The 60,948-nt window shown below is 38.2% G+C and overlaps 4 protein-coding genes and 1 long non-coding RNA gene across 6 annotated transcripts; 4 read left to right on the top strand and 1 right to left on the bottom strand.

The window, feature by feature from the left end:
• The first annotated feature begins 14,826 nt into the window (after positions 1 to 14,826).
• On the top strand, positions 14,827 to 15,856 carry LOC149686167 (uncharacterized). The gene is made up of 2 exons (XM_089871154.1): positions 14,827 to 15,726; positions 15,789 to 15,856. Exons 1-2 carry the CDS (start codon positions 14,940 to 14,942, stop codon positions 15,791 to 15,793), a joined length of 792 nt encoding a protein of 263 aa, XP_089727280.1. The 5' UTR covers positions 14,827 to 14,939; the 3' UTR covers positions 15,794 to 15,856.
• Positions 15,857 to 16,602: 746 nt separating this feature from the next.
• LOC149686166 (uncharacterized protein F54H12.2-like) lies at positions 16,603 to 18,144 on the top strand. Its single transcript, XM_089871096.1, has 2 exons — positions 16,603 to 16,801; positions 16,949 to 18,144. Exons 1-2 carry the CDS (start codon positions 16,603 to 16,605, stop codon positions 18,142 to 18,144), a joined length of 1,395 nt encoding a protein of 464 aa, XP_089727222.1.
• Positions 18,145 to 23,707: 5,563 nt separating this feature from the next.
• Positions 23,708 to 25,976, bottom strand: LOC149686165 (uncharacterized). The gene is made up of 2 exons (XM_089871095.1): positions 24,090 to 25,976; positions 23,708 to 23,983 (listed from the first exon to the last, which is right to left on the bottom strand). Exons 1-2 carry the CDS (start codon positions 25,974 to 25,976, stop codon positions 23,708 to 23,710), a joined length of 2,163 nt encoding a protein of 720 aa, XP_089727221.1.
• Positions 25,977 to 36,775: 10,799 nt separating this feature from the next.
• LOC149686164 (uncharacterized) lies at positions 36,776 to 43,118 on the top strand. Of its 2 annotated transcripts, XR_016384124.1 has the most exons (4): positions 36,776 to 36,811; positions 39,571 to 39,656; positions 42,803 to 42,966; positions 43,033 to 43,118. It is a non-coding gene; the product is annotated as an uncharacterized LOC149686164 (long non-coding RNA). The 2 variants fall into 2 exon arrangements; XR_016384123.1 differs by lacking the exons at positions 42,803 to 42,966; positions 43,033 to 43,118 and adding an exon at positions 40,517 to 41,111 and having other exon boundaries at positions 36,778 to 36,811.
• Positions 43,119 to 43,437: 319 nt separating this feature from the next.
• LOC149686163 (sterile alpha motif domain-containing protein 3-like) lies at positions 43,438 to 45,818 on the top strand. Its single transcript, XM_089871094.1, has 6 exons — positions 43,438 to 43,588; positions 43,676 to 44,022; positions 44,786 to 44,983; positions 45,043 to 45,223; positions 45,287 to 45,366; positions 45,543 to 45,818. The coding sequence occupies exons 2-6, from the start codon at positions 43,915 to 43,917 to the stop codon at positions 45,816 to 45,818; spliced, it is 843 nt and encodes a 280-aa protein (XP_089727220.1). The 5' UTR covers positions 43,438 to 43,588; positions 43,676 to 43,914.
• Positions 45,819 to 60,948: the final 15,130 nt, after the last annotated feature.

Below are 60,948 nucleotides of genomic sequence, written 5' to 3'. Positions count from 1 at the left end.
CGAGAACTTGCCATTCCTCCAGTTAGCCATCAACTCGACTACACAAACCACGACAGGAAGAACTCCTTTCTACCTGAACATGGGTAGGGAACCGAGATTTCCCTGGGACTTGGACGTGGGTATGCCAGTAGCGGACTTTGTTGAAAGGTCCGCATCGCTCTCAGCTTTAGCGAAGCAACTTGCTTTGTCTAAAGAACTTGCCAAGAAAGCGCAAGCACACCAGAAGCGCTACTACGATCAAAAGCGGGAAGGAATTGAATTTCCCGTTGGTGCGCTTGTCTGGAAAGCGACGCATCCCTTGTCTCAAGCGGCACGTGATGTCGCCGCTAAGTTATGTCCCAAATGGGAGGGTCCCTACAAAATCGCTAAGAAGATCGACAGATTGCGATATCAATTAGAAGACCCAGAAACCGGAGAAAAGAAAGTAATCGAGAATATCGCTCATTTACAGCTGTATTGGTCAAACAAAGATGTCTGCCAACCGGAAGGAAGCCAGTCGTCTCAACGTCAAGCAGTTCCTCTTCAAGTTCTACCTCGTCACGGTCCGTACCTGTACTTCAGGACGCTGGAGTCAGTACTGGTGACGAACGTCGTGAGACTCGACGACAAAGAAGAAAACGACTGTTGAGAGACCAAGAAGCACAAACTGAGTCGTCTGGAGAAACCTCTTCCACAACCTCATCTTCACCCAAGGATGATGATGGATCCTCTTATGTTCCCTCGGAAGAAGTACCAGATCTACGTGCGGAATCTGAACCAGACGGATTCGCCTTACTCTCAGATCCTCACGCAGTTTTCCGAGTGATTCGGATACCGCCAGACCTTTCTCCTTCCTCTCCTGGTAGGAGCTCGAGGGAGAAGTCTCTCCCTCTACCCTCTCCTCTATCTCACCCTGACGATTCCAGTTCTTCCTCTGAATCTGAGGAAGACGATAAGGAATTGTCCAACCCTGTTCCCATAAATCCTATGAGATTTGTCAATCCTTTTCGTAAAGGATGGAAACGTGAGATAGTGCTGAGGAAGCATCCAAAGCCTGGAGGTCCTGAACTGGACATTTATTATCACCCTCCAGCAACATATCCGCATCAGACTCTTCGGTCTCGCCCAGACGTAGAACAGTATCTACGCCTGCATTCAATCACAGATGTGACGTCTAGTGATTTTAATTTTGCCCGTCAAGCAATCTCGCGAGAACCATGGGAGACTATTCGGAACGAAACATAACGTTTTGACGCGGCCCATGGAATTCGCCATCGCGAGATTTAGCAGCGACAGAAGACTGCTGCCAAGGCCAGGAGGCCCTCCTCGCCGCCTGCCCAAGACTCAGCGGATTGGGAACAAGAGTGCCGCAGCAGACGACTTTTCTTTGGGGGGGAGGATGTAACCGTCCACACCAAGTTTCTCCTTCCCGGGGAAAAACCGCGTCGTCTGCTTTGTTCATTTTTCATTTTTTACATTAATTTTGTATAATGTTAAATTGTCCCGAAGTGGCGCCCTAAGCGCCACTGCTGTCAACCTTGTTAAAAAACATTTTTCGCGGGGATAAAAACCCCTCCTACAATCTCTAAAAGTCAGTTGTCACAGTCAGTCTCAGCAACCACGCTCAAGTTAAGACGTGTTTTTGTTTTGGTTCAATAAAAAGTACTATTTCAATTACCACGGCGTTTTCTTCACAATGGATCATTTGGTAAATATAAGTTAGTCATGGACAATAAGTCCTTTAAACGAGTAGCCAGGGAACTTCTTAGTTATAGTTTTAGTTTAATTTCTTTGTGAGCCGTGAAATTAGGCCCCCTTTCCTACAGTTTAATTTTACGGTTACAAGCGCTCCCCTATTTCGAAATTCAAAGAAATTTAAAAAGCAAAAGAAAGTATATTCCGACGTTATATTTAGAATGGTCTTAAGGAGATGTTTATTATTAGAAGTTACCTGTATTTTTCCACAAATAGAGAAGAATTTTAAAAGAAAGTACTAACTTGTTGCCCCGGATATTACAATTATAACGTAAGTAAATTTATTGAAGTAAGGATACAGGGTTATAATTTTTGTTAGGGCATCGAGGGGCTATTCACTCTCATTTTCTGTACTTCTTTTAATGTGCATTTACGGGTATTTCGTTTGACCATTGTTGAAGGATGCTCATCGTGGGAGTCCTCACGTTTTCCTGTGTTTGTGTCACACTATTATAATTATAACAGAAGTAAAAAATTGAAGTAATCATTTTAAAACAGTTAAGGTAGCGCACCAAATTTTCTGTACGCCTGTCAAGTATGGTACGATGTGGCTACTATTACGATCCCAACCCTTCGCCTTGTTCTTTCCTGCGCCTCCATAAAAGAACCGTTTGTGTATTTTTTGCCTTTCGTTAATTTTGTAAACTATCTCTTTTGTGAGCTGAGCCATTATTTAAAATTTTTCAAATTATCTCGAATACCCTGAATAAAAGCTTATCAATGAATCATACAATACAACCCCAGTGTTTAGTGACGGTCAGTAACAACACGAATTCAAAATGAAATTTCTTTCTCCGAGGACTGCGACTTCTGAAGATGCATTTTCATTGAATTTTCAAGTTTCTTTCCGTCTTTTTCTTTCTTCCTTTATAAATTGCCACTTGTATGTTTATAAGTGGCCATAATGTTTCTGGGTAACGGGTTTTTCAACATTAGGCTGCCGTTACATCTCACCTGGCTTTTCCATGATGTCAGTGACGCTATGTTTCGAGAGAGAGAGAGAGGGGGAATATATTTTTGGTTTTTCATTTTATCAATTTTTGAAAACTCTGATATCCGGGCCCTAGGCAATTGCCTAACTTGCCTAGTGGTTAATCTGGCCCTGGGTGGGGTACAAGAGATCGGCAAAGTTGGGTATACGTATATTGTGATAAAAGAAACATGAGGCATAAATGAGGGATATACCCTATGGAATATACCTTTAAGCATGCTCGTTGGGTATTTGAGGCATCATCCCTTGTTTGTATAACAACCATCCCCTGGGTCTGTGATGATTTCGGTAGTATTTGTTAACCTCAACAATACTGATTAGGGGTTACTTCTTTTTCAAGCAAATTCATGTAGTGTGCGCTGCAACCGTAAGTTTTTAAGTGTGGTTGGTTACTCTCCCTGCTCGCCTCGCTGGAAATTAGGTCCTAGGATTTTAACATAACGTATCCATCCTCCAAGCGTAGGCCGTGGAAAAAGTAAATAACTTATAAAAGTGAACCAGAAAGTATCGTAGAATCCGTAAGTATGAAAGGTAATCTGCTACAGATCTTTCTGAATAAATTTTGTTTTAATTGATTTTGAATTGAGTTCAATTAATGTTAATTAAGCACTAGTTGGAGCGCAAATAATTAGGCTCAGAATTAATACCGGTAAAGTTAGGTATCCCGAAAGATATTAAATGTCTCTTATATTTTCACAAAATTAAGTCTCTATAGGCTTTGAGTGGCTTGGGCCGTCGACTCTGTTTACTAAAAGAATTTTTATTGTAGTATTTTTGAAGCTTGGCGTCTTATATTCTTAAATATGTATAAATTTATTCATAGCTATGGTCTTTCAGTGACTTGGTCCGTTTACTCGCCTGCAAAATCTTTATTGTAGTAATTTAGCACTTATATTCTTATCTTGTATCTTCCCAGACGTCACTGAATATCAATTAAATTGAAATTTAATTATCTTAATTTAGCCATGCAAACCTGTAATAGAGTAAGTGAGACGTAACATTAAATGCGACAAAAAGTACGAAGAAAATAGGGCCAACGGAAGTGAACGACTGATTAATTGATACCTTAATCCGATAACTAGGGTTGTCGATAAGGAAGTTAAACCCTCCCGCGTCGCGCGAGTCGCTCCAGTTAACCCGTCTATGCGTGACGTCACTACTGGGGAAAAGTCTATTTCGAGATGTCGCCGCAGAACTAAAAATTATTATATAATATAAGCCGCGAAAAAACAAAAAACTTGCAAGGGACACTTGGGTTTCTTTTTACGTTTTCTAACCGTTAAAATAGTTTCTATCCAAAATTAAATGCGAGATTTATACGCTAATATCAATTTAATAAAACTTCCGTTTTGATAATAATTTTTGTTAAAAAATGGCAATTAAGAAACAGGTCAAACAAAAATATCAGATATTTTATTTTAAATTATATTGAGAATGATACCAATATCTTACGAATTATGAAGTTACGCTTGTATGAAAAACAATATAAAAATAGGAACTTTAATAAAGTTTATGAAAATTTTAGAAACTTTCAATAAACGCACTTCGCGTAACGTTTTTTGGTCTATATTTTTGTACTTTTTTTGTTGTTGAATATAATTGGTAATGTTGAAAAACACTATGTTCAAGATGTCTTTGTCTTTTACAAAAGTAAAAGTGAAAAATAGTTTTGAGATAACTTTAACATTATTGAAATTAATAATACTTTTATTTTAAATCGCTATATATGAAACATTTTTTTTCAAAATATAAATTTTTTTTCAAAATATCAAGCTTTTTTTCAAAATATCAAACTTTTTTCAGAAGATCAAACATTTTCAAAATATCAACCTTCTTTTTAAAAATATCAATTTTTTTTAAACTATCAAACCTTTTTTCAAAATATCAATTTTTTTTCAAAATATGAAACCTTTTTTCAAAATATGCAACCCTTTTTTTCAAAATATGAAACCCTTTTTTCAAAATATGAAACCCTTTTTTTTTCAAAATATGAAACCCCTTTTTTTTAAATATGGAACCCTTTTTTTTAAATATGAAATTTTTTTTCAAAATATGAAACATTTTTTTCATAATATGAAACCTTTTTTTTTCGAAATATGAAACATTTTTTTAAGAAACTTGTTTTCTAAATATGACGCACTTTTTAAATTTATTTTCTTATTAAAATTTATATTTTAATAAGAAAATAAATTTAAAGTCTTTCTAAATATGTTTTTTTTCCAATATGAAACTGGTTTTTAATTTAATTTCTCATTAAATATAACCATGTTTTTGAATATGAAACTTTTTTAAATATGAAAAGAGTTAAATTTCACGTCTTACTCATTACGAAATGCAAAAAGTCCTAAAAATAGTGTTTAGACAGGGATAAGGGAGGTGAGATGGATTGGAAATGATGAAGGGCGACATGAGGCACCGTATCTCTCCCAGTGTACCTCGCGCACGCCCCTACCCTTCGGTAGGCGATTGCCCAGTGCTGCCGCGTAGCGCCATTTTATATGTACGAGAACTAGCTTCTGTTTTTAAGATAGAGGGAGCGTCCTTTACATTTTCGTCCGGTACGACCCTAACCGCTGAGGATGCTGGGAAGACAACGGTGCCGTAGGTGGGGCTACAGAGGCAACGCTATAGGTATGGGGGTTTCCACTCCCTTCCTCTCTCCTTCAAGGTTTAGAGACCTCGTTTACATCACCGTAATTAATACGTAATACTTAAATATTGCCTTTCATTTCCTCATTCTCATTGAGATGTTTGAAAAAGTTTGATAAATCACTTTCAATATTATAAAAAATCTGCGAGCCCTCGCTCTCAGATTTAGAAAAAAACCCCAAAATTTTAAATACGTTTTTGGGATCGAGTTTTCGATCTACGTTGTAAGTCATATCCAGTAGGTTTTTACTAAAGTTTGATTGGGAATCGCGCAACCTTTCGATAGCTACATCAACATTTTTAACCAATCCCGAGATTATTATTTCGTAATTAACTTCGTCCACGAGAATTTCAACTTGAAGCTTTTCTTTCAAAAGGTGTAAATTTTTCTCATATTTTTCACAGACAAAGTGAAATGATTTGTTCGCGAGACTGTTTTTTTCCATAATTTGTTCGGGTTCAATAGAGGGGATTATCGCTCTAGTTGTCTGGTAGGTTTACGCCTTCGGCCACCTTTTTAAAAAAATGTAGTAATTAGATTTGAAGACACGGAGCTAAGACTAAAGCTCTAATTGTTAATAATAATAATTAAAGCTTTTTCTATGAAGGGATGTGCACACTAAGCCTAAGGCTTATTTACAGGTGGGTCCCTTTAAAATGTATAGAGGGGTGGTGGCTACCCCCTATGCCACAGCTAACTGACAGCGCCCTACACTATTTATTAACGTTAACCTCAAGAAGTTTCGATGGACCGGGTTAGGCCGCGGAGGAAAATTACTTTAATAAGTGCGGAGAGAACTTGCAAACTCAACGCAGAAGGGCTTGACCCCCGGTGTTTTCACCCACTGCCACTGTCCAGGACCGAACCCAGGGTACCCTTTTGATGCGAGGCGAAAGCGCCAACCGGCCGCTACGCCTTCCCACTATATGGGGATTAATGACGCTGAGCTAAGTCTAATGCTCTAATTGTTGGAGATTCAAGATGCTGAGCTATGCCTAACGCTCTATTTGTTGAAGATTAATTACGCTGAGCTAAGACTAACGCTCTATTTGTTGAAGATTATTGACGCTAAGCTAAGACTAACGCTCTATTTGTTGAAGATTGATACCTTACGCTCTAATTGTTGGTGATCAACAATGCAGAGCTAAGCCTAACGCTCGATTTCTTGGGGAGTCACAAATCGAGAACATTCATAAAGTATTTTCTAAGGTTGCTGTACAAATGATTAGAGGAAAATTCGTACTTCATTTATAATGTGATCCACGAACGACGTTTGAGACGACGGATTTTGTCTTAAGTCAGGGTGACCACAACAAAGCCTTGAAAAAAATATAGGAAAATAGGAAATTTACAATTGATTTATAGGAAATTATAGGAGATGTTTCATTAAAAAAATAGGAAAATATAGGATATTTGCCATTGAATAAATATGAAAATATGGGATATTTGCCATTGAAAAAATAGGTTTCAAATGATTTGGAATTAATAAGACATGATTTTCAACACATACTGAAACAGTATTAAACAATTCAATTTAAAAAGACTAAAAAAAATTCGTTAGCCAGATACCTCATGAAACTGACGGAATACTAAACTCAGGGCCCGATTAAGCAATTTTGCACCCGGGGGCCGGGATAATGTGCGCCCCCTTAAGTCGAAAAAAAGGAACAGCAAATGTTTCTTAGGGGAATAGTTTAACTCAATGCGCCCCCAACAAGCCTTGCGCCCGGGGGCCAGCACCCCTCGCCCCCACCCTTTTACTCCGACCCTGATTATAACATACTCAAAGAGGCATCTCCCTATCTCTGGAACAACCAGATTTACGACCCTCCAAAGTTGGGTGTAACCATGCTATTTCTAAGGAGGGGGTATGTTAGTGAACACTTTCCTTAAAAACTTTGCCCTTGTTTACTCGATGTCCAAGTTTTTAGTTTGGTTGGATGGGGGGGGGGCTATATAGGTATATCGTAATCAAAGGCCATCCTCGTATCTCTCTTAGAGCCAGAGTTATGAGCCTCCAAAGTTGGGTGTAATGCTACTCCTATGGAGTCTATGTTTTTTAACATTTTTCTCAATTACTCGGCTCCATTTTACTCGATCCCCAAGTTTTTAGTATGGTTGGATGGGGAACTCAATGCGCCCCCAACAAGCCTTGTGCCCCATCAGCCTCCTCTTTAATCCGGCCCTGACTAAACTAAAACTAAAAACACGATCTGAAGAAGTTTTTTTAACTCTATTTTTGCCGTGTAATATTATCGGAGTGAGAATTATGTTTCCTTAAAAGTGCCCTACATTGCAGCTAAATTTCCTAAATAATAGCTCCATGGTGGCAGGATGGCAGCATGGATTTATAATACAAGCTAAACGTTAGCTTGCATTATTAATCCTTGGTGGCAGAAATGTAAAACTGCATTCATGTCTGTCACACTTCAAATGTTTGAGTGACAACTACTAAAAACAACAGTGAGCGCGCGCAAAATGTGAAAAAATTTCGAAAAATAGAAAAAAATATAGGAAAATTGTCTAAATTATAGGAACTAATAGGAAGGTATCGAAAAAATAGGAAAAATGATAAAATATAGGAATTGTGGTTACCCTGCTTAAGTAAATATTTGAATTAATTCCCTCGAAGTGGAGGTTGAGATCTGAGGAAATAAATTCGATTTTAAAACGTAGACACTCACCTTTGTTCGATCGGGTAAAACTGTTGGAAAAGTTAAGGGTTTCAGCCTTAACAACTAAATTTAGTTGGGACTCGATAAACGTTTTAGCGACTTCAAACTCTTCGCCACCGCCAGTTAGCGTCACACCGTTCTTTTAAAATAAATTTTACATAGTCGACATTGGAATTAAGGTCGTCTAATGAGAGATAATATTGCAAGGATTCTTCGATTTCGATAAACGCCTCTTGAAAGGTGGAGACCTAAAATAAAGCGTTTATTTAAGTGTTAAATTATAAACAAATGTTAAGGAAAAGCTTCAATACCAAGACGGAGAACTGTTTTGTGATTAAATTTTAAGCGTTGTATTTTAAAGCAACGAGGGTATTAGAGAACAGTTGCTTTTCTCAATCTCAACATAAACACCGTTTTTCTTCCAATTTGAAAGACAAAGTTCAGGGTTCCGGATGGAGCCATGATTTGAAGGGTTTTCTCGCTAAGTGAATATGGAATAGTCGCTCAATGGCCAAACATGATTCGAGGTTATGAGAAAGTTGCGAAAAAAAAAAGAAAAAATCAAACTTACGATTCCTTTCGTTACCATATCACTTTCTTCCTTAGGAACAACGGTGTATCGCGTGTAATAGTCTGAAATAATTGATCCAGCCGCGACCTTTGTGTATATTAATATATTAATTAAATTGACATAATGAAATTTTGCGCAATTTAACACTCATTTTTTTAACAATTAAACGCAATATATTCTACCTTTTCAAGAATGGATTCCACGAAAGACTTATCAGGGGACGCACTTTGGTATTGTTCAGTGTTATGTTCTTCGAGCAAAAGGTTGTATTCTAATAAAAGGAAACGTTTCGAAGTTATAAACAATTTCATAGAGCTATAAAAGTTATACTTGCCCTTATTTGATCTATCCAAGTTTTCCGCAAACTTAAGGGGTTCATCCTTAACAATAATAACTTGAGATTCGATATACTTGGACGCGAAGTCGACTTCTTCCGCGGGACCTTCCAGAACGACTCCGGAAGTAATACTTGCAAATTTGATATTTGACATTTTGAGTTTCAATTCATCCAAGCACAGATATTTTTGTAAATATTCTTCGATTTCAACAAAGGACTCTTGGTACGTTGAAATCTAAATTAGAGAAAAAAATAAAGGAAACAAAATTGAGAATGAGTAAATTACAATCTGGAAAAGTTAAATAATAAGCCAGTTTACCAAAGTTGAAAGTGCCTTAGTAATTGATTGGAACTGGTTGTACTTTGAAGCAAAAAGCTGCGTATTTATCAACATTGATTCGTCAATTTTGACGTAAACGCCATACTTTTTCCACATCGCCAAAACAAGGTCTAATGTAGATTTTTTAGTCAATATCTTAAATGATTTTTCGTTTAGCGGAAATGAACGTTTAGCAAGATTACCATCCTGGAAAGATTAATCGAAATAGTGAAATAATAATGAAATTCTAGGCAATACGTGACGGGGAAAAATAATTTTCCCACGGCCAGTTTCGTTTCACAATGACTAATTCGATTTCTCGTCCCAAAAATGCGATTAATGGGACTGGTAATAACGACTACATTGGAATCATTAACGTAACCCCAAGATACAGACCGAGAAGATGCCTTTCTCTTGAACTTCTCTTTCGACGAATGGTTGAATATGTTTGTCCATTCTTACCGTCATGGAATCGACACAATTAATAGGCGGTATCTCAACCTCGGATACTTCTTTTTCTTTTATCAAGCACCTCGTTTCAGTGAAGACTAAAATGGACATTTAAAAATAGTTAGCTTAAATTATTTGGGAGTTAAGTACTAAACAATTGAGACCCACTTTTCATGGCTTTGGATAAAGAATATATTTGGGATGTGTCGTAGCTAGGTTTTTCCAAAGTCTTGTCTGTATGAATGGATTTTATGAAATCTGAGCATTTTTGACGCATTTCGCGTAAATTTGAATAAGGCGGCATGTTCAAAGTAAGGTGTGGATCTTCGGTTCCGGTATATATAAGTAAACGTTTAACCTCATGTTGTCTGATTGGTGTTAATGATTAAAAAGTAATAAAAGTACGATAAATTAAGGGTTTCCACTTGGACGCGAAGCAAATAAATGAATAGTAGTATTTACATTAGTTTTGGGTTCGTATCTGTCTCGACGTGCCCTTTGAAGTAGATGGTTCAGAGACGTAATCTTCAATGTTGGTGTGTTTAGAAGTTGGAGCCTCACTTTCTGAAAATTAAATTTAATTGAAATCACTAATTGTCCAAAGAAACATAATTCCAAGTATTAACAACCGTCTAAATTTATCATAGTTAAATATAATAATTAACAAATACTAGAGTACATTTCTTTCCTGGATTTTTCTTTAAGACCCGCTAGTCCCTTTTCTTCTTGGCTCATTTTCCCTTCGGGTATTGCAGCGCTTTCTGCAACTTAAAAATTGAAATTAATGTGCGCAAAAGAAGCTTTCTTTTGAAACGTGAAAATAATATTAACACATAGAATAGGGCATTCCTTTCGTGGATGTTCCTTCTTTTTCGTCTTTTGGTGCGCCTTCCGCTTCTTGTAAAGATAAAAAAGAAATTTCTTAAATTATGGTAATTTAAAGACACACCCTTAACTTTCTGATAAGAAACTGCTAAATCAAACTTAACGTAACGATACCAAAAACAACAACTAAAGAAAAGCAATATAAATAAACCGTAACTGGCGCTAACGTAAAACGCGTTAATACAGTTGGGGGTCTTTCACTGGTCTCAACCGAAAAAAAATCAAAGGTAAATTCTAATTCATAAAAATCATAAGATAAAGAGACATACCTGCGGGGATTTGTTTTTCCAATTTTTCTATTGCTGCCAAAATTTTTGGTTTAAACTATTAAGTTCCCCTCGTCCAAAGGGATAATGTCGTCCTATTACGGAAATACTTCTTAATACTGTCGTATACAGTTTGACCTAATAAAAAAAATTAAAATCCACAAATGTTTAAAACTATTACATTCTTTAGAACTTTTTCAATACACTTACCAAAAACGTACTCATTACCTTCCTGGTATTTTTCAACAAGCAATTTTATTAATAGATCATCTTCGTCTTTAGAGTATTTGTCTCTTTTAACTTGTCTAGAAAGTAGGAAAGGTTAATCTAAAAAATTTTTAACAAAAAGAGTTTCCATTTTTCCTTTTAGATTCTCCTGTGCTTCGTTCATTTTGGATGACTGTTTTTTGACGTCGTCGTCGCTAAAGCAAGAAATGCTACAAAAAGTACGGTTTTTAACTCTAAATTGAGGCGGAACGCCAATTAAGCTTTACTATGATTTTGCTTACTCTGAATCGGAAGTAAATTTTTTTCGTTTTCGTTCGGGAAAATCTTCATCGGAAGGAAACGTTTTTCGTTTTCGTTCGGGCAAATCTTGATCGGAAGGAAAAACGTTATTTCTACTTTTAGCAGATTCATCATCGTCATTGGCGCCTGATTTTATCAACTTCTCATAATCTTCGTTAACGTAACGTTATTTTAACCTTCAATACCTTTTCAGTTATAGTTGAGTAGCATAGTTTTTTAAATGATAACTTAATTTAAGGATGATGTCAGTTTGTAAATCTCGTTAATTGAGTTCCTCATTAGAGAAGGTCTGAAATTTAAATCACTTGGTAGAGATTGGAGGTGGCCACGTTGATTGACAGACTCTCAATCGGTATTTAAGAAACTGGGATACATTTAAATTCAAATTCCATATTAAAATTAAATACTTTTTCTTTTATTCCTTGATATTAACGTAATCAACCCAGGTAGCAAAAACCCGTGGTTTACACGTCTAAAAGCGGTGTACGGTAAACCTAATTATTAACGTGCAAAAAACCCATACCATGTCACCTCTAAACACCGTCTTATTCACGTTCATAAATAGTGAAGATCACGTTGTTTTTATTAAATATGTAAACAATATTTGCACTAAAGTTAACGTGAAAATAATGTAAAGTAATTAAATGTTCGTAACGTGCAATTTACGTGGGTAGCACGTGAACCTAGCAACAGAATCAGGGCAGCTCGTAACTATAATTATATTAGAGATACGGGGATATCCTTTGATTATGTAATAGTCCTATTTGCCCCTTCCCTCCTTCGTTAACATTTGCTCCATAGGATACTCCATATACGGGAAAAACCTGAAAAACTCAGGGTAGTATACGGGGAAAAGCCTGGAAATCTCAGAGAAATTTGTTTTCCAAAATAGTACAGGCACTTTAGAGTTTAATCCCAACAATTTTAGGTACAAGCTGAAATTTGGCACACAAGTAGTATTTGACGTAACAAAAAATATATTAAAAGTCCCCAGCTCTAGGATGCTTGCGTCGTCGCCATTTTCTAAAATGGCCGCCAAAATGGACAAAAATCCAAAAATTAAAAAAATATTATTTTTAAAACGAAAGTTCCTGAAAATAAATTTCCAGAGGCAAATTTATTAATGATTTCGACGTCTAAAATATTATGAACGAAAAACAAATATAGGACACCATCTTGAAATATGGCTGGCAATTCACAAAAGTCTTACAACTAATCTTATCATCGGTTTAGATTTTAAAATACATTACAGCTATATAAAGCACATCAAAATAAGGTTTAATGGACATTTAAGAAAAATTTTGTGAAAATGATTTACAGAAAATTTTAAGTACTAAAAATTTGCTTCCATATACAGTATATAAAATGAAACAATTCCTCCTAAAAACTTTTAAACCATCTCTTCATCCTCTTCACTTAAAGTGATTGAATCACCGTTATCACAACTGTTTCCCCGACAGGTTGCGCACATGGCTGAGCACACAATTCCCGCCTTTTTGTATTCGCATTTCCTTTTGCAAGATACTTTACACGCACATGTTATCAATTTTAAGAGATTATCTGGAGCTGGTGGAAGTGTTGATACAATTGGTCTTAAACCACCACTTGAGTTTCGTTGCCACCCCCATTCTTCGGGATTCAAATCAATTCCTAACCATTGCTGTACTTGTAAGTACACCCTGTAGGAATGCTGTCTTGCTGCCGCACATGTTGGGGGTAATTTTGCAAACTCGAACGCTGATTTGACTGATACACGTGCCACAAACCGATTATACATGTAATATCGGCACTGGTCGAGCGTGTCTGACTTTTACCGCCGTAAAATGTAACCAAAAATCTTTCTCCGGCTTTTGCTACTTCTTCGTGTGACTGACTAGCATGATTAAATAGAGACATAAGATTTCTTAATTCTGCATTTACTTCCAGAAGTTTCATCGCAGCTTTCTTGCCCTTTCCATAAAGTGCTGATGTGGTATCACAACCAGTTACGGCGTGAGCAAAAAGAATATGATCTTTAAGTTCTCCCAATCGGTTCTGAAGGCAAGACAGTTTAACCAATGTAGTAGGAAGTGTTTTTAGATCCTGACTTCAAGAAAAACATATTCAAATCTGTACTAGCGAGTGATATTAGAAGTACAAGCACATCAGTATCTTCTGCAGCAACGGTGATTGGAATACTAAGTGTTTGTGCTTCTGTAATTGCAGTTGTGACAATTAGTCTATCAGCGTCCGCTTCTGCTTGATAGCTTTTAATTCCTGATTTAGATAGTTTTCCACGCAACATGCAATTAATTGACCTTTATTGTGCGAATTGCTTAAAAAAGCGGCTTGCGTAGTGGATACAAAAGTTGTTTCTTTTACTTCTAAGTTTGCTGAAATGTTTTTGGAAGTTCTTCTCATCTGTTCTACTTCTTTGGTAGAATTACTGCTACTATAACCATCAAATACTACTACAACTTGGGAGCGGTAGTGAGAAAGCAAGTAAGATTTGTATATGTCAAGGACATCCTTGTATGTGGCTGGCTTTGGCTAAACCACCTTATGCAACTTTGTAAAGAGTCCCTTCATTTCTTGCAGGAGAATCTTTATTCGCAACATCCAACAAAAGCTTTTCCAGAGAAGCCTTGTTTCCTTTCCTCATAGAAACATCGTCAAACAGAGACGGTGCTCGAGGAGCGAGCTCATAAGTCAAATAATCTTTGATTTTATCACTTGAGTCAATCACACACGTAATTCTATTAAAAAGCAGTTGAGAATTTACATCCACAATCTCGTCCCTTATTTAAACTCCATTCATCATAGAAGCTAAAGTTTTTACTTTGTTAGTGCGTTTAAACTTTTTTTTTAAAGCTAGCTAGCTTATTGGACCAAGTCATCTTGCGACTTATTGCCACTTATCTAACGCCTTTACAATGCATAGAGGGGTGGTGGCTAGCCCCTATGCCACAGCTAACCGACAGCGCCAGTAGTTAAACCCTGTACTTTAAGAGAAAAGTAAACAACCACGCCCCCAAAATAAACAAGTGTCGTGTTAGCGAGCCCACCTCCCCGGGGTAGATATTTTTCCCGACTATAAAGTATGCACTTTATATGTAAAACAACAACACCGAGAGGATCTTAGTCGACTATCTATAATAACCTTTGCTCCTTCATGTTTATTTAAGCGACGTTCGAGATATATTTACTTCCTGAATTATGTAGCTTGTAAGATACGAGTCGAGTTAATTTTATTAGCCAATCAGTGATCAAAAAATGTCGTAGGTATTTGTACCACAATATCTTTACGTCTAAATATAATTACTTCAATTTCTTCTTCTTAACTATGTGATAAATAATACACAAATGTAATATTTTAGATTCATTTAAGAAAAATACGCATATAAGTTCAAATTTACTGTTAGCATTATTCAACATGGGGGAGAAACCGCGCCGCAGCGCGCCGCTGGGGGTGAAATGGTTAAATACTACTACCCCGACTATAAAACCTTCACTCTTTCACCATTCTGACTCAGTATTCTTCAAATCTCTTAATTATGGAAGACTCGTTTTACGTCACTTTGCCCAGTAATGCGTCTATGGACGATTTCCCCGAGAACAACCAATCATCTTTTAAGGTGAAGTTACCGCAACCTATTAAACTCTTATCAAACTGGAAGGTTGGTTTGGCTGAAGTGGTTTTACCACCAGTTTGGGATAATGTTACTCAGGGTTATGATAGATTTTTAACCATGGCACCCTCTATCGACGATGATGCTAATTGGTTTACTTACAAGTTAGAAATACCACCAGGTGATTATGAGTGCAAAAGAACGAAAAAAGGTCATACGGTTAAATATTCTTTACATAAAACTTTAATTGATATCCTGCGCGATCAAATAAAACCCAAATATAGAGATTTATTGCAAATGAAGGTGGATCGCCATCCGAATGTCGTTGGTCGAAAATCGGAAGAAAGGTTTCTTTTGATGAATATACACCCGGATGTGCAAGTAAGAATCCCGGAAGGACCTCTCTCTCTCGTGCTAGAGTTTCGAGAGAAAAATTTCGTCTCGGGTCGGTACGTTTCTCGGTTCCCCTTATCGCGTCACGCCAAAACTTTATCCATTTCTTACAAGGATAATTATATCGAAATAAGGTCCAGAAAAAAGGATTTCAAAGCCGTAAATCTACAAAGAACGGGAAGCGTAGACGATGAAGATGACAATCCGATTAATGCACCCAAAACTGTCGATGACGAGCTCAAAGCGATTGATATTAACGTAATACCAATTAGAAATAGAGGTCTTAGAGAAAAAGATGTAGCTCTTAACGATGCAAAAGGTGATCTACCTGATGATCATCCCTCTAATGATCAACCAGCTAAAGAGGGTGATACGTTTAAGGATGAATTACTTGACGATCAGCCTATGATGGATTCCAGCGACGACGATTTGCCAAATGATCAAGCCATCAAGCCAAAGATTAATCAATTGACGCATATCATACCCGCGGGTGTTTATCATGATATTGAAGATATTTTAAGAGCTATGAAAAAAACAATTCCCGATGCTTATAGAGAAAAATTTAGATTTTTCGTTAATGAAGACCAAACCGTTACTATTTGGTGCGACAAAGGGTATAGCCTGGCTTTTCCCACTGGTTTTCCGGGTCTTGGTTTAATGTTAGGCTTCGCGAAGAGTCAACTCGGGGTTCAGCTGAAAGATCATACTACCGGAGAATACATTGCGGATTTAAACAGAGGTATCGAAGCCCTGTTCGTGTATACGAATATTATTCAATACCAATTTGTGGGTGACGTCGCTGCTCCTCTTTTACGAATCGTTGCTAGACCGGATAACGCTGACAAGAAAACGTTCATTCAAACGTTTACTAATATTGATTACTATCCGCTAAGACTTAACGAACTAGAAATTATCGAGGTAGAAATAAAAACCGACGCAAATTTACACGTACCATTTAAACTAGGTAAGACTATCCTCAAGCTACATTTCGTAAAAGATGGTTCAAAGGGATAGTTATCTACAGTATTACCTGCAGCAATCAGGTTGTGGCAGCTTTCCAGTATTTTCTGGACCTGTTTTCCAACGCGGGAGGGGTCTTGGAAATTTATTTCGCAAGCTAATTAAATTCATTACACCAATTGTAAAACCCGTGGCTAAGGCCGTCGGACGCGAGGCTTTAGGTATTGGTACCAGAATGTATACCGATATCCAGTCTGGAGAAGACCCGAAAAAGGCTTTTAAAAAGAATCTAAAACTAGCTGAAGGTAATCTTTTACATAAAGCTGGTGATCACGTAGCTAGTTCGCAGTTCGGTTCGGGTGCTCGTCGAAAAAGGAAAAGAAATTCACAAGGCGGAGCTAAAAAGAAAAGTAAACGCGTTAAGAAGAATCGCAGTAAGAGAGATTTTCTACCATAATCAAAAACCATGGAGGTGAGAGAGGGGATGCGTAACGAGCTAGACATTTTTGAAATTCCAACGGAAAACAGCAATGTCATATCGTCTACCGAAGTAACCTATCAACCGATTAGCGCGATTACAGACTCTGGACCGATAACCTTTTACGTTAAATCGAACGAAGAAGAGTATATGGATCTTGCCGAGACAAAGCTTAAAGTCAAAGCTAGAATTCTTCACGAAGACGGAACGGTACTCGAACCTAACGAGGTTAACGTTGGCCAAGTCAATCTGTTTTTATTCTCCCTATTCAGTCAAATCGATGTTTTGGCTCAAAATACACCGACTCAAGCATCGAGCAACTGCGCTCAATACGGACCGCTTATTGAAACAGTTTTAAGCTGTTCCGAAGATGCTAAAAAATCTCAACTCGGTTTACAATGTTATTACAAAGACTCGCCAACTTCCCCGGACGAAATGTTTACTCAACAAAACAAAACAAATGAAAACGGAATGTTGAAAAGAGCCGCTAGAACAAAATTATCAAATCAAATTGAAATGATTGGGCATTTACCGGCAGATTTATTTCGTACGAATAAGTACATGCTTCCTGGAGTTGACCTTATGATTCGACTTTTCCGATCTCCTAAACATTTCCCTATTATTTCCAAAGTACCCAATAAGACGTACCATGTTGTTATTGATGAAGCTGTTCTCATAGCTAAATTGGTTAAGGTACGCCCTGAAATTCTTTTGGCTCACGCTAAAGTTTTAGAGCAATACCCAGCTCGATATCCGATTAAGCAAACTGTTATTAAACATTTCCCAATATCTAAAGGCGAAGTCGATTGCACTAGGGAAAATGTTTTCATTGGGAGAATGCCCGATCTTATGATAGTTTTCTTCGTACCCACGAACGCTTTCAACGGTACGTTAGATACCAATCCTTACCATCTCACTCATAATGATTTGAGACATATGTCGGTCGCTATTGGCTCGACAAATTTTACAGACATTCCTTTCGAACCCAACTTTGACAAAAGACAATATACCAGAGAATATGCCTCACTGTTCGACGTGTTAGATATACTAGGTAAAAACAAAGGCAATTATATTTCTTACGAAGACTATGGTAACGGTTATACCATATTCGCGTACGATTTAACAGCTGCCGGCGATTGTCAAGGTGATTTTATCAACCCTCCTAAGCAGGGAAATCTTCGTCTTAGTATGAAGTTTGCTAAACCACTCAACACCAACACCACTTGCGTAATTTATGCTGTATTTAACAAAGAGCTCTACGTGACCAGAGACAGAAGCGTTATTTATCCACTTGATTAAAACACAGATGTCAGCATCTAATTAAGAAAATAGCGCCTATAAATGGAAAAATATCTCGACCAACTCTTCATTAATCTTCAAGATGTTCGTCAGTCACAATCTTTCCAGCGATCTGCAGATCGTTGTAAGAAATATCGTCGATCCTTACGTTACCATTCGAAGACGAGACAACGACTCGGAAGTTTCGTTTCATCATTCTATTTGGAACGATCTTTGAAAGGTGCAACCCGAAATTGATTCTAACTTCGATGGGGAATCTGAAAGGTTTCACACTTGGATGAGTAAAGATAATATTCTGCTAGAGTGTCTCACCGTTGGAAAGGAAAAGCAGTTGGACCTTAGACAATACGTTCGCGGCGCGAATCATAACTATCACATTATGTACTCTTCCGCTCGCGGATTCTCCCTGAATCAAGAATCGTGGAAAAGTTTAAAGTCTTTGAAAAGTACCATCGATCGCGAAGTCAAAGTTTTACTCGACGCTAAGGATGTTATGAAAAGGATCGTTTTGGAAAAATGGACGAATATACCAGGGTTGGCAAAAATTAAGTTTTTTTTAAAAAAAACAAAAGTTGTGTTTTTTATTGTTTAAAACACGATTTTTTGTTTTAAACTGTTTTTTAAACAAGTAGAAAGAAACAGTAAAAAAACACAAAAAAAACTAGTTTTAAACATGTTTAAATCACTCTTCCAGATCTAATAGTCTATCTCGCGGTTCTCCATTTAAGCCACTACTCCCGCTAGCGCAAGGCGCTTATTTTCACAACCTACTTGATTAAAAAGGGTCTTGGTTTGGACCAAGACAGAAAAAACAAACGATAAGAGTGACGTTTATCAATTGACTGAAGTCCCGATATTGCAATTTTTCTTTATTTATATTAATTTAATCCTTAATCAATATTTAATTCAATCAACTGATTTAACAGTTAGTCGATTTATTCCCTCCAAATTGATTGAAAAAACTACAAACTTACCCATTTTCAAGAACAAATTAGATTTTCCGAAATTATTTTATGATATTAATTATTTTGAGCGTTCAATATTGAATAAATTTAGAATTTCAAGGTGTAAGAAATTGTCCGTGTGGAAATAGAACCAGGGACCTCTTGAACCCAAAGCAAGTATTATACACCTAGACCAACGAACCACGAAACGTATAGAGAAGTAAAACACGAAAATAAAAATACTCCTAAATTTATAATATGAAGCTCTAAGACGCGACCTTCCGGGATTTAACCTGGTACCACTCGCAACCAGCGCGAGTATCATACCCCTAGACCAACGTACAACGAACATGTACTGCAAAGTCAAACAGGAAAATCAAAAGCTCCTAAAATTTAGAATTTGAAGGGGTCCTTGTCAGGGTTGGCAAAAACTTAGTTAAAAAATTTTGTGTTTTTATTGTTTATAACACGATTTAAAGTTAGATTTTCGGAAAACATTTTATCATGAAATTAATTATTTAAAAGGGAGTACGTGTTGACGATACAATATTTAATATTTGAAAAATTCTACTGACTGTTTAAAAAAGAAAAAACGATCTTTTCAAAAGGAAAATATATTTTTTTTAATAGCGGATACAAAATGAGTGTGATGCGTAAATTTGTACATTTAACCCCTAATGTCTAAATGCCTGATTTCTTTTGTGGCCACTATTCAGTTATTTCCGCTTCCGTACTTCCGAGTTTCTTGGTCAGAACTCATCATACATTTGAAACTTCACCACCCCTTACTTATTTGTAGGAGCTCATGTTTTCCGTTATCGGATTAGGCGTATTAATTTTAGCACTGTCAAAGGCCTGGCTTTATAGATTACGCGTAATCTTTTCAGAACAGTAAAATGTACCAACAGTGTAGAGAAACCACATAGGAAAAATGTTATTGCTTTGCTTTAAGTAGATGACAAAATAAGTTATCCTTAATCATATTTTTGAATATCAGTCTTCAATACAGATTGGTAATGGATAAAACAACTGGAAGGGTCTCCAAACAATTAAACACACATTTGAAACAGTCGAATAATTGGAAGGTTTTGACTGGAGCCTATTATTTCTATAATTTAATCTTTTCGCTCATTTTCAAATAAAAAAAGAGTTAATAATATTCGAAATTTTTCTCCGTAAAAAAACATGTTTTAAACTTTTTGTTTAAAACGTTTTAAACAAATTAAAGTTTTTTTTCATGGCTGTTTAAAACAAGTTTTCAACCAAAGTTTAAAACAATTTGTTTAAAACTTGCCAACCCTGGAATATACTTTATTCAATTACCATCAAATGCGAAAACAGTTGTTGTCATCACAAGTTAGCTCACGATATTTCCTGCGGAGCCGATAATATCAACTGGTGTCAAGCGGTGGAACAGAATATCGAACAAGCGCTTCCGCGGATGAATTACGACGAGGTTTTGGTTGAATTTTACGAAGAAATGGATGGAACGAAATTAGAAGACGTGTACATCCTTTATAGCGATATTATTAATAATTTAACCAATTTGAAAAATATGATTGTTTACGGATAAATGTTCTGAATAAAGAAATATAAATTTGACCTGATTGAAAGTTATTTACTCATTTTCCACACCAATGTCGAGACTCGATGAGTTGGCGAAAGTTTATTACAATCTCTCTCACCCGGCTGGGTTAGGAAGTATAAAGAAATTACAAAATAGTGTTAAAGGAATTTCGAAAAAGGAGACTAGAAATTGGTTGTTAGCTCAGGATACCTACATAACTCACCGACCTAGAAAACTCAAATTCCCCAGAAATCAAGTCTATGTAACTTCTAAAGATGAACAATGGATGTGCGATCTTATGGATTTCAACCGGTTTAAGCGGTATAATAATAAAAAACGCTACGTATTAACTATCATCGACGTGTTATCGCGCTTCGCTTGGGCTATCCCTCTTCGAGATAAAAAACCGGAAAGTATTGTTAAAGCTTTCTCTAGTATTTTTAAATCTCGCAAACCTTCCAAACTCACTTTCGATCAAGGCGGAGAATTTGTTAATAAAAGGTTTGACAATTTTTTAAAGAAACACAACGTCAGTTCATTCGCTTTAGTAAATGATACAAAAGCGTCCTTAGTAGAGAGATTCAATGCTACACTGTCGTCAAAGATATACAAATACTTTACCAGAAGCGGGAAGTATGATTACGTTAAAGTTTTGCCAAACTTGGTTAAAAGTTACAATTCGAGCGTCCATTCGACAACTGGTTTTAAACCAAAAGATGTTAATATCAATAACGAGCATTTAGTTTGGTTTAGATTATACGGAGATAAGAAGAAGGGAAAGAAACCCGCTCTCAAACCAGGCATGATAGTTAAATTAGCAACTTCGAAAACTAGATTCGAAAAGGGAGGAACTGCCAACTGGACCAAAGAGAATTTCATCATAGATAAAGTCCTGCATCGGAGTCCTCCAGCCTACAACGTTAAAGATGGTCAAGGTGTATCAATCAGAGGCGCTTTTTACGAACCGCAATTATTACAAGTGAGGCCATGAATACGCAACAACTCTCCGAAGTCTTGCACTGCGATCCTCGAACTTCACCATTTTTTATCGGTGTTTTTCCTTCGGACAAGCTACCACCACCCCCTCTAGAGAAAAATGTTTATCTTTTCGTCGTTAATACTTCACCTTCTTATATCGCCGATGGACACCGGGTTGCTTTCTTCGTCAACCGAGAAAGAGCGGAATTCTTTTGCTCCTTTGGAAGGAATCCTACCCATTACGGATTTGATTTGACCCCCTACGCTTCAGAATGGATCTACAACGATTGTGTAATTCAGCCTATCGATAGCGATTTTTGCGGTTTGCATACTTTAATGTACTGTTTCGCCAAATGCGAGGGTTACAGTATGAAAGAAATAATCCAATTACTTTATAAGAAAAACCTTTATTATAACGATAGCATATCATTGTTAAATTTGTGTACACATTTGTTAAATCACGAGTTTCGATATTGTAATGAATAAAATCAAAATTCTAGCCATTTGTTGGGTTTTTTTCCTTTCTCTCGCCTTAATTCATACGGGGATCTCTTGACAGTCCTTGGTGTTTTTATCTCTTTCAGAACAGGAGACGATTTTGCTGCTTCTAGAGATGGATTTGAAAGCTTAATTTTCTTTTTCTTCATCTTTTGAGAACGTCGAACTTGATAATTACTTCCAATGGTCTTTTTAACTAACACAATTTTTTTTCGAGGTTTCGTTTTGACAATTACTGGAACCGGTGGTTCGTACGATTGTCCGGTATATTGGTGAGATTTTAGATAGCTTGATGAAGGCATGGGTGTTGACGATACAGGCGTTGGCTGAGGAGCTATTCTAACTTCGGGAGGTTCAACCAAGTTTTTCATTGTAAGGTATTGTTGAAGAGATTTTAGATATTGTCTGGCTTTATCATCAGGATTCCCAGGTTGGTTGAGAATGGTGGTAATTTCATTATCCAACGAAGAAACCTGGTTTTCAACATCGGTCATAATCGAGGACGCCGGAACTAGAATCATTTTCTTCATTCTCCACCGGTTATAGCTGACAAAAGAGTTGGAATTATAGCACCAATCTGGCTAGGTAGAAAAAATCCTCCAGTCTGCTTGTACAACAACTGTCGAACCTGATTTGGGGCTACGGCGTTTATTAGATAGCGATTTTATAATTTTTTCGTACCGCCTCAAATTTCTTTTCTTGCTTTGCGGAAGAGCGATGGCGTTTCTTTTTAAGTTGTAACATATAGTGCAAATAGATTTTAACTGATCTTTGCTAGATAACGATATTAAAGTTTTCCTTTGTTGAGGATTAATATCTCTCAGTAGTTTAAGGTAAGGATAATGTTTCCGAAATGACTTGGATGGCATCTTTCACTACAAAGAATTGAATCTCCACCAGGGACTTTGTTTTAAAAAACTATTTATTATTCCACAAAAAATATCATGCTTCCTTCATTGGGAAGTGCATTTGTTCTTAATCTCAAAGAGTCGTCGCAAGTTTGGCGCAAATCGCAAATTATGTAACTATACGGTTTGTCAGATGTAGCCATTTCATACGCTTTTGACATTATTTTTTTACCCGGAAATATCTGTCTTTCCAAGTGGGAAATCTGACTCCGAGACCTTAAATTTTTAAATATTACAAAATAAGAAGTATTCAAACTTATAACTCTAGATTCCTTCCCCATCGAGAATAGATTATGAGTAATTAAAATTAAACTTAAATTTAAATGATGACAGCCAACCGTAAAAAGGTAAGAAATGAACGAACTAGCATTAGCAACAGGGGCTAAATCGTCCAACACTAGCAGGTTATTAACTTTGGGGTTAAAGAAATCCGTATCATCAGGCGGCAATCCTTCCAGGAATTCAATTTCTGGTATTTCTTTGCGTATTTCGTGAAACTTTTCTTGAAATAGAGAGTAGCAATATACGATCCTGTGAGGGGGTGGGTCTATCATTTTTTGACGATTTTACAATAACTTCAAAACAAAATTCGTCTTTCCGCTCATAGATGCGCCTGAAACAATCATTTGAAAGGGTGCTACGAATTTCAACCGACAGGACATTGTCGACTATGATTCTTTTAATTTTCGTTCAAAAATTGGTTTCAAAAGGGTGTTCAAAAGAAATACTCTATCTTTAAATCGCGCGGCGGTGTACAGCCACTCGTTCCTTCGATCTTCGCTATCGGGTAGCCAATGAACTTTAACAATGTGATGAAAGGTAACTCGCTTCTTCTTCTTGGCAATAACTTGCTTCTTCTTCTTGGCAATAACTTGCTTCTTCTTCTTGGCAATAACTTGCTTCTTCTTCTCGGCAATACCCAAAGGGTAATGTAGTAAAGTCATCTAGAAGAATCCTTTTAGAGAAGGTGACTCCAAATTGTTTTTTTAAGTTTCCTAAGAGTAAAGTTAAGTCCCGCTTGCGTCGAACAACGTTAAACGGGATATCTACCGTATACCGTTTTTCTGGATTTTGTAAGGAGTCTACCATAGATTCAAAATTTATAATTTTTTCATTTTCGCGAGAAAGCGTGATACCTTTCGACTTCACCACGCATTGATTGTCTGATGTTTTATAAGCGTACGATTTTGGTCCTGTACTAACAAATTCTGTTATATGCGAAGCGCCTATTTCTGATTTCCACTCTCCCAAACTACTTCCTTCGGGAGGGATCCAATCATCTTTCCCTCCTTCTAAAAATATGGCACCATCAGTATCGATATAAAGCAAACGTTTCCCAAGCTTGTGTATAACGTTAAATAGCTCTATTCGGGCGTAAGTTGTGATAAAACCTCCAATAACAGGACTGCCACTTCGTAAAGAAGGAACGAAAGGTTTCTTATTTTTGTAAGTTAGCAAAGCCAATGAATCGTTCAGAGGTCGAATATCTTCCAGATCTTTAGTCTCATCGGTTAATATAGCCACTAGTTCTTCGTATTTATCTATAATAACAGTCTTTCCTCTGTCCAGATTTTGACACATTTTACCGAAAAGCGAGTTTAACGTTAGCTTGCAAATATTCCTTAAAGCTGGATTGTTAGTCACTTCTTCGATTGATATCGAGATGCCTTCTTTTTCGTAAATGGATTGTAAATAATCCTTTTTCTGACTTTCAGTCTCTACATTGTCAGGCCAACCGCTATTACAAATTTTCAATTTCAAAAACTTGTCAATGTAATCCCCAAACAATCCAGAACTTTGGTTTTTCACGTATCTGAATCGCTCAGGGTAATGCCAAACTTCGGATATAGAAATCAGCTCGTAACCGAATTCCATTGCCAAATAAATTTCGGGAGTATTGAACACACCTTCGAATATACGCTGCTCTCTCGAATGCTGACAAGGGCTTGATAAGCTTTTTTCCGCGCAGGTGCGACATAGACTAAACAATAATTTTGAATTAGATTTAAATGCAAGAATCGGAATGTATAGTTTTTTGGGGGCTAAAACCTTGCATTTTAACACGCCAAAATATTTATCTTTTTCTAAACTACAATTTCGCGTAAATATAGTAGGGTGCCCTTTTGGGAAGTCTTTAAATTTCATGACGAAACTATAAAGACTGCAGACGTCTCGATACAGTATCTTTTCACCCGGTTGACAGATATGCAACAATTTGAAGTTTTCTACCCTACCCCCGACAATCATTTCTCTCGATCCTATAGAAGAAGGAAATGATAGGGTATCGCAATAAGATTTATCTTCCTGATGGTTTCGAAGATATTCTTCAAAATCGCAACTCCACATGGTTTTAAATTCAGCATTCGGAGCGGTGTTTTTGATGTATTCTTCAATGTCTAGAGTTCTTTCGTATAACGCTTTGTTGGTTTTTCCAAGAAATGAATTGAAGCTAGACTGCTTGGTATGTCTAAGGCATCCGTGAAAAAAATCATTATGATATTGGAGAATAATTTCAGGATCGGGACAATAAGCATCGACTGGGAACTTTCCAAAGTATTTTTCACCCTGGATAGAAAAAGTAGTTTGGAAATTTACATTCCTTTTTTTAGCCTCGAGGGAGATCCATTTCATAGCTTCACGACTTTGATTTTGATGTTGGTATAGGTACCCATTTTGCGGCACGATAGCTAAAGCGTATTCTTTCAAGTATGTGTGAAGGAAAAAACGTAGACAAGCACCCGAAATTGATATAGCGTTCATATTGAAAGGGTCGAAATTGGTAGCTTTTAGAAAAAGATTTTTAAATTTAACCATCGCTTCCTTTAAAACGGAAACATCCATTTGACAGTATTCCTCCAGCTCCTTGTTCATATCGTACTCGGTCTTACGCTTTTCTTCGTACCAAATTTCGAATTCTTTGTAATCCTTAGTCTTCATTTTTTCAGGTTGAAAATAAGATTTGCCAGGCAATTTTCCCTTATAATTCATCGTGTCGTGAGTCAAGAAAATATACGGGAAAAAACTGTTTCTTACATTCCCCCAGTTCAAAGGTTTTATTCAAAGATCTAAGAGAGCCGGCGACGAAATTCATCGAGTCCAAAAACTTGATATTTTGGTTTTTGATAAAAACAGCTAAAGCGCGGCTGCCGTTGAAAATTACTTGAGGTTTAATAAAGTAGTGATTAACTAAAGTGTTTAAAATCCAATACGAGTCGAAACGGGAACCGTTATGAGAAAAAATGACGTAGTTCTCAAATCGCGGTTTAATTTTCTTCATTCTTTTGGTATCGTGCTGAACAAACGATTCCTCTGTTTGAAACAAGTAGTCCAAGTACTGTTTACAACAATCTTGCCCTTTGAAAGTCTTAAATTCGTATGTTTCATCGTCCATCTCCATAGCACTGACAAGTAGGATGGCTACATGTTCTTTAGAGTCGGAAACGTAGCTTTCGCAATCGAAAAATCCATATTTCACGGGAGGATATTTTTCTTTTAAAGGCATAACGTAACACTGGTTCTTTTCATGCACAATCAAGCATTGCTTACATTTTTTTTCGCATTCGTGAATGCTATTGCTCAGAGTTTCAATTTCTTGACCGCATTGCTGACAACGTTTTAGTCGATCGCAAGTACCATTCGAAATATGTAACGATAAACACTCACTACCTTTAAAATAACGATTGCAAGATTTACACCTGATAACCTGAATTTCTTTAATCTCATGGAAGCCGTTAAGTGATGAACATCTTTTACAATTTAATTCACCCTGCGAACAATGGTGGGCCCTTTTTTCGCTAGACTTATAAAAAACAACAAGGCATTTTGAACAATAACTTTCGCCGCCAAACATTCTCGAAATACTCTTTATCGCTACAGCGTGGTTTCGTAAAAGCAAAATAAAAATTTGTTTTCTACTCCATGGGCCGACGTAGTACTTTTGAAAGTTATCTTCCGCGTTGTATACAATAATTTGATATTCTCCTTGCAAATAATTTTGAAACCTTTGAATACCCGCTAAATTTACTGGACCGGGTAGTACACGAGCGTATGTAATCAGTTTAAGAGCTTCCACCTTCTGTAATGAACTCGTGGAGCTTTTCATTTTAACGAAATAGGTATAAAGTTCCGATCTCTCTTTCGATTTACAACATCTCAAATCCGCCAAAACTTTCCCAATCACTAACGTCCTAGCAAAACAAAGATCGTCGCTATTTTGGAGAGTGATAAAATTTTTGTCAGCTTTAACAAATTTTTCCATTTCTACTATAGTTTTATTTCTAACACTTTTTCGGTTGGAAAGCCCGGATATCTCAATATCGCAGTCGAGGAAAACAACATCAAATCTTAAAGAACTATCTAAAATAAAACCCCTTCTCGATTGTGCTACGTGCTCAATTGCAGCCAAAACGCGTTCGCTAGTTAGCGAATTTAACGCCATTAATTTTAGATTTATAGGAGATTCGAGCTCCTCGGATTGAATGCATAAGCGAACTCTATCGTACGTTGGGTATTCATTTTTGATTTCCTTTAAAACACAATCGAGAATGTTTTGCAAATCTTCGTACATATGCGTTAATCTAATTTCGTCCGTGTTGTCGATATCAACGCGACAATTAACCTGGTTACACTTGTATTTTCTAGACGTTTTAACTGAAAGTTTCTCTATCTTGTAAAAATGTTTATAGTCTCGAATGGCTTCGTTTATCGAAACCATTCTGGGTAATGCGAAATATTAAATGCGCTCGAAAGAAAAAAACGTAAGGTTAAATATTAAAAACCGTCACCATTTACCTATAATATTAATAATACGAAAAAATAATCTGGTAATGCAAAAAAGTATTTAGTCGTGCGTTTTTCCCTTTTTAGCTTTGACGATATTTAAGATTTTCTTATGGGGATTTTCTTTTATCTTTTCTCCGAGCTTTTTCATTAAAATTAGAATACCTTTTAAATCATTTTCGCTCAAATCGCCTATGTACTGTACGCGCTTTGAAGGCGCTGTCCAAACATCGTGCTTGGCACATCGTTTTAAATCTTTATATTTAGTAGCTTTAATATCTAGGTAATATTCACCCTTTTTCTGCGGTATTTTAACAATCGAAGCGCATTGGTTAGAGCTTCGAGTATATACGCTTTCTAAACCACCTTCGTCATCCACGCAACTAACTTCAAAACAGTCATCATCGGAAGATTCATACTTTTCATTATCTAAAGATAAATATTCAGACTTGCCAGATCGTTTTCCCTTGCTAGAATCCATTTGGTTTTCTCCCTTTTCTTGATCCAAACGCGGTAAAGACTTGATCCACTCGAAGTGAAGATTGGAATGGATTTTGGGTGTTATCCATACCAGCTTTTATACACCATTTTTTTTTCATACCCCATTTTCGGTATTGTGAAATTTGATTTCATAAAATGGTTACCATAAATTTAAGAAGAGAGATTAGGCAATAGAGGGAATTACCAACATAATTACTTGAAATACCATGTCAAGATAAATTGCGGAATATATGTCAAGGAGAAAATTCTTGCATAAATTTATGCCATGATGAAATACCAAAGAAGTACAAAAAAAATTTCAAGAAAAAATGAATTAATTCTATACCATGATAAATTTTCGTGTCTAAAATTGAGTAATTATGTTGAAAAATTAAACTCGACTTGCGAAAATCATTTTAAAATTATTAAGCAAGAAATGCTAAGATTTTTTAAGATAATATACAGATGAATATATATTGAACAACGCTACACCCATTTGAGAAGAGTATATAAACGGAGGAGGAAAAATGGAGAAGTTCATCAAATTTTGAATCCCGATCAAGAAAGATCTGGTAAGTTAATGCTTTGTATATCGCGTATTTCTAAGTTAGCTAGTTTTAAACAGTTTAATGGCTTTTCAAGAGCGTATATTCGCTCATTTTCAATCAAATTTAATTAAAGTTAGCGTTGGTTTGAGAGGTGAAGACATTGTTCTTTATGCCGAGATAAAAGAATCTGGCGCTATTTTTGTTATTCCATTGGATGTATGGACAATTTTGCTAAGAAACGAAAACATCATTTTAACCCCTTACGATGAAAATAAACAATATTCGGTTATTTTTTTGCCAACTAATCCAGAATACTTTGAAAAAATGCTTGTAGATTTTAAATTGAAAATAGAGAAAGATGGAGTTCATCTTAGACACGAAGTCCTTCCTATGTCTCAAAAACGCGGACTATGGAACCACGTAAAAGAGTTTTTCATTGAGAGAAAATGTATGGAAGATTTGTTTGGTTTTCGAGAATTGATTAACAATCACATCGCGCTGCTTGAATCTCAAAGAGATGAAATAAAACAAGCGTACGAGATAGTGTATGAGAAATTATCAAACTTCAAAGATGGCATAAACTTTTTAGAAATTAAGTCCCTCTCCGATGCAAAACCATCTATGAGAGAAATTTTAGAAATATTTTTCAATATCAGCGAGTATGACAATCTAGTTAACGCTCTGTCGCATCTCAATCTCGTCTTCGATGTTAGAGATGTTATAGGTTTTATTTTAACTCAGATTGAGTATTTGCATTCAAAATGTAACTGTTCAATATATTATTAAATCTAAAATAAGAAAACTTTATACCGGTATATTAAATATTTTTTATTTCGATTTTAATTTTTTTATTTTCTATTCAACTACATACAACACACCATGCCTGATTTTATAAATAATACAACCGTATCTTGTACATTGGTTGTTTTTACAAAATACGATCGTTTTACGTCTACATACTGTTACCCTGATGTGGCCTGCATCGTTGCAGTAAACACACATCAAAACGTCGCCCATTTTTGGCACTCGGCAATACCCAATTTGGGCGACTTGGTTCCAGTTGTAGACACTGCAAAAGATAAAAACTAATCAATTTTTGAATCCAATGAAATTTTCTAATTGCTTTAACTTGGACTAGAAATATATCGTAAGCTAAACCACTGAACTAACACGAGAGTTTAAATTAAAGTGTTCGGAAAGTTAAAAATAGACTGTACTCAGGTCTTATAAGTGTAAGCGCTCCTGCATTAGTTCTCTCAGATCTCAAAAAGCCTCTTATCTCTTCCGGCCCATTGAACTCTTCGAATCCGTCCTCGCTAAATTATCATTAGTATCGCAATCAGTTATAGATTTAATTGTAGAGATCAAGCAAGCAATATACAATAGTGGGGACGGCGGAGATAAATTCTCCACAATATCTCGAAGAAGTTCTTCGTCTCGCCGAATAGGGTGTACAATCTGCGTTCTCCGTCTAATGTAGAAACAAAAACAGTGTTTATCATCTTATAGCTGTACTATTTTAAAACTAAAATTTCTTTACTCACGCAGAATTGTATTGGGTGGAAGAGCTAACAGTGAAATAAATAAATAATAATTAAATATAGGGATATTTCTTAAAATAATTAGTCATAGATAATAAACCCTACACCTTCAGTACATAAGCTACCTCCTTAGAAGATTTAGTAAATAATTGTTAGAAATATTTTAAACTTACCATTCATTTGATTGAGCAGTAGACATTTTTTTATTTATTTCGGATGTAGTAGAGAAAGAATTTGTGATGAAATATACTGATTTTCTTTAGCTTATATACCTTTTGAAAAAACCCCGAGGTATAATAAAATACTAGTTCTAACTTAAATTAACTGGAGTTATTTCAGTTATTGCGAAAGTGTAGTTAAATTTTACTATAGTAAAAACGAATCCGCCCCTTGACACAAGAAAAGGCGGTTGATTTTATGTAGAATACCAAATTAAAGAATTTATTTTGAAAGCTGAGAAGGTAAAAAAAAAATTATTTGACCCTTGACATAAGAAAAGGCGGTTGATTTTATGGGAATAATAAATTAAAGAATTGAGTTTGAAAGCTGACAAAGATAAATATTTTATAAAAGTAATTACATTGTTACAGTTATTATAAAGTTTTTATCATATTTTATATTCCAATTAAACTAAAAATATATATAATTTAACACAGGTTTAGCGAAGTGTTTTAATAATATCTTTTGATTACAGATTTATACGAAAAAATGGATTTAATTCTAAACCAACCGCTAACATTGGCAGCTTTAGCCATGGACTATATCGAATCAAATAAAATCACACATTACGGTTATGCGCAAGAAGACGCTTTAAATATCCTATCTATAGGATATCACAATATATTGATGAAATATTCGACAAAATATTCATCAATATCGAATATATTTTTTTTGGCGGCAATCGGTGTTAAAAATTGATTTGCGCGATTATGGAAGACATGTTTTAACATCAAAGTGTTACTCTCGCGCGCATCATAAAAACCAGATTTGTTGCGGACGACATGTGCTAATATACGAAAATATATTAGTACATGATCAAGAGATGGCTCAGGGAGCTATAAAATATTTTATCTTAAAAACTTTATACAAAATTTACAACAAACATGCAATGCCAAATCATTTTGACATTGATTTATATTTGAGACAAATCAGCACTCATGTTGAATACATGAGATGCAATTATGAGCTCTGTTTTTCTCAGGAAATACAGCTTCCAGATGGAAAGCCTGTATTTCCTATACTACCGCAAAACAAGTTCGTCCATTTCGGTTTTTCTCAAAGTAAAGACAATGGTAGAAATATCTTCATAATAGCAAAAAAATAATTTTACGAAACATGTCCCATTTTTTTAAAAAAAAACTGCAATTTATCTGGTTAGGCGTTATTTAAATTAACACCCTGTTCCAAAAAAAAAATTAGTTAACATAAGAACAACAGGGCAAATGTTAAACTTTAACCTCGCATATCTCCAGAATCGAATTAAAAAGGTAAATAACAGTATATTTTACGTTGGAGAGATTTAGTATAAATACTCCAAAAATCATAGTTAAATCACTCATTCCTCGCTTTGAGTTTACCTGAGATCGACGAAATGATTTTTACCTCATTGAGATCATAATAAGCGCCAGTAAAATCGTTTTGGCAGTCTTTCTTGGTGCTGTTATCTTGGTAAGTCTCACTATATAATATTTTAATAACTACATTTGAGTAAAATGTTCGGAGAATAATTAATATGGGTTTACAGCTAATCCACATTCATACCAAAGTTTGGAGAAGAGTAGCCTAACTTCTTGGTACCTCGGATCGGTAAGCCCACAGTCTTGAATGCTTTATTTTAAATCAGTTCATTTGAGTAAAATGTTCGGAGAAAAATAAATATCCAGGACTGTGGGTTTACAGATATCTATTCAATCATCGAGAAGAAACGCTACTGTTGTTCAACATTTTCGAGATTTCTTCAGTCATTTTAGGAATAATCCACGTTGAAATTCCTGTTTGAAGACACTGAAACTCTACATATACGGTAAACCAAACTTCTTAATTGTATTAATCTAATCTATTGTGTTCCGAAAAAACGCTTAGACGAACGTTAAATTAATTAAGAAGTTTGGTTTACAGAAAAACACTCACCGTGGCTTTCGAATTCTATTCTCCAGCGCGTTATAGCAAGTAATGTTATTGAAAATTATATTATAAACTACTTGAACTTAAATCTCGTCTCTTTTACAGAGCTTTCGCTATAAAACTTCCGTGGCGCGTTGAAATTCCAGTTTGGAGACATTGAAACTCTACATATACGGTAAACCAAACTTCTTAATTGTATTAATCTAATCTATTGTGTTCCGAAAAAACGCTTAGACGAACGTTAAATTAATTAATAAGTTTGGTTTACAGAAAAAACACTCACCGTGGTTTTCGACTTCTATTCTCCAGCGCGTTATAGCAAGTAATGTTATTGAAAATTATATTATAGACTAGTTCTACAACTTTTTCCCCTCTCTCACTCTTATACAGCGCGCTAGCCCTCCACCTCCGCGGCGGCTAAACTGGTTTGGATGACTTTCGCTTTCTCTCCGAGAGAGCGCGTGGGAGGATATTTCGGTTTAAATGAAAATTCTTGAAACCATGTATAAATTATCAATAAAAAATGTTTTATTTTTACAAAATTACTTATTTGATTTCGGTACAGAGTAAAAATTCATACGGGTGACATATTTATAATACTCGTGACTTAAACAAAATAACGATTCGGCTAACCAATACGGTAACAAAATTACTTTCTTTAATATCTCGTAGATGATGCGACAAATAAATAATAATGGCGAAAAAAATACGAGTAGAAAATATATATCATTTGTTAGCAAGGCTATTACGAATGATATAGGGATAGTAATCGGCATTAACAATACCAAAAACACCGCGATAGGATACTTTGACGGTGTGTTTAAAAGCATAATTACTATAATACCCACGGATATTAATACATGCTCAAAACAAAAATAAATTGGAGCATCTGGTGAACCTTTCATCTTGTCCTGTTTTATCGATGAAATGAGGCTTTTCACCAAAATCCGTCATTTATAGTCAGGAAAAATATCTACCCCGGGGAGGTGGGCTCGCTAACACGACACTTGTTTATTTTGGGGGCGTGGTTATTTACTTTATCTTAAAGTACAGGGTTTAACTACTAGCGCCCTATACTAACTATCACCGTTAACCTCTGCAAGCTTTGATGGAAAGGAGAAACCGGGTTAGACCGCGGAGGAAAACTCCTTTAACAAGCGGGGAGAGAACTTGCAAACTCTACGCAGAAGGATTTGTTCCCAGATTTTTCACCCGGTGCCACAGTCCGGGATTGAACCCGGGATCCTCTTGCTGCGAGGCGAAAGCGCTAACCGCTACGCCACCCCACCTCCGCAAAGTTAACTCCAACCATGGAAGTCATTGCTCTCATTCCAACCTGCTTAGCATGATGGCAATTTATAGTTTCACCAGCCACCATTCCACTGAATAAAGACACAAGATTTTTAGACTGTTTGAAAGGATCGTGATCTTTTTGCCAATTCACAAGCCTTTTGGTGTCAGCTTTGTCACGTGACTGTCTACTGTCACGAAGCTCGACGTGTTGCTCAGAGGTGTTACTTGAAACCCCACTTAAATCTTCAAACGCATCAGTAATTTGAATACAAGCTGGCATGGCCTGTACCCATGTTGCTAATGTACTTTCTGTTAAACCTCTTCCTTGAGTAAGGCCACCCGTGACTTTCATGGATCGCATTAAAACCTGCTCTATGGTCATATCGGTCCAAACACCACTCCAAAAGCGATTCATCAATGCAACTTGTTCGTGATACTGAAGCCAGAGCATTATTATTATTATTGTTGTTGAGGAGGGTACGCGCCCTAGCACCGATGCCAAAGGCATATTGTGCATCCTCATATTCAGGCCTTGAATAGGCCCGTAGCTGCAGCGTAGCGAAGAATTCGCTGCACCGTAATAGAGGAGACCCTCAAGGGTTCCAAAGTATGTGAATCAAAATATGCTAGTCTAAGCGAGGTGAAGCAGTCGCACTCGCAAAGTACGTGAGCGGATGTTTCTTCCTTCTCCTGACACGACCTACAGAGAGGGTCGTCGGCAAAACCCATCAGATGGAGATGCTTATTAAGCCGACAGTGCCCGGTCAAAAGACCGGAGGCCAGCCTAATATCCCATCTGCTGAGCGAAATTAGGTCTCTGGCACGAGACCTGCAGGGACCATTGACAAAAAGTTTAGTCTGTCTCTGGCCCTCCATGTTATGCCAGAGTTGGTTTTGTATGACAGTCAACCTGTCATGCAGACACCGTTTGACGTGCCTGTAGGGGATGGGGACGGCCAGCTCCGGCCCCAAGAGCTTGGCCTCCGCACCCCTTTTCGCAAATCTATCGGCTTGCTCATTGCCATGATATCCGCTGTGCTCTGGCACCCAGTACAACAGAACCCTGTCGCAGGATGCCAGTTGCGCTAGCAGATAAAGGCAGCTGCGCACCAGTTTAGAGGTAATCTGACACTGGTTCAGTGCGTTCAGGGCGGCCTGACTGTCAGAATAAATTGTCACAGTCCGTCCGGTATACCCTTTGTTAATGCACTAATCTGCGCAATAAAGGATCGCGGCAATTTCCGCCTGGAACACACTAGCGAAGGTACCCAGGCAAGCAGAAAAGCCGACCCTTGTGGTTTGGCAGTAATAGCCGGCGCCAGCGCCGGAATCAGTCTTGGAACCATCGGTGAACCAAATAGTTTCACCCCCAGTGCCAAGAGGCAGCAGGTTAGTCCACTCTGCCCGACTGGGAAAGTGGATGCTGAAAGGCTTAGTGAAATCAAAACTGGTAACGGTTTTGTCAGAGCACATCGTAAGCGACGGCTCAAGTGCGGCGTACTCCCGAAAGAGCTTCGTATGGCTGTAATCCCAAAGTCTTGGAACCCAGCAGCCACTAATGTTGAGCCTGTAGGCTCCCATGACAGCCTCCTCCTCAATGAAGAGATGAAGAGGAGGCTCCCATGACAGCCTCCTCCTCAATGAAGAGGAAGCATGTCAAGGAGCACCCACCTCCAGGGAAGCAGTTGAGGTCGATCTCATGGCCCCCGTAGCACCAATGCATGCAAGCCTTTGAAGCTTGCGCAGGGCAGCCTGCACCGTCTTAAGCCGGACCCTTGTCCATCAGACAAGTGCCCCGTTAGATAGTATGGGTCTGATGATCCCAGCATAGAGCCAGTGTACAGCCTTGGGGTTGAGGCCCCAAGTCTGGCCGACAGAGCTCCTGGTCCTCCAGAAGAGCATCTTGGCCTTCTTAATACACCGATCAAGATGCGGCTTCCATGTGAGTCTTCAATCAAAGGTCACCCCCAGGTATTTCACCTCGGATGACTTTGTCAGGACCTGGCCAAAGAAAGAGATATCATTGAACAGATCCTTAGTATTCTTCCTCGTAAAAGGAACAAGGACAGTTTTATCGGGATTAACGGTGAGGTTAACCGACTGACACCATTGCTCCGCGCTAGAGAGAGCAGATCTCATAAGCGCGGTAACAGTATCCGGGAACTTCCCGGTAAAGACTATCGCTACATCGTCCGCATACCCGAAGCAGCTACAGCCCCCAGCACCCCCGAGCCTCCCCAAGAGTTCGTCCACCACCAGGCACCACAACAGGGGGAGAGCACTCCACCCTGAGGGCAGCCCCTGCTGGTAGTCACCCCTAGAGAGTCCCCAAGGAGGGACGCCGACACCTCGCGGTCGGTAAGCATGGACTTGATCCAGCGGCCAAGAGTGTCGCTGATGCCAAATCTCTTGACAGCTTCAGTAATAACCGAGCTAGAGACCTTGTCAAAGGCCCCCTCAATATCGAGGAAGACGGCCAGTGAAATTTCCTGAAACTCGAATGCCCTACACAGTAAAAAAATAAGGTACTTTGAAGGTACCAAAAATACCTCGGAGAATTTCCTAGTACCTTTATTGGTATTCTACGAGCTTTATTTTTCAAGGGGTACTAAGAAATCCCTATTGTGGTACTTTTTGAAAATGGGAGTATTTATTGAGCCTTTATAGAGGCTCTGCATGACAGGTGGTACAGAAAAACGCCTTCAGAGAATTCGGAACCAAACGAGTGGGGCAGGGGGATCTTAGAGGGATGTAACCAAAGGGGTGATACACTAAAGGGAAAACATTTTTGGGGGTAAGAATTTATTTTATAAGCTTTGGCGTTTGTAGTACGTGTTAACCTGTGCAAATAAGATACACGCGTATATTTTCTTTGACCTGTGGCCACCAATCCCGCCATTTCCTACGTGTAGTACGCGTGCTTTAGGTATTTCAGCGCCATTTTCTTACTGAAGTAAAAATTTGTTTGGTCGTCCGATTTTAAGGATCAATCATCCAAGGAACTAAGGTATGTCAATTAATATAATTATTCAATTTGTTGAGACTTAACTATGGCCCAAAACCCACACACATATATAAAACTGTATCATTCATTTGTTAGGCTTGTTTTAATTAGAACCTAGTGTGAAGGCTTACTGTACGATTTTAAGCGTCCAAGTATCTGCATTTTTTTCTCTAATTAATGACTAAAATCTAATAACTCTCTCGCGGTTTGTATATAAGCCCATTTCGGCTTGGGGAACTTTTCCCCAAGTCTTCATAATAATAATAATAATAATAATTAACAGCGCAAGTGATTGAGTTTGCAATTTTACTGTAGGGGAAATTTTGAGTAGAATTTATTATTGTATTTTTAGTAGTATCTAATCTTGGAAAGGGTAAAATTGCTCATATTTCACATGTTAATTTTAACCCTTCCCAATCCCCAGTAACACGAGTGTTCCGCGTTCGAGTCGGTTAGAGGTAGATTCGTCGGTTTATGGTCTAGTCGGTAGTTAGGACTAAAATCCGACTCTTATCCAACTTCAGTTGCCAACTCCCCTTTGCAGTCGGCCGGGACAACAATAAAATAGAGTTGGCTGATAGTTGTATTATAAGTCGGTTAATGTAATGAAGGATTAGGTCGGCTGCTCGACTCCTTACCAATTAACACGCGTTTCTTTCAAATAAAAGTTAACAATATGGGTCTAGAGGTCGACATATCCGACTGCCTACCGATCACACTGAAAATTTAAGATTTAGTTGTAATGAAGCTTCTTCCGCGTTTCAGTCGGTTCGAGGTAGATTCTTCGCTTTATGGCCTAGTCAGCACTTACGACTAAAGTCCGCCTCTTATCCAACTTCAGATACCAGCTCCGCTTTGAAGTCGGCCGTGAGAACAAACAAATAGAGTTGGCTGATAGTTACATTTTATATCGGTTGGTGTAAGAAAGGATTAGGTCGGCTGCTCAACTCCTTACCAACTAACATGGGTTTTTATAAAAATAACAACAAGGGACGAGAGGTCGGCATATCCGACTACCTACCGATCATACTAAAGAATAGTTATAATGAAGCTTCTTCCGCGTTTGAGTAGGTTCGAGGTAGATTCGTCGGTTTATGGTCTAGTCGGCACTTACAACGGAAATCCGACTCTTATCCAACTTCAGTTGCTAACTCCGCTTTGCCGTCGGCCTTGAGAACAATAGAATAGAGTAGTCTGATAGTTTCATTTTAAGTCGGTTAATGTAATGAAGGATTATGTTGGCTGCTCGACTCCTTACCAACTAAAATGCGTTTTTATCAATGTGCACTAGTGTGTCAACAATTTAAGATTATCTTAAACATTAAAATAAATATAATTAATATTATATATTTTCTTCGATAATTATTAACCTTATTGCGCGTTACATCATTTAAAAAATAACTATTGAACATTCTTGAGAGACTAGACTAATATTGACGTTTGAAATGAAGCATACGCCCATTGTTGTCTTACTCAAATCGGTACATAAGGTTTCGAATCTTAGTAATGGATAAGAACAGCTCAATTGCGTGAACCTTTGGTGGAAACTGGACCATTGGGAGGCTAGAAGTTTCTTGTAACCCTAGCCAATCGCTAACCTTAACGATGATGAAGGAGTAGAAGCCAGTAAGTACACACTGGTGTCCATGTGGGATGGACAGAATACCAGATGAAAGTGGTGTTTAGAAGACACTCACTACAACCTGAAAGCCGACCATAAATAAGCTTTAAATCCGACCATAAACAAGCCAAAAGCTGACCATAAACAATCCATAAAGCCGACCATAAACAATCCATAAAGCCGACCATAAACAATCCATAAAGCCGACCATAAACAAGTCGTAAAGCCTACCATAATCAAGTCGTAAAGCCTACCATAATCAAGTCGTAAAGCCTACCATAATCAAGTCGTAAAGCCGACCATAATCAAGTCGTAAAGCCGACCACAAACAAGCCATAAAGCCGACCACAAACAAGCCATAAAGCCGACCCAAAACAGCCATAAAGCCGACCACAAACAAGCCATAAAGCCGACCACAAACAAGCCATAAAGCCGCCCACAAACAAGCCATAAAGCCGACAAATAACAGTCGATAAAGCCGACCGCAATTAGATTAATAATCCGACCATAACCAGATAACAAAGCCGACTTCTTGTTTGATAAGGTAAGAGCTGGACACGCTTACTTTTTAGAGTAGGTTAAAGTGCTGGCAAAATTTGTATGACCTGAAGTCGGGCCGACGCTTAAACGGATAGGACATTTCGACGGTCGAAATGAAAGTTTACCGACGCTTTTACGTCAGTGTTGGTTGGACCTCGAACCGACTGCGTCGGTCCAACGTCGATTTTGTTACTGGGGATGTTGCATACTACTATAGTGAGGGCCCTCCATTGGGGGGGGGGGGTGGAACACAATCATGACCAGTTTTTCCTCCCTCTGTACGAGGGCGAGGCTTTAGGCACACAATAAGCGCCATTCTCTTGTGGAAAGTTTAGGATGATTTGGAATTTTCAGCCCCCCACCTGAAATATTTTTCTTTTTACTATGTGTTCGTGGGGGCTTTGAACCCTGAACACCTGTGCTGAAGAAATTGGCAAGCCATAGGTTCAGTTACTGGCCACATGCACTGCCTTTTCGGCTATATATAACAATGCAGAGTTTTCGCTAAAGGGGGTACAGTTCATTCCCCCCTCAATTCATCCCCCCAACTCTCCGTTTGACCATTCCATGCCTCTCTTAAAACATTTTTAACGCTTTACAGGTTGAAATAATCCTAAACCATCAACAAAACGTGGAAAGGGAAAGAGCGGAACAAGGCAAATAAGTGTGCTGTTAAAAAAGGAAATGGTAATGTCTATAATCAATGATTTCATATGACATCTCAATGCTGAGATTTCATTTGTGTTGTGTTTTCTTAATTACCATGATAATTAAAGTTATAAGATTGAAGAGAGATATTCACAAGGGTAGTTATATTTAAAGGGTTAGTGTTACCAAAAATCAAAAATTTTAAAATTAAAGCATTGTAACAAAGAATATACAGTTTATAATTCCATTCTGATTTACTAAGTCTTCTTCAAAACCCCGTTTTCAAAGCCTACTTTCTGAATTTTTTCCAACTATTTTATCAGTTTAAGATTACGGTACCCCTGGTGATAGAGAGCGCGCGAAGTTTATCAGCGGCTTTGTCGCTAAACCAATAATTAGGCTTAGCATTTGCAACGAGAAATGACCAAAATACTTCACTCGCTTTTCTGACAAACGGTACCCTTCGTGACGTCACCAGGGGTACAAATACATTTCTTTGTTTTCAAGTATGTTCAAAGGTGCATTTTCTTTTTCTTTTTACCAGGAAGGGACTTCCTGTTATTACAAAAAGAATAAATTAATTTGAATAGTTTCACTTGGGATATAAGCCTATTATAACCCAATAGGGTGTTTCCGCGAGAGTAAAAAGGGGGCGAAAACCGGTTTTCAGGGGATGTCAACATGGCGTCCTAACGTGGCCAGAGCGGGTAGCCGGCAAGGGGAGAGGAAAGGGGGAAGGTAACTTGACGTCACGCGCAAAGACCCTATATATGTTTAGAAACCAAAACTAGCCATTTTTCTAAAAAGGTGTCACTAAACCTTTAATATCTGTCTCGTTAATCTTAATACATAAATTTTGTTGGTATTTTCCAATAAATATTTCGACTTTGGTTGTCCAGATACGAAAATGTATCGTTGCTCAATATGCGATACCAAAAGAACATCTTTGAACAAGCTTCTGGCTCATTATCGGAACTTGCACATGCACGATTCTAATTTTAAAATACGATGCAATTTGGGAAACTGTGTTTTATCTTACACAAATTATAATTCATATAAAAGTCACGTTCAGCGAAAGCACCAAAATGATATAAGGGAAAAATTTCTAGTTATTGATGCGAATAGTGGAGTTAATTTAGATAATAGTTTAGTTAATGACAATGATGGTGAAATGCAAACAGAGGGTGATTTAGATAATCAAAATGAAACACAAAATTCGGAAAATGACTTAATTAATTTTAGGAAAAATTTGGCTCTGACAATTTTAAAAATTAGGGAAAAACATTTACTGCCACGATCAGTAGCGAATAGTATAGCAAATGATATTGGTATAATCGTGGAAAATGTTAAAGATATGTGCAGCAATTATGAAGCTAATGAAATTCCGGACCCAGAAACTTTAACCGATATAATACGAAGTGATTATAAATTAAATGCCTTTTGCAAGCAAGAACTAGACTTACTTGCCCCCACGGAATATATTTTGGGAGAACACGAAAGAAATGGAAAAACGTTCAAAGATACATTTCAATATGTAAATAATTTATATTTACTAAAGCGACTTCTCTCTTTCGACGATATATGGGACGAGTTTCAAAGGTACAATGAAACTGGTAATGAGGGTGCAGGTGACAAGCTGCTAACTGATATCAAGGATGGAGAATTTATTTTAAATCATCATTTGTTTAAAAACGATAGTTCAGCGGTTCGATTGCACGCCTATAGTGATGAATTGGAGGTGTCTAACCCACTGGGTGCTAAGCGGGGCAAACGTAAAATAAGCGTATTTTATTTCTTTATTGGAAACCTCCCACCGAGATTTAGAAGCAAACTGAAAAATATTTATGTAACCATTATTGTCCGAGACAAATTGGTCCGTCAGTATGGATATGCGCCCATTCTTGATCCCTTCATTCAGGATTTAATTACTCTTCAGACCAAGGGTATATATATCAAGGAAAAAAATACTGTAGTTAAGGGTGCTTTAGCCACAATATCTGGGGACAATCTGTCATCCCACCTCTTAGCTGGGTTCAATAAAGGTTTTTCTGGTTTACGAATATGCCGCCAGTGCCTGGCAACTAAAAAAACTGCGTCTCAGCAGTTTTTGGAGAGTGGCCATACTTTACGGACTGAAACAGGGCACTTATATCATCTTGCAGCTATCGCGGAAAACCCTGACAACTGTAAAATCTATGGTGTGCAAGAGATATCACCTTTCCTTGACATTCCTGAATTTAAAGTAACTGAAATGTTTCCCCCAGATATAATGCACGACCTATACGAAGGCGTGATACCTCTGGTTTTAAAAGTTGTTTTCGCTGGGCTGATTGGCGAGGATGTATTTGCTCTAGATGACATAAATAATATTTTAAAAACTTCCGTTATGGCTGCCAAGATACTCGCAATAAACCTGGTACCTTCACACAGGGCATGATTTTAAATGATGCAAATTTAATTGGGTCCGCGTCTCAGAAAGCTTGTTTATTTTATCTTTTTCCATTTCTGTTTGGGGAACATGTTCCCGAACAGAATGCCTATTGGAAATTGTACCTAAATCTAAGGCAAATAGTTGACATTCTAGTGGCCCCAGTGATTGAGAGATATTGGCTGCCTATGGCCAGTGACTTAATTGAGCAGTTTTACCAAAAATTAATCGAACTTGCCCCAACAAAGTTTACCCCCAAAGTCCACTATTTAGTTCACTATCCTCGGTTAACCTTAAAGTATGGCCCATTAAGAAGACTATCCTGCATTAGGTTTGAAGCTAAGCACCAAAACCTCAAGATAATGGCAAGTAGAGGGAAAAATTTTACAAATATCGCGAAAACTTTAGCGGTACGTCATCAGTATGCCCAATGTTACGATTTAAGTGGGAAAAATGGAATTGAAAATGAATATCTTGAAAAATGTGTAAAACCAGTGTTGTTTTCAAGCTTACCATACGACTTAAAGGGTGAAATTAGAAAATGCTCTTATTTAAATGTCGAAAGAGAGAAAATGATCGTCTTTAAAGCTAATGAAATTAAGTTAAAATCAGTGGCATATAAAATGAAAACATTTTTGACAACTGCCTTAGTACATGGCGAAAATATACCAGTTTTTATGAAAATTGCACGTATTTTGAAAATAAATGATGTGTGGGTAATATGTGGGAAAATCTTCACTGCCATTTCATATTCAAGACATTTCAATGCTTATGAAGTGCAAGATTCAAAGCTCTGGAAAGTCATTAAACCTGGAGACGAAATTGACTTCACCATAATGAACTCATACCTTGTTAATTCCAAACTGTTTATCAGCTTGAAATACAGTATTTGTCAGTAATACTCGTACCAATGTTATAAACGTAAATAATTAGCAGCAAGCATTATTATATAGTCCTTGTTTTAATGTATTTTTATTTGGTTATAAGGCTACTCGCAGTTATTGCGTAACATACGATGACCGTACGAAAGAAGTAACCATTGACGAACCATTCACCATCGATAATCTATCGACTAAGATTAAAAAATTATTTAAAATTATGGATTTCTAAGGAATCCAAGTACTTTCGACAAAATGGAAGAAGTTTATTGACATCGAGAGTGATGATGAAGATAGTCCACCGGACGGCTCCGAGCTCAATATTCTTGGCGAGAAGAAAGAAGCTAAAACCAACCCCAATGCAGCTCCATTAGCAGTGCCTTCAACATCAACGAGAGCAGCCAATCAAAAATTAAATTTGCATCATTGTAATATAATTCAAATATCCAAATAATTTACAGAGCATATTTATCAGCGCCAATAATATTTGGAGAAGATGAAACTGTGTGTGAGAGCGAAAAAAGAATTCCTCTTGGATACAAAGTTCCCGCTTTACCCCATAACATAATGGAACTAATCAAAGAAAAAAACAGCCTTGTGTTTCACACAAGTAATTCATCAACAATTGTCAGACTTCTCTTTGAGGATATGACAAGATACACAATGTAGGTGTAAATCAAAGGAGAAATGAAATGAATATGAAATAGTCCAAAAAACGTTTTGCTGAGTTAAAATTGAATATTTTATTATAGGTATCCAACTCACGATGAGTATGTGAGAGTGTGCACTGCTCTCGTTAAACAACACCGATTTTTGGTCTGCAGGTGTAAGCTGGGCCCTGAATACGTAAGTACTTATCCTGAACACCATTAATAAAATATATTTTGGTGGCAAACGAAACTAGTATTTATTAATATTCAAAATAGTCTACCTGGCTCTCATCGTTAAAGTCAAAATTCAAAAGGAATAGAAAACCTTTGACGCACCTACGATGTGTTCAAGAGGCAAAAAAAAACATACGAACAACAAAAGAAAACCTGTGGATAAAGATGAAGTGCCTGTTCCCAAAAAGAAAAAAATTAACCGAATTGAACTAGCTGTATGCGTAATTATCTTTTACACTTGGTTTATCTAAACCAGTGATGTCCATTTACGGGCCCGCGGGCCACTTGTGGCCCGCCCTGTTCTATAATTTGGCCCCAGTTGAGTGAAAAATTTAATGGTATTAATTGCCCGCCGAGGTAATTCTACGGGCCCACCTATAAGTTCTGATGGCCCACCATAGGATGAATGAGAATCGGTATTGTGACAAAAAATAATTTTTGACGAAGAAGCTTTTATTAAATAGCTATATTTAGAAATTCGATGTATAACTACTGTCACCAGATGGTGGTGTGCTGTGCTACAAATTTCACGCCTTTCTTACTCGCCTAAAACAACTTATTCCCAGCCCGTTTTGGTCCGATTTTCAAGGCTCAGTTTTAGTTCTGTTTCGTTGAGACTGAAACAATTTTAAGTTAAAATATGGGTTCCCAAATAAGCCTAGCGAGAGTTATCGCGTTTTTCAAGAAAAATGGACGTACAACTACTTTTTTTGTTTCTGTTCAAGGTAGGCCAGTTTGCTTAATATGCAAGGATTTAGATGCTGTAGTGAAAGAATGGAATATTAAGAGATAGATAATTAAACAAAGGAAAACTCAGGTTTCTCACTAAAACTGGTAAAAACAATTGTAAAATTTAAAAAATAAATGAAAATAGGTGAATTTTCATTGTGTGGCCCGCTTGATGGTTTCTAATTTTGAATTTGGCCCACCGTGAATAAAGGTTAGACATCCCTGATCTAAACTAATCATCTTTTTCAGGATGACTTTTTGGAGGATCCAACCTCGATAGAGGCACATATCAAGGTGATATGCAGTGAGGCCAAAAAAACCAAGCCAAACGAGGCCATTTTGGACGAAAAAATGTTAAGAACCCTCCATTATCGGCAAAAATGCAACGAAACAAATTCTGTTCCGGAAACCTTGGAAAGCTTTCCAAATTTAAATTGTGGGAAAGAGGTTTGTGTTAACAAATTAAATTTAAAGTAGAACGTAGCCTTACTCCAAAATTTTTCCAGATTTTAAAAGATTTCGCCAGAATTTTGAAGGGGGATATTAATCCAGAGAAAAAGATTTTGGCATACCTGCAACCCCTTGTTCCCAGAATTTTAGCACTAACTGAAAGTTCTGCCCTTTGCAAGAAATTAAATGACCAGATGGAGGCTCGAAAAGATTATATAAATGACGCTGAAATAATAGGTAACGTTTTTTTATCGTTTACTATATATACCCATAATTAACTAATGTTTAATATCGTTTTAGAAATGGAGCTAAGCGCATGCTTAGTGCTATTGCCGCTCTTATTCAAAGAAAACCCGGACCTTCTTTTCACTTTCAACTATGTAAGACTTTACAGTAATAAATCCCTCGTTCATAAGACTCGCAGTTACGTTTCCTTTCCCCTGTTATGCAGCCAGCATTGTTTGAAATCTTAAATCCGATATTTTATGATTTCCCGAACCAGGGCCTAGGAATTTCGTATATAGTCTAACTAATCTTTCAATATTTATTGTTACAGAATAGCGAAAAACATGAAAACGCAGTTCTTAGCATAGAAGAAGATGGATTTTTATCACGGCCAATTAAACTGATGATCGAAACTGTTGCAATAAAAGCAACAAGCACTGTAAATGGACTATGCTTACTGATGGCTTCATACTATGTGTTTGGGGTTCAGTATCCAGCTGAGCTGGTTAAAACGTTGGAGTTTCTCCAAAAGATTGTTTTCTGCATAGAGCCTGGGTCAAAGAAAATATTTAATGCCGTTAAAAATGTTCTAAACAAGCTATTGTAGTAGTTATTTAAAAAAAAAAAAATACTTCGGGGAAAATCTGTGACTTAGTTATAATTTGTAGTATATTTTCGGAATTATTTTTAATTCCCTGTGTTGTTCCACAAAATTGCTCCGGTACGGGTAGTATTTTATCATTAGTTTTGGTCTAAAACGTGCTTACTCAGGCCGTATTTCAGTCCTCAAAGGGTCTCAAAAAGGTCTTCATTTGAGGGGGTATTTTATAGTTCTTTAAAGGTATTTTTCAATCATCTAAAAGTGCCTTAAACGTGCTTGTTGTGGTTTTATTTCATTCTTCAAAGAGTACTATGAAGTACCTCAAGGGGTGTTAAACAGTCCTACGTTTGGGAGGTATTTTTTAGTTCTTTACAAGGTATTTTTCAATCATCTAAAAGTGCCTTAAACGTGCTTATTGTGGTTTTATTTCAATCTTCAAAGGGTGCTATGAAGTACCTTAAGGTATCAAAAAGTTCTTCATTTCGAAGGTATTTTTTGAGAACCTTATTGAGAAGGTACTTTTCGATACCTTTTTTGGGGCTCCTATGGATGCAAAGCAAAATACCTCTTAAGGTCTGGAAAAGACACATTTTTTTTTACTGTGTATCCAGGCAATTCGTAAGGCCGTGAAGGGCCGTCTCAGTGGATTTGCCTTTTTGGTAGGCAAATTGTGAAGAAGAGAGAGGAGTTACCGAAAGTACCTCGTCTCTAATGTACCTGTCCACCAGCTTCTCCAGAATTTTGAGGAAGAAGGAGGTCAGGCATATGGGCCTAAATGCCTTCGCCTCGAGATAGGAAGCCTTCCCGGGCTTGGGAATAAAGATGACCCTAGAGCGTTTCCAGTCACGAGGTATGTGACCGAGAGCAATGCAGAGTCTGTAGATCTTGCAAAGCGGAGTGGCGATGTGGTCTAAGCCCTCCTGCAAAAGCAGAGGGAAGACCCCATCGGGTCGCGGAGACTTGTAGGGCTCAAAACAGTTGACAGCCCACCGAAGCTTGGGAATCGTGACAACCTGCCTGGCTACAAGCCAGTCTTCCCTCTTAGCCCTGTGCAGGACAGGGTAGAGAGAGTCGGGGTTTGTTGGATTGATTAAAGTAGAGTCAGGAAAATGGACCTCCAGCATGTGCTTGAGAGTCTCAGCCCCAGACTTAGTGTACACACCCTCCTGCAGCTTAATAGTATTAAGCCGATGTGTGTTGTCGTGCGCTAGGATCTTCATGACCCTAGCCGTGGCAGGGACATTGGAGACTTGCTCACAGAAGGTCCGCCAGGAGTTCTTTTTAGCAGCTCTAATGGCCCTGTTTTAGGTGTTAAGGGACTGCCTGTATCCAGCCCAGTCACCCGTGCGCTTGGCTTTGTTAAAGAGCCTGCGCGTGCATTTGCGAAGCCGGCTGAGATCCGCGTTCCACCAAGGGACAAGCCTCGAGCGGTTAACGGTCTTAAGTGGGCAGTTCCGGTGGAATGACTCCATAATGGAGCACTGTAAGTCACCAGCAGGTGAAGTAAGTTTAGGAGTGTGACCCCCTCCGTAGCGTAGGATTAGGTCTTCCCTATAGCCGGCTCAATTGGTCCGTTTTGGATTGCGTATCTCCGTCCCCGCCGGGACAGAGGTAGTCGCGACAGTAAAGCAGATGTGCCTATGATCCGACAGAGACGGCTCATTAGACACATGCCAGTTAGACACGGAAGACACGAGGTTTTCCGTGGCTAGCGTGAGGTCAATGACCTCCCTTCTATTAGAAGTAACAAAAGTAGGTTCATTGTTTTGATTAAGAATATGGAGTTTACAACCAACTAAATATTCTAGTAAATCATCACCTCTCCTGTTGCAGTCAGAACTGCCCCATGTGATGTGATGAGCATTGGCGTCGCAGCCAATGATTAGTTTGTACCCTCTCTTTTCACATTGATCGACCAAATTGATCACCTCAATTGTCGGGAGAGAGTCCGCGTCGTGGGCAAAGTATGCAGAGGCAGCCGTGATAGTCAACTTGGCATGCCCAGTGGCCAGGACTAGCTTCACGGCCGCCGTGTCCTGGGACGTGTACAGCGATAGAGAGATACAGCAAAGATCCCTCCGAACCAGAATACACGCCCTAGGTCTAGCAGCAGTTTGGTCATAAAATAGTGACCCCGCCGCGTCAAGACCGAGGATTTTGCCATAGCAAATCCACGGTTCTTGTATGAGGGCCAGATCAAGACCCTCTATAGCGAACCTCCTGCAGAGTACCGCAGAGGCCGCCTTACTATGGTGCAGATTGATTTGAATTGCACGTAGCGTCCCCATGGTCCTTAAGAGAGGGGTTCAGAAGGGACCTAGCTACACCTCATCGGTCCCGAGAGGGCTAGTGGCACCTCCCCTCCCGACAGGCAAGTTCCCAGTCCCTAGATCCTCCCCCTCACCAGGACCACTAGAACGCACATCGGCTTGATCCCGAAGGGTCCCATCCAATTCTTCCAGTAGGGTGGACTCATCCATGGAAGAACAAGCTTTCGAATGAGCCACCCCTTCCCCCTCTGTGCCTAGAGCGACACCAGCGAGCTCCACAGCGAGATCCCCCATCTCGCTAGTCCCACCTCCTGCCGTAGACTCGGCTACAGTGGTTTTGGTGGTTTCCGTGTTCTGAAGGAGTTTAAAGGAACCCTTGTCCACTCCAGTAAAGCCCACGAAACCAGCTTTCTTAATGGCTTCCAATGAGGAGCCATCAATGAGCAGTACCCAGTACCGTACGGCCCTGTCCACGTACGTCCGGATACATTTCCAACGTTCAGTGGCAAAACCTGCATTAAGGGCCTTTAGGCGCCGAAACATCACCGCCGGCTCTTTTGTGATCTGGTCCTTGGTGCGAAACATTACCTTAAACGGCTTAGGGAGTTCGCTAGCTCTCATTACTGAGAGCACCGCATCCCCCACCACCGAGTAGGCTAAGTTGTCCTTCAACCATTGCCCAGTGAACGAATCCTCACAGGAGTATACTAGGGCCCCGGTCGTCAGGCTAAAGTTCGCAAGGCGCGGTAGAGGGCTCCCCGAAGGTATCCCATCCAGCGCCCCTAGAATCGCCTTCTGAATTGGGCCCACGTCTTCTTCCGTGATGACCGCCGTCGGATAGCCTTTTTTGACAATAGCCATCTTTTCTGAGCTGGCGGCGTCACTATAGGACTTAGCCTTTTTCGACGCCGCCTGCGAGATACTGGGTGAGGGAGTCGAATCCTCCGCTCTGTGCCTCTTCATTGGGTTGTCACGAGCCGCCGCACCCCCAGCGGGAGTGGAGACCGTTTCAGACCCCGATTTGACCTTTTGCCGAGCAATCTGTCGTTTGAGACGACGACGCACGGTACGTTTCGAGGGCTTGCCAGACGCACGCACCGATGAATCGGCACGAGTATCGCTGGATACAAGCCCTTGTAAAGTGGTATCAGTGAGGGTTCTGCCCTGAGCAGACCCCTGCACCGTAGGTTTGTTTGGTTTAGTTTTAGGTAAGTGTTTAGAATCCATAAGAATCCCACGAGTAAGGGGGTAAGTAGGAGGTCACCACCCGGTAGTCCCCCACCCGGGTGGAAGGCTAGATACAACGGGGGTGTCGCCTGGTGCCCCGAGGGGATCGTTAGCGATACCGTAGTTTTACTTCCCCAGTACCACGCAGCCCTCGGCACGATACCTCAACACCTTGGCTTGGGAAGGACGCGTATCCGCTTAGCCCAACACAACGTAGAGCATAGACGTTTCGCTTTTTTTTAAGCGCCGTAATCAAGTTCGCTAGCTGATCTTGAATGTGGCAAAAAGAGGTTGAATTTTCAACATTCACAACTAACTCATCATTTTCAAGAACCTTTCTGTATAGTTCACAAACGTCTATAAGCTCATCTTCACTATTTTCAATATCCTCTAAAAGGATCGATGTGAGTGCAAGTTGGGTGAGGTAGTGTGCTCGAAGGGCCCGAGCATAAGCGTGTCCTGTAAGCATACGTTCCACGGAGGACTTGGAGTAAATTATGGACCATAGTTCTAGTAAGCCACTACCGGCCATGATGTATCCTACAGCTCCCATGAAAGACATCAGCAAATGAAATCCTCCCAGTCGTGGAATAATCACGGAGAGTGGGCTCTCTTTTTCCGCTGCCATAACGATCTCTACTGATTTCATGCATAATGGCTGATCGAATGTGACGAGACAACACGTTTGACCACGACTTCGCGCTTCTTTAGCAGCAAACATTAGAGCAGTGTAAATGGTCGTTGGATTGCTAGGATCTATCGTAATGAATGGTACAGGAATGACCTTCGGTATCTGGTAAGGTGTTTCATTTGTTGAAAACGACTTTTGCATATATCCATTCCAGCCTGGAGTGTTATTTTCTTCCTGCGTGGATCCGATAGCCCATAAAATATCAAGTAGAGTTTTAGAAGTAACAACTACTGCGCTTGGTTCCTCATCAGTGAATTGGGCTTTCGCTACAATCTTCGTTAGACCTTCGACTTTCGGGGGCTTGTAGGCTATGGGAGTTATCTTTTCTGCCTCGTTCTACATTATGTCTGTGGTTTCTGTCAGAATTCTTGGTACTGCTGTAGAAACACTGACAGCAGTTCAAGGTGTAACACACTTGATCCCGCCCATGCAATGAAATGTACCATGTCCATCGAGTGTTTGAATGTTAAAATCCGCGTTGTCAAATACGAATTGCAAGTAGGCATTTTCGTCAACTATTGTGGAACCAGGGTTTCGTACCACTGCCCTTTCAAATCGAAGAACCTCTTTGTAGGATGAGCACAATCCAAGATTTGATAAAATATCTATATAATTGCGACGAAGTTGAACCCCCAGACCAATTTGTACAGAAGAAACAAAGGACCGAGGACGAACCGCGCATATAATTGCGTGCTCCAGGGCGATAGACTTTTTTTCAGGTGCCTTCGTTACCTTTTCTATATATAGGCGAAGGGAATTTGGAATTAGTTCTGGATTGTCCCTTCTAATTTCAATTTCGCTGGGATAGATAGCAGTGTCGTAAACTTTTAACCTAATGTCTTCACGAATAATATTAGCGGCAGCTTCAACAATTCTAAGGCGTTCTTCGTCATCATTCTCTTTTCGGGCTATTTCGCCTCTCCTCAATGGGATAATACGTAGTTTTCGTCATTCGCGTCGCGGTTACGTGAGTTTTCTGGTCCGTGACCAAATAAGCATTTTTAAACTGTACATTAGGGCTGCGATGTTCCTGACTTGGAATAAATAAACTGGTCCGTGACCATTGACCAGAGCACGTTCTCTGCTAAACTAAAGAAGTGGATAATTAAAATATTAGAATTTTAATGTGTGAAGTCTGGTTACCCTTGAACTTTCTTAGTAGTATCGTGGACCACTGACCCCGCCCCTCCGATTTAATTTTTGAACTGGACCAGGCAAATTTTAAACTGGTCATTTGCCCTGTGTCACCGCCTTATTTCCCACGCTGGCGCGAGTTGCTTTGCGTTGTCGAGTGCGTGATGGAATTGGCTATGCCTGGAGTCCCAACCTTGAAGGAGAGACGAATGGAGTGGAAACCCCCATACCTATAGCGTTGCCTGTGTACCCCCACCTACGGCAACATAGTCCTCCCAGCATCCTCAGCGGTTAGGTAGTGTCGTACTGGACGAAATTGTAAAGGGCGCTCCCTTTATCTTCAAAATAGAAGCTAGTTCTCATACAAATAAAATGGCGCTACGCGGCAGCACTTAGCAATCGCCTACCGAAGGGTAGGGGCGTGCGCGAGGTACATTGGGAGAGATACGGTGCCGCAGGTCGCCCATAATCATTTCCAATCCATCTCAACTCCCTTATCCCTGTCCCAACCCCTGCGACTTCCAACCACTAGCATAGCCCACTCGATCACGCTCTCTTTTCCCCGGCTACATATTTTGAAGATGGCACTTTTTAGGCGTATTAACAATCTTGGGTCATCTTTGTGAACTTTTAGGGTAGCCCTGACTATATTTTGTTTAAGGTTTTAAGCTTAATATCAAACAGACGTTAGTTTATGCTACAAAAAAGTTTGAAATTGACAATCTCGTATCGTCTTTATGAAGTTTTAAGGATATCCGAATTTCATATTGGGCTTATGACAATTTTGAGCTAAATGTTAAACGGACATAAATCAGCATTTTTAAAAATTTTGTGAAAGTGTCAATTTGGTCCTATTTGTGGAATTTTTAGGGGGGCCTCAGTCACTTGATTAACTCTCTTCTTATCGACAAATTTTAGGTCTTGGTTAAATCCAAGACGTTTTAAATAATTAGTCAATTGGCTTCATCCCAAGTTCGACTAGAGTCCTAAACGAACATTTGGACAGACAGGAGGAATTCCGATCGCATCACATTTCCGCTTCGGCGCGGGATTTGAAAATATCAACTTTGGGGTTAAGTGTAGAGATTTAAATAGAGTATTCGCAGTGCGATCTACGCAAAGGCTGAACAATTTCAAATTTTTGAAGTTTGTGTTTTGAATTTCCAGTTGGTAGGTTTTCTAGAATATTTTAATACATATAATTAATATTAATTATTTTTTCGGTAGTTATTTAAATTAGCCTGCGTTGCACCCTGTTAAGTCAATACCATTGTTATAAATGGTATACATTAATTAATATTAAGGTTTTAATCCGAACGTATGCCGTCTGTCACTATTCCCAAAGTATCGTAGTGTATAAGACGTTTAGTTCCTAATATATGATAACAATATCTTCCTAAACTTTGGAAGATTGATTGCTAGCCTTATCAGTAAGACCAGGAATGTCATATCTCAATGAACTTTGATCGTCCTTTTCAGGTTGAAATCAGGCAAGGCTTAACATTTTCCAATTTTCCGCCCAAATAAAAGAAAAAAAGAAGAAAATGTGACGTTGGAGAAAAAAGTGGCGCCGAGAAGAAAAAATGACGTCAAAGAAAAACAAGATGGCACCAAAAAATGGCGTCGATACCATTGAATACCACTGAGTTAAGAACCGCCTTTTACTACCTACAGAAATTAAACATTAATGTTTCCCGTGTATTAAGGAATAATCCTCTCACCTTCTATGTCAAAGGTAGCAATTTAAATCCCATCAATAGAATTAAAAGGTCGTGCTACTTGCTTTTTGGAAAATTTCATATTTTTTCAATGGCCGCACAGTAGTCCTTTTATTAGTAGTTTTTAAAAGTAATTGAATGCTTATCATTTTTATATAAAAGATCATTCATTTTTTATAATTAGAAAGCTAAAATTAGTAGAAACGAGATCTTTTTCTTCAAACTTAACCTTACCTCAACTTTATTAAGAGCAAAGCTTAACCAGAACTAAACTTATTAAGAAATGCGCTTATAAGATCTAAACTTTTAGCAACAAAGGGAATGAACAGAAATTGTTTCAAAATTTTAAAAGACATGCATAGTGTACTTTAGTGCCCATTTCTATCGATCCCTTTTGTTTCTCTAATGGAACCAACCATTAGCTAGATTCTAAATGGTGGGGAAATTGCTAGTGCAATACTTAATGTTCGTCATTAAATCTGTCGTAAAAGAACGCTATCATTGCGAAAAAATGCCTGTACTTCGAAAGGTGGATTGTACCAGAAAGGAAAGTTCTCCAATTGCTGCTATTTATTATTTCGAAACTCTTTGTGAATATCATTTTTAAAAAATTAAGAACGATAGAAGACGTTACTGAATTTGTTACGACTAAAATATCCCCATGAAAGTTGTGATATTAAGAGTAAGTATTATTTAAGTCTTAATGTGCCACCGTTTTTATTCTTCGAAACGCCACGCTGGGCTGTTAACTCCCCATATAATCGAGTGCACTTTGTATAGGCAGTTCCTTAACTAGAAACCTCGAAAACACAAAAATTGCGGCGTGGTTCAAAACTGATGTTTTTGAAATAGCGGCCGAATTTTTGGGAAATAGCAGCTAGTTTTTAACTAGAGTTATGAATAATTTTAAACCCTGCAACACATATAGATTGCCATACCCTAACGTAACTTAACATTGCTTGTACTTTTACCATTGGGCTTCAAATAACCAAACCTAACCTGACATAATACAATTGGGGTTCAAACAACAACACTACTAAAATAAACAAACATAAACCCACCTAATACTTTTGGGGTTCAAATTAACAAATATAAACCCACCTAATACTATTGGGGTTCAAATTAACAAATATAAACCCACCTAATACTATTGGGGTTCAAATAACCAAACCTAACTCAATGGAAATATTCAGGTAGCATAAAATTATCCCTTGAAAGAAATTTTGGTCTTAAGAACACAGACTACTGCCTCGCTACGTTAAGAGGCATCTGCTAGACCGATTGTTTCAACCATCCCGTAGGCCTAAGAGGTTTTGGCTAGCAGACATCTCTAAGCACGTCGTAACGAGTAAACTGCGTTTTCTGGAAACCGCTTTTAAGAGGGCTTCCCCGTGAAATCAGACTTTATCTTGTAGTTCACGCGTCAATAGTAATAATCCGCTTTTAAAACTGCCCGAGGCGCTGTATATGCTTTTTTGGCGAGTTGAGAAATGATTTGTGAAGTCTTATTTTAGGAAGATTATGATTTTGGGAGGAAAGTATCACCCAGGAGATAGGCTTAGTGTGGAATTCCTATGTTATCCGAAAGGCCGGTAGACATTGAAAACGTTGCCAGCTTATTTTAGGTTAAGATAAACGTTGAATATTTATTGGCAGGTTTAACTTGACGTATATTCCCAGCGATAATATTTTTAAGATGGTAAGTTTGGTTTTTGGGTTAAAACGGTTGAATCTGCGCGAGGAAAAATTTGAAACATACAAAATTCGATTTAGGATGGAGATGTTTATCCCAGCGGGGCAATGGTTCAATCTAACGATCTGGAGATATTAGGGAAGTATAATCGAACTGTTACCTACCCAAAGTGGCTCTACGAGTCGAACATTTTGTCTCATTTCCAAGAAGCCGATTAACAAATATCACTTAGTGGAATCTTTGAGGTGTTTCGCCCGAAGGTTGGTAAATATATTCTTCTTTAGGAGACTTTGTCTACCAAAAGCACTGTCTTTCAATGGTGTGGACGCAGTGGCGGCTCAAGTCAAGTGGAGGCCCCAAGCGGTAACCATTTTGGGGCCCCCAAACTCAAGATATTAAAATTAAATAGTTGTTCTAAGATGGAATTTAAATAAGATGGCCTAAAATAGCGTCCGGTGCGCGCGTGATAGTCGACAATCCCTCCTTAATGGTTGGAGGGGGTGGAAAGGAGCCGGGACTTAATATTTTATCTTATACCGTCTTTTTTGGGTCACCTGAGAGCGCTCCGAGATCGCTCCAAATTTACGTGTTACGTCATCGCTCAAGCTCGGAGGACCGAATGTAGTTGCTCCGAATGAAGGACAAAAGTTTTTTCAAAGCGGTTTTTGCGACGCCTTCAGGCGCTCCGTCTCTAGACTCGGAGGGGTTGGGATAAATCCGGGAGGAAACCGGGAGTGAGCGACTGGATCATTGTAAGACGCACCGCCGTCTCGGAGCAGCTCGTTTTTACAGCAAAGAAAAACGCTATATTTTTTTCACCATCTATTCCTTTTACGTTTTCGTTAAGCCTGGGTTTGGTTTTTGGAACTCACGAAATCATAGGTACACTTGATTCACTTTAGAAACAATTACAGAACGAACGATTTTCACGTTGAGACACATATTAAAAATCCATCAAGTTATGTATGTTCAAAACCTTTAACTAACTTATTCATGGCAATTAAAAGCAACCGCCACTGGGAGGCTAGACGTTTCTCGTAACCCTAGCCGATCGCCGCGTATGTCTTAACCTTAACGATGATGGTGGATAAAGACGCCAGTATGTACAGACTGGTGTCCATGTGGGATGGACAAAAGACCAGATGATGATGGTTTTTAGAAGCCAGTAAGTACAGACTGGTGTCCATGTTGGATGGACAAAAGACGAGATGATGGAAGCCAGTAAGTACAGACTGGTGTCCATATGGGATGGACAAAAGACCAGATGATGGTGGTGTTTAGAAGCCAGTAAGTACAGACTGGTGTCCATGTGGAATGGATAAAAGACCGGATGATAGGGGTGTTAGACAGACAATGGAGTCATAGGCATTGTAAGTGGAATACCATTTTCCAAATTTCCGGTCCAGAATTTGGGAAAACTTTTGCTCCGATTTGAAAATTGCGAACGCGGTCCCCTGGAGTGCAAGTCAATAACAACAGACAGACACATCGAAATTAAAACCTCTCCGTGACATACGTTACTCGGAGAGGTAAGAACAACTGACGTAGAATATTAACCACCATTACTGTTTTATGGCTAATCCGTGTATCCCGGGAATAAGGGCCTACCAGCCCTCTAGAATAAGAAAAAAAAAATAATAATTTACAAAAACATTGCAGTAGGTTTTTTAACTTAATTGACTGAAAAATATAGCACCGTCAGCGGAGAAGATTATTGAGCATCATTTTCAACCAATTAGTTCAAAAATACTAAGTATGATAAATTCTACAAACGGACCAAGACGAAGAGAAATAAAGTTGGAAGATTTTTATTACAAATATTGCTGAAAAAAGGGAAGTTTTAACAGATAAAAAAGTTAAAGGTATAAACAGAATTAAATGAACCGAAGTTATCAAGCACCAATTGCTCTTTCATTAAGGGCGATTGCCCATTACCCATTCCCCACCCCCCTTAATTTTCCATTGAGTGTGTGACGTTTCTGAATTTCGCGGTTTTATAAGAGCGCCCTCGGACGGTATAAATCAAAAATAATTTAGTGAGTGAAAATGGCATTAGTGTAGTGAGGTTTGTTCCAAGCCAAGTTAGTAGGTTGGCAAAATCCCCGGGACCGTTAGCAAATCAAACTTTCGGGGTCGCAAGCCACGGAGAAAGTGACCGGTCGCAAAATATTTCTTAAAAATAGATCTGAGACACTAAAGTGGTGAAACTAGTACATAGCAATAAAACTAGGCATAATCGTTGAATTTCAGGCTTTAAACTTCTTCTCTAGTGCTTAACAAAACCGTTTGTTCCTGAAGAAAAGCCTATAGTTGCCTATAGTTTTCGTTTCGGGTTTTCTGGTTCTTTTGGGGAGAGCTTTACAAATTAGTAGCGCCGGACTGAAACAACACTACTAATTAGGGATAATTATGCTTCGCGACTTTGTGGTACTAGTCAAATGATTTAAAACCGTGTTCATTGGGAACAGTAACAAATTTATTTTAATACAAATTAAAGAAAGTTGAAGTGGAATAAATGTTCTTTTGGAACCTAACTTAATTTCTGCATTGGGCAGATCCCTTTTGGGGCTGACTCGAACTTGCGAGAGCAAAAGGCGTTCTAGTTAAAAAAGAGTTAAGAATTTCACTGATTCATGGTGGTTCGGGGAGAAAAAGTCGTAGAAAAAAGGGGGGGATGAAGCAAGGAGCACTGTATTGTTGCTAGCTACTGCTTGACAGGGGTCTTTTAACCCCTCGAAATTTAAGGTGCGTCCCGGTTTTTTCCCCGTACCACAAGAATTCATCTTTGACGTGAATGCAAATAAAACAAGATAAAAATCTACAAAAGGGACTAAGGTTATCGACCAAAAATAGAAAAAAAGTATAAACATAAGTAAATATAACACATAAGTAAATTAAACATAAGTAAAAATTACACGCAAGTAAATTACACAATTCAAATTTTTGTATTTCGCGCGTAATTAATCTTAATCTCACAAGATATTTAACAGTTCCCACGCTATGCAATAGACCCATTAATAAATTCCTCCAGGGAAGCAAACACAGGAAGGGAAGGTTTTTTTATCTCGTTCCAAGAGGCAATGCCAGACGGAACCCAAGTTCACTACACGCGGGAGGCTATAGCCAACTCGCACTGCCTCTAACGGTGCTTCATGGTGCGAGATAAGAAAACAAACTGGCACTGTGTGTTCGTTTCACTGGATGTAATTTATGGATTGGTCCATAAAGTCTTTATGTGACTCAGAGTAATAAAAACGGTTTATAGGCACAATAAATCAATTCAAACTAAAATCCTAATACAAAGAATACAAAGAAACGTCGAACACGCATGCATTGAAGTTTCGATGCCAATTTGCAAATGAAATCTGTAGCTCCATTTAATTTTTTACACGTCAAAATCATTAATAAATTGTATTTGCCTCTGGAAATTTATTTTTAGGAACTTCCGTTTTAAAAATATATATTTTTAAAATTTTTGGATGTTTTTACTTTTTGGCAGCCATTTTAGAAAATGGCGACGACGCAAGCATCCTAGAGGAAGGGACTTTAAATATATTTTTGGTTACGTCAAATACTACCTGTGTGCCAAATTTCAGCTTGTACCTGAAATTGTTGGGGTTCGGGCCATTTTTAATTTATCGGTCCTGAGCTAAATGCATTTATATTTAGATTTTAAATTCTAAAGAAATTCCATTCAACTAGTTAAGAAATTCCGTTGGTTTTCATTCGAAGTTCTTAAGAAATTTCCCTGTTATTCCTTCAAACTACCTTAAAAATTCCCCTCGTATTTCCTTCAAGTGTTTAAGAAATTCCCGTCGTATTCCTTTGAAGTGCTTAAGAAATTCCCGTAGTATTTCTTTGTAGTGCCTTTGAAATTCCTTTGGTATTCCATCGAAATGCCTAAGAAATTCTTTTCGTATTCCATCGAAATGCCTAAGAAATTACTTTCGTATTTCATCGAAATGCCTAAAAAATTATTTTCGTATTCCATCGAAACGCCTAAGAAATTATTTTTGTATTCAATCCAAGTGCCTAAGAAATTATTTTTGTATTCCATCCAAGTGCCTAAGAAATTATTTTTGTATTCCATCCAAGTGCCTAAGAAATTCCCTTGATTTTACTTCGATGTGCCTAAGAATTTCCTTAGGTATTCCTTGGAAGTGCCTAAGAAATTCCTTTGGTAATCCTTCGAAGTGCCTAAGAAATTCCTTTGGTATTCCATCGACGTGCCTAAGAAATTCTTTTGGTATTCCATCGAAATGCCTAAGAAATTCCCTTGGTATTACTTCGAAGTGCCCAAGAATTTCCTTGATATTCCTTCGAAGTGCCTAAGAAATTCCTTTGGTATTCCATCGAAATGCCTAAGAAATTCCTTTGGTATTCCATCGACGTGCCTAAGAAATTCCTTTGGTATTCCTTGGAAGTGCTTAAGAAATCCCCTTGGTATTCTTTCGAAAGGCCTAAGAAATTCCTTTGGTATTCTATCGACGTGCCCAAGAAATTCCATTGGTATTCCTTGGAAGTGCTTAAGAAATCCCATTGGTATTCTTTCGAAGTGCCTAAGAATTTCCTTTGGTGTTCCATCGAAATGCCTAAGAAATTCTATTTGTATTCCATCCAAATGCCTAAGAAATTCTATTTGTATTCCATCCAAATGCCTAAGAAATTCTATTTGTATTCCATCCAAATGCCTAAGAAATTCTATTTGTATTCCATCCAAATGCCTAAGAAATTCCTTTGGTATTCCTTGGAAGTGCTTAAGAAATCTCCTTGGTATTCTTTTGAAGTGCCTACGAATTTCCCTTGGTATTCCTTCGAAGTTCCTAATAAATTCCCTTGGTATTCCTTTAATGCCTTAGATATTCCCTTGGTATTCCTTTGAAGTGCTTTAGAAATTCCCTTGGTATTCCTTTTAAGCGCCTAAGAAATGCCCTTGATACCCCTTTGAGGTGCCTAAGAAATCCTACAATTTTATTACGATTTTCCCAAGAAATTATCTACATTTTTAATTGCGTAGCATATTATGCTATTAGATAATCACAAGAAAGTTCTTAGATATTAAAAATGTATGCAATTCCTTGGATTGTGAAAAGGCTTCTCTACTCTTGTAGGCTTTGAGCAGACTGGTTCACAAATAAATTTAAATTTATAATTCCGTTTTAAGAAACGGAATTTTTAGGGGTCAACCAAACCGCTCCGAGTATTGTAAAGAATTCTACCAAATTCTGTGAATACTAACAGAAACTTTTATTATTTTTTTTTTGACATTAAACTTAAAATTGCTTAAAGGGACAGTGAAGAATAGAAATCCAGTTTTTTAAACTCTAAGGGCTGTTAAAATATACATTAAAGATACATTAAGGCCCCGTCAGAGAAAAAAGTTTCGGAATTCTTCCGATAGGTGCTAAAATTTAGTAATAGCGTACATTCGTCTCGTTTTGACGAATTTTTTCCTCAACTTTAATACCACTACAATTGCCTTACAGCAAAGGTAAAGGTGTAGCCTTGTTATAAATGTATAAGAAAATATGGCAACAACGTGTTCGGTCCTGGTGACAACTAAATCTGTAACGAGTATAGGGGCGGTAATCCGTCGCGAATCTATTCTATTCAAAGTTCCCAGCCCCTTTCCATAAGTGAGTGGGAGTGTCTCCGGGCTGCGCTGCCTCGGGGCAATTAGACAATGGGTAAAAGTGCAAATAAGGGGAAAACTCTTGTGGATGGAAGAAGTAATCGTGTTGAGTTGGATCTCGCGTTAGGTTTTCACCCAGGAAAACTCGAGGGGTAAATCACTCTTTGGAAAGGTGTACACCGTATACACATTACACTTGGTAATACAATGTTATTTACTAATACACGCGAAAATTTGATATTATTTGGTAATGCAGAGTAAAGTGTACACCGGAATACACATTTGACTTGCCATCGGAAAAACTACATTTCAATACATTTGAAAACAAACTCTTTCATACCCGCAGTTATTGATTGAGAAAAGCTTAGGCGTATGACTACATAAGGTAGAAATATCTTAGAAAAGAAAGTAGTTTCAAATTCTGCGGGTTGGTTTAATTATATTTTATCGTAAATTCCGCAAGCGCCCATTTCTACAACATTCTGTTTGTTGTAGAAGGGAAATGTCACAACTTCCGCCACATTAGTAGTAACAATATGTTGGAGCTGGCCCAGTGGCGTGGGCTGGCGTGAGGAATTGGCGTGAACTGATAGGGGGGAAATTGGCGTGAAATGTTGTGATGTCAGACTTGGCGTGAACCGATAGGGCAAAATTGGCGTGTAATCTCATGTCGAACACTTGAGATAGGGTTATCTATTCCCGTTGGCGTGTCTTATCTTATTTTTTAGGAATATAATAAATGCATGACATCACTGCTTAGGGATCCACTTT

This window comes from Phalangium opilio, unplaced genomic scaffold (genome assembly GCF_054372755.1).
Source record: "Phalangium opilio isolate 3A_F unplaced genomic scaffold, DU_Popi_V2 ptg000032l_1, whole genome shotgun sequence".
NCBI classification, from domain to species: Eukaryota; Metazoa; Arthropoda; class Arachnida; order Opiliones; family Phalangiidae; genus Phalangium; species Phalangium opilio.
The sequence above is the reverse complement of the archived record's forward strand: the minus strand, read 5'-3'. Positions and strand labels throughout refer to the sequence as shown.

Excerpts from the sequence above, each read along its gene's own strand:
- LOC149686163 (XM_089871094.1), top strand. The coding sequence starts at position 43,915 with ATGTGTTCAAGAGGCAAAAAAAAACATACGAACAACAAAAGAAAACCT. Across the intron at positions 44,023-44,785 it reads TTAACCGAATTGAACTAGCT|GATGACTTTTTGGAGGATCC; the intron begins GTATGCGTAATT and ends CATCTTTTTCAG. Across the intron at positions 45,224-45,286 it reads AAATGACGCTGAAATAATAG|AAATGGAGCTAAGCGCATGC; the intron begins GTAACGTTTTTT and ends ATATCGTTTTAG.
- LOC149686167 (XM_089871154.1), top strand. The coding sequence starts at position 14,940 with ATGGAAGACTCGTTTTACGTCACTTTGCCCAGTAATGCGTCTATGGAC.
- LOC149686166 (XM_089871096.1), top strand. The coding sequence starts at position 16,603 with ATGTATACCGATATCCAGTCTGGAGAAGACCCGAAAAAGGCTTTTAAA. Across the intron at positions 16,802-16,948 it reads ACGCGTTAAGAAGAATCGCA|ACTCTGGACCGATAACCTTT; the intron begins GTAAGAGAGATT and ends GCGCGATTACAG.
- LOC149686165 (XM_089871095.1), bottom strand. The coding sequence starts at position 25,976 with ATGAAGACTAAGGATTACAAAGAATTCGAAATTTGGTACGAAGAAAAG. Across the intron at positions 23,984-24,089 it reads ATCCAGAAAAACGGTATACG|ATGACTTTACTACATTACCC; the intron begins GTAGATATCCCG and ends GGATTCTTCTAG.